The 72,089-nt window shown below is 39.7% G+C and overlaps 3 protein-coding genes across 3 annotated transcripts in view; all 3 read right to left on the reverse strand.

Annotated features, from left to right (window-relative positions):
• Positions 1-9,128, reverse strand: part of ppp1r13bb (protein phosphatase 1, regulatory subunit 13Bb) — a 41,263-nt gene extending 32,135 nt beyond the window's left edge. Inside the window, exons 1-2 of the mRNA XM_061929893.1 lie at positions 8,755-9,128; positions 8,430-8,549 (exon numbers count right to left, since the gene is read on the reverse strand). Of these exons, the coding sequence (XP_061785877.1) occupies positions 8,430-8,438 (9 nt within the window). The 5' untranslated portion in view covers positions 8,439-8,549; positions 8,755-9,128. The remainder of the gene's footprint in view (positions 1-8,429; positions 8,550-8,754) is intronic.
• A 9,862-nt stretch (positions 9,129-18,990) lies between these two features.
• On the reverse strand, positions 18,991-35,184 carry eif2b2 (eukaryotic translation initiation factor 2B, subunit 2 beta). The gene is made up of 8 exons (XM_061929247.1): positions 34,908-35,184; positions 34,658-34,778; positions 28,086-28,237; positions 27,854-28,017; positions 19,582-19,677; positions 19,372-19,509; positions 19,243-19,309; positions 18,991-19,176 (listed from the first exon to the last, which is right to left on the reverse strand). The coding sequence occupies exons 1-8, from the start codon at positions 35,077-35,079 to the stop codon at positions 19,019-19,021; spliced, it is 1,068 nt and encodes a 355-aa protein (XP_061785231.1). The 5' UTR covers positions 35,080-35,184; the 3' UTR covers positions 18,991-19,018.
• Positions 35,185-36,724: 1,540 nt separating this feature from the next.
• tmed10 (transmembrane p24 trafficking protein 10) lies at positions 36,725-46,436 on the reverse strand. The gene is made up of 5 exons (XM_061929039.1): positions 46,213-46,436; positions 42,020-42,140; positions 41,857-41,930; positions 37,865-37,991; positions 36,725-37,783 (listed from the first exon to the last, which is right to left on the reverse strand). The coding sequence occupies exons 1-5, from the start codon at positions 46,387-46,389 to the stop codon at positions 37,662-37,664; spliced, it is 621 nt and encodes a 206-aa protein (XP_061785023.1). The 5' UTR covers positions 46,390-46,436; the 3' UTR covers positions 36,725-37,661.
• Between the last annotated feature and the right edge of the window lie 25,653 nt (positions 46,437-72,089).

Consider the following 72,089-nt stretch of genomic DNA (forward strand, 5'->3'; position numbering starts at 1 on the left):
TTCAATAAAATACTGGAAAGGATAGAAATGTAGTTTGTCTCTTTTATCCGACTATTAATCGATTAATCGAAGTAATAAGCGACAGATTAATCGATTAGCAAATTAGTTGTTAGTTGCAGCCCTAAATGCGGCGAAAATCCATCAAGCGGTGTGGCTTCATAGCTTACCAAAGTCGTACTAAAACATTGTGACAGATTTTTGAGCGCCGTGTGTAATGTTTTATATTCTCAATGGAACATTTAAAGTTTTGGTGTTGTTTACTGGTATCATATTGTCTACACGTATCTATTATGTGTGAGTGCCATCTACTGGTCACACTTATCATTACACCATGTACCAAATAAAATAGCTTTGAGGTCGGTAAGCACAACCACAATCATTCCTTACATTGGGCGTACCGGGTTATAAAGCGCAATGTCGATTTTTGAGAAAATGGAAGAATTTTAAGTGCGCCTTATAGTCCGAAAAATATGATACCGTAAAACACAGAGGCAACCTTAAGGACTCTGCGGGGTTTTTTAAGATACCGGTATATACCGTATACCCCCATTCGGACTAAAAATACCGCAATATCAGTTTTGGTCCATATCCCCAAGCCCTACTCATAGGGATGTAAAGGGCTTTATAAATAAAGTTGGTATGATATGTAACAATTACTCTTTTAAAAGAGGTCTTAGTAGAATTTTTTTACACTTTATTGTGATCTACTCAACGTGGTGGTTCTTTGGTCAGAATGTTGCGGAAATTATGTTTTATAGACAGCTTTTAAGCACCTTTCTGAACGTCTCTCCAGGATGCACCATTTTGTGAGCTGTCTTTTTTACGTCCCTCCTCTTGGGCAGCATCTTCTCCCCATCAGCCATGTTGTAGTTTTTAGCGCTTCCATATAGTCTACTGACAGATATAAGTTACAACTAATACTGTGTAAAAGAAATGGCAACAGCAGAGGATGCATGTGCATGTACGAGAAAGTCTGCCTCACAACAAGATGTGAGAGAATAAGAAGCAGCTTATTAACTACAGTACAGACTACAATGGCGGACTGGCGCAAAGCACTTTGGGTAAATTTAGACCATATGTGGATAATCCGCTGACATCACCAATAATAATAATAATAATAACAATGGATTAGATTTATATAGCGCTTTTCCAGGCACTCAAAACGCTTTACAGAAAAGTGAAAACACATCATTCATTCACACCTGGCGATGGTAAGCTACTTTCATAGCCACAGCTGCCCTGGGGTAGACTGACTGAAGCGTGGCTGCCAGTTTGCGCTTACGGCCCCTCCGAACACCACCTCATTCATCATTCATTCACCAGTGAGAGCGGCACTGGGGACAAGGGTGAGGTGTCCTGCCCAAGGACACAACGGCAGCGATTTGGATGTCAAGAGGCGGGGAGCGAACCTGCAACCCTCAGGTTTCTGACACGGCCGCTCTACCCACTACGCCATGCCGCCCCCAATGGGAAAAAAGTCACAAATTTGGCAAATTCCAAACAAATCGTTTAGCAGTAGTATAAAGGAAGGGAAAGATTGTTTTATAAATATCATCGTAATGCTTTAAAGGTTTAATTTACAATATTTGGTACTTGCAGAATCCAAATACACAACAGAAGCTACCAATAGATTAAAAAAAACTTTGTTTTGCATAATAGGGCCCTTTTCATGATAAACTGCAGTGAAACTCCACAGACGGTTAGCATTACAGTAAAACCACGATTGATAACTGCACTTCGATAAACTCACTACTGCTCATTGACTGGAGAAGCAAGCTAGCATGCTAATGGCAGGTTATTGCTGATAATAATACAAAAGTAATTAACGTCCTTCTCTATGACAAACGACATACCCCAATCAAAACAGGGGTGGTGGCCGATGTTGTGACTTGTGGCAGCGCGTGCACGTGGTGGTTGTTGGGGCTGGCGAACTTGCCGGCTTCCTTCTCGTTTGTTGTCTGGATGTGGGCTTGTCGAGGGTTGCCCCTAGGGGGAAGGGGCGTATATATATATATATATATATATATATATATATATATATATATAAATATATATATATATATATATATATATATATACAATAATATATATATATATATATATATATATATATATATATATATACTGTATGTATATATATTAGGGCTGCAACTAACAACTAATTTGATAATCGATTAATCTGTCGATTATTACTTCGATTAATTGATTAATAATAGGATAAAAGGGACAAACTACATTTCTATCCTTTCCAGTATTTTATTGAAAAAAAACAGCATACTGGCACCATACTTATTTTGATTATTGTTTCTCAGCTTTTTGTAAATGTTGCAGTTTATAAATATTAAAAAAAAAAAAAAAAAAGAAAAGAAAAAAAGTAGCCTCTGCGCATGCGCATAGCATAGATTCAACGAATCGATGACTAAATCAATCGCCAACTATTTTTATAATCGATTTTAATCGATTTATTGTTGCAGCCCTAATATATATATATATATATATATATATATATATATATATATATATATGTGTGTGTTTATGTGTGTATATATATATATATATATATATATATATATATATATGTGTTTATGTATATGTGTATATATGCACATATAAGTGTGTGTGTGTGTGTGTGTGTGTGTGTGTGTGTGTGTGTGTGTGTGTGTGTGTGTGCATGTATATAAATATATATATATATGTACCCTGCGATGAGGTGCGGGTCTGGGGCCCCTGGGTCCCAATGTCCATCCCTTCCGGATGCCCGTATTGGTTGGGGCCTGCTGGGTCTAGTCCCCGCGTCTATCGTGGCAGCTCGGTACGCTGCAAAGTATTCCGCAATGCTGCAAGTTGACCAGCTGCTGGGGTAGTGACATTGTGTGTCAGCGTGTCTGTGATATTTTTTTTTCTATTTTATTTGTATTTTTTTTCCCCTCAGAGGGAGGATTCGCCAAGGCAGTTGCTGGATGTTCCATCTCCATCCTTGGGGTCCCTACAGGTGAGGTGGGTGGTTCCCGTGGCCCTGTGCTGGGCGGTCCTGCGGCGGCCGACTTCGGTGGGGCGGGCCCCGACGCGCTCTCTTAATAAAGTCAAATCCAAATAAGGCAACAATATAAGTATCCCACACTTCTCTTTTATAAAGTAAATCTATACAGCAAATATGGGCATCTACATCGACAATATGGTTTGCTTTAGTAGCTGGACGAAGATAGAATAAAATTGTATTATTTCAGCTAAGAAAGCATTATTTGTGCCTACTTATTTGATTATATTAAATAAAACTTGGTTAAAAGATTTCAGTGTGTGTATAAGTACTTTTGAAAACATTTGACAAAACCGTGAAAACTGATCATTTTGATCAAAGTAACCATTATCTGAAATGTTCACACCGGCAAATTATGTGACACTTTGGGTGTGTGACTACCACAGAACTTATTGCACTAGATGTCCCTGCGCTGACTGCTCAGTACAACATGGCTGCACTGAAAAATATCAAAAGAAGAAAAACAGACTGTAAATTAAAAAGTGTGATGTTTCAGTCTTTATGTGATACGACCATGTACATAGTGTATATACCCCCCCCCCCCCCCTCCCATTTTATGTATAACGTATTTTTCGGACTATAAGTCACAGTTTTTTTTCCATAGTTTGGCCGGGCTCCAGTGCGACTTATATGTTTTTTTCCTTTTTTATTATGCATTTTCGGCAGGTGCGACTTATACTCCGAAAAATACGGTATATTGTTTTTCAAATCACCTGACATGTATACTGTGTATATGTACATAATTTATCAATTTTTCAAAACGTAATTTTTTATATACATGTTACAGGTTATATATCTTATTATTGAATGTATCAAATGTGATGAATATTTAATGGCCCACAATGGCAACAAGCCTTTTTGCTTTTTGTGCCATACATTTGCCTTTTTAAAGCATTACATGGATTCAATTCTTTAAGATGTCAATATACTTGTCAATCAATCAATCAATCAATCAATCAAAACGACCCGCCTTACAAGCACACTCAGTTATTTCAGCATCTCGTTTTACTGCCAACAAGGGTTAACTTTTTTTACGGTTGTACAATGTAAAAATTTTACAAAAACATTGCCTGTACAGTTAATAAACGGTGTATGAAGACCTCAAATCGACCCTCGAACAGATTGTTTCTATTTGCTATGGGAAATTAGATTGTTTCTATTTGCTATGGGAAATTAGATTGTTTCTATTTCCTATGGGAAATTAGATTGTTTCTATTTCCTATGGGGAATTAGATTATTTGTATTTACAATGGGGAATTTTGACTTAAAGCGGAAGCGGATCATGTTTGCTTGGCCTTAGAGATTTTACTGTACATAAACTCAAAAGGCAAAACCCCAGCTTTAGCAGAGATAACAAGAGGTAACCCGAACCCACCTCAGTTACACCTGCATAGGAAAGGGAAACAATGGAGCGCCCAACAAAACACTGCCACAAAAAGGGCTTTCTTTCAGCTATTATGTTTTTGACAAAAAGTGAGCACCAGGAGGACAACAACACACCATTGACCTAGCCAAGCCATTGCTACAAATGATAGTAATCATGTCCAAATGTGCACAATTATAACTTGCTTCTATGCAAAATGTAGGTTGTCTTCTCTTCTATTAGAAAATGGTGACACTTAAAGGGGACCAAGCGTCTTTTCGTGTCATTCTCACCATTTCCGGGTCCTAAATGGCTGTGTACCAACTTGTCGAAATATGTCCTCAGACTTCTTCTGTCCAGGTGAGATGCATAATTTTTGATGTACAATAAACTTCTCAGGAGCAAGGAAACTGTACACAGGCTTGTGGTCACAGCGCCGCTAAAAATAGTTTGTCTACGTTAGCACTTATAATAACAAATCACTAATACTTGGTTAATATTCAAATCACAAAATGTAAATTGAGTACTGTTGGCTGTTTTTGAATGGTTATTTATTGGAATTTATGGAGAAATAGAAGACTTCCAGTTGGCTACGCTGTAAGCAGACTTTTATTTAAGTTTATTTGTTATTTAGAACGCATAAAAAAAAATCCAACCGTCATGTCGTTCATAATTATTGTCAACGATAGGCAGAATTAAAAAAAAACTGCAGTTCTCCTTTATGCAAAACCAACTTTTCTTACCTATTGGTACATGGTGTTGTGTATTCGGAATCTGCATGGGTTTCAGAACATTTGAAATCAAACAATGGGTGCAAGGCAGAGATATTTATAATCTCATACTTCCTCCAAATGAGCAGTTTGGAATTTCCTCTGTCCTGTGACATCAGCGGATTATCCTTATACGGTATAAATGTATCTGAAGTGCTTTACGCCATTGTCGTCTGCGCTGTCGTCGGTAAGTTCTCTCTTTTTCACTATTCTCTTGTTTTGAGGCAGACTGACTCATATATGCACATGTATCCTCCACGGTTGCCATTTAATTTCTCTTACAAATTAGCACATAGTTCTAACTTCTATCTGTCAGTAGACTCCATATGGAAGCGCTAAAAACCACAACAATGATGACAGGGAGAAGACGCTGCCAAAGTGGAGGTGTGGAAATACAACCGCCCACAAATTGGCATAACCTCAAAAAACGGGTCATAAAGCCGCTTGTAAACTCTGTAGAACATAATCTAAGCAAAATTTTGACCAAAGAACCACCATTACATGTTATATGTAGACCACAACAAAGTGTTTTATATGTGTTTCAGAATATGACTCCTTTTAACGTAGAAAAAAAAAATCATAATCTGAACCATTTAAAACAGGAAAAATATTATAAAATGTTAGCAGAGATAAAAAATATGGTGTGAATGAAATAGTAGTAAATATATATACATATATATAAATATGTATATGTATACACACACTTATAAACACATATACACACACATACACATTAAAAAAAAAAAGAATATATATATATATATATATATATATATATATATATATATAAATAAGAGATGTCCGATAATATCGGACTGCCGATGTAATATCGGAAATTATCGGTATCGGTTTCAAAATCATCGATATCGGTTTCAAAAAGTAAAATGTATGACTTTTTAAAACTGTGCTTTGTACACGGACGTAGGGTGAAGTACAGAGCGCCAATAAACCTTAAGGGCACTGCCTTTGCGTGCCGGCCCAGTCACATAATGTCCACGGCTTTTCACACACAAGTGAATGCCAGCATACTTGGTCAACAGCCATACAGGTCACACAGAGGGTGGCCGTATAAACAACTTTAACACTGTTACAAATATGCGCCACACTGTGAACCCACACCAAACAAGAATGACAAACACATTTCGGGAGAACATCCGCACCGTAACACAACAGAACAAATACCCAGAACCCCTTGCAGCACTAACTCTTCCGGGACGCTACAATATACACCCCCCCGCTACCCCCTAACCCCCCCACCTCAACCCCGCCCCTCCAACCACGCCCACCTCAACCTCCTCATGCTTTCTCAGGGAGAGCATGTCCCAAATTCCAAGCTGCTGTTTTGAGGCATGTTTAAAAAAATAATGCACTTTGTGACTTCAATAATAAAAATATGGCAGTGCCATGTTGGCATTTTTCCCATAACATCAGTTGTGTGAAGTGAAGTGAATTACATTTATATAGCGCTTTTTCTCAAATGACTCAAAGCGTTTTACATAGTGAAACCCAAGATCTAAGTTACATTTAAACCAATGTGGGTGGCACTGGGAGCAGGAGGGTAAAGTGTTTTGCCCAAGGACACAACGGCAGTGACTAGGATGGCGGAAGCGGGGATCGAACCTTCAACTCTCAAGTTGCTGGCACGGCCGCTCTACCAACCGAGCTATACCGCTCCCAGTTAATTTATTTTGGAAAACCTTGTTACATTGTTGAATGCATCCAGCGGGGCATCACAACAAAATGTGGCATAATAATGTGTTAATTCCACGACTGTATATATCGGTATCTAGGGGGACGGCGTGGCGAAGTTGGTAGAGTGGCCGTGCCAGCAATCGGAGGGTTGCTGGTTACTGGGGTTCAATCCCCACCTTCTACCATCCTAGTCATGTCCGTTGTGTCCTTGGGCATAACACTCACCCCTTGCCCCCTGATGGCTGCTGGTTAGCGCCTTGCATGGCAGCTACCGCCATCAGTGTGTGAATGTGTGTGTGAATGGGTGAATGTGGAAATACTGTCCAAGCGCTTTGAGTACCTTGCAGGTAGAAAAGCGCTATACAAGTATAACCCATTTATCCATCCATCCATTTTCTACCGCTTATTCCCTTTGGGGTCGCTGGAGCCTATCTCAGCTACAATCGGGCGGAAGGCGGGGTACACCCTGGACAAGTTTCCACCTCATCGCAGGGCCAACACAGATAGACAGACAACATTCACACTCACATCCACACACTAGGGCCAATTTAGTGTTGCCAATCAACTTATCCCCAGGTGCATGTCTTTGGAGGTGGGAGGAAGCCGGAGTATCCGGAGGGAACCCACGCAGTCACGGGGAGAACATGCAAACTCCACACAGAAAGATCCCGAGCCCGGGATTGAACCCAAGACTACTCAGGACCTTCGTACTGTGAGGCAGATGCACTAACCCCTCTGCCACCGTGAAGCCCCATTTATCATTTATTTATTTATCGGTTGATATTGGAATCGGTAATTAAGAGTTGGACAATATCGAGATATCGGCAAAAAAGCCATTATCGGACATCTCTAATATCCATCCATCCATCCATTTTCTACCGCTTGTCCCTTTTGGGGTCGCTGGAGCCCATCTCCGCTACAATCGGGCGGAATGCGGGGTACACCCTGGACAAGTCGCCACCTCATCACAGGGCCAACACAGATAGACAGACAACATTCACACTCACATTCACACACTAGAGCCAATTTAGTGTTGCCAATCAACCTATCCCCAGGTGCATGTCTTTGGAGGTGGGAAGAAGCCGGAGTACCCGGAGGGAACCCACACAGTCACGGGGAGAACATGCAAACTCCATACAGAAAGATCCCGAGCCCGGGATTGAACTCAGGACTACTCAGGACCTTCGTATTGTGAGGCAGATGCACTAACCCCTCTCCCACCGTATTATTTATTTTTATATATATATATATATATATATATATATATATATATATATATATGTATATACACACACACACATATATATATATATATATATATATATATATATATATATATATATATATATATATATATATATATATACACATATATACACACACGTAGATATGTATATACACACACACACATGTATACACACATATATAAATACATATATATTCAAAGGTGAAATTGTAACCCCTAATGTTCTTTAAACTAATTTAAGAATAATCTCCAAAACCAGGTAAGCCACACAAGTCCATGCAGTATGAGAAGGGTACAATGATAGTAATAATGTACACCTACTGGCATCATATTGACAGGTCCAAACTAGGCTTGCATCAGCAGTCAGCAAATCCTCAATGTAACCACTTTTTGCCCGAGACGAACTGCGTTTACACCGAACCAACTGGGCCTCAGTCCCCTCTGAAACACACAAATAAATATTCACTTAGTCGGCTGTGATATTTCCTGACAAGGGACGTTATAATAGGAAAAAGACAGTGACGTAAACAAGAGATTTAAATGGCTCAGGCGTGGCTGTGGACAGCTAGAGTGAAGTTTGCCCGACGTCAAGCAGCAAATAAATAACATATTGACGTTATGAGTGGACAAGAGTAATTCTACTTACCAACGTCAAAGTAGAATCATTGTTCCCTGGAGTGAATAAATAAATGTTAAAAAAGGCGAAAACCAGTCGAATGTCATCCATCAATCAAACTAGCTGGATAGCTAGCGAGCTAACCAAGATGGTAGCCGCGCTAGCTGCTTCCAGCTGCGGATAAACGGCCGCGATGTTTTCGGCTCTTGGTGAGCCGCGTCGCTCGGAGTTGGCCGGATATCAACACCCGCCGTCGACGGGAAGAAGAAAATGTGACCAAAATGTTGTCACGAAATGTAGCGAATCATCGTTAGCGGGCTAGCCCAGTGCTAGTCCGGGGTGGGGGGAGGACAGCGGTGAGTGTGGTGGGAGGGGCGCTGTTACGCAGGCAAAGTGACACTATGGGCACGTCAACTTGGAATGGAAGGCATCCATTAAAGCAGTGCTTTTCAATCACTGTGCCGTGAGATACAGTCTGGTGTGCCGTGGGAAATTACCTAATTTCACCTATTTGGGTTAAAAATATTTTTTGCTAAACAATAATCGCGATTCTCACGTTGTGCGATTCAGAATCGATTCTCATTTTTAAAATATTGATTTATTTTATTTTATTTTATTTTATTAATCAATCCATCAAAACAATACACAGTAATACCATAACAATGCAATCCAATTCCAAAACCAAACCCGACCCAGCAACACTCAGAACTGCAATAAACAGAGCCAGGCCCGGCCCTAACCAATCTGGCGCCCTAGGCAAGATTTTAGGTGGCGCGCCCCCCCACATCGGCAGTGAAGTGTATATACTCACAAGAACCCGAATAGCTTTGTCTTTGACCTTTTTTTTTTACTTACAACTATACCTAATATATAAAGGGGTGGAAAAGTGACTATTACCTGCAGGGCAAACATTAGCTAACCAGAAGGCAATAACAATGTAAACAAAAAACACCTGCTTAAAAGATCTAATACAAACATTTATATGCACGTACAACACTTAGAACTTTTAGCATATCAGTATGTGGAATTAAATGATGGAATGGATTAAGTAAAGAAGTTAAAAATTGTACTGATATGATCCAGTTTAAGAGGTTGTTCAAAATAATAGTGCTTACAGAGTACAAAGAAGAAGAATTATGAGAAATACTTTCAACCTTATTGAAAATAAGATATTCTTCATCTCAGTATGTTAATAATGACTGAATTAATTAATTAATTACATATTACAAAACTGTTGTATACTAATTCATAGATGTTATTTTATTATATAAAAAGGTCAGTAAATGATTCTATATATTTGTAAACGCTTTGAAGTGGGAAAGGGGTAGGATTAAATAAGCTTTGCTTCTTCCTACTCCTTTTCGGGCATGATGTAAAATGAAATGATATGAAATTGTGTGATGTATTATGATGTAAGTGTGTTCATGTTCCAAATAAACTAAAGAAAGAAAGAAATGTCCCTGAGGAATGTAAGGCGGGAGTACTGTAATTACCTAACGTTACATTATTATTTTCCATAACAATTTAGCCCCCTCCACAATATTAACCCGACGTTAAAACAGAACTAGCTATTTATTGATTAGCAATTGCCGAATCATGTAACATTAGCTTATGCTAAAAAGCCAGGTTACTATCACATTCTGTAACAGACAAATCATTTCATGTAGGCTAATACCTACCTGCTACCTCTGTATTTTTTCGTTTCTCCTCCTCTTCTTTTCTCTTTTTTCTTCCCTGGGCACCTGACAGTTTTGGCCGTTTTGACATCTTGTGTTGATTTTTTGATGTGGTGACGTCCAAAAAGAGTCATGATACGGGAAGGGAGGGGGCGCACCGTGCGGGGGGGGGGGGGGGGGTAATGTTGTAACAAATAATATTTCTATTAAATAGGCTTTACTTTGCATTTTAATTAACGTGGGATTATTTTTTGTATTTAGAAATAATAGTACCAATTTTTTTTATTTTTTTTTCTCCAACATTTGTGGCACTGGCGTGGCGCCCCCTGATGGACGGCGCCCTTAGCATTTGCCTATACGGCCTATGCCATGGGCCGGCCCTGAACAGAGCATTTGAGAGGAGACACAAACCAAAAGTAGTGAAACAAAAATGAATATTATCAACAACAGTATCAATATTAGTTGCAATTTCAACATAGCAGTGAGTAAAAATCCCTCATTGACATTATCATTAGACATATAAAAAAAAAGAACAATAGTGTCACAGTGGCTTACACTTGCATCGCATCTCATAAGCTTGACAACACACTGTGTCCAATATTTTCACAAAGATAAAATAAGTCATATTTTTGGTTCATTTAATAGTTAAAACAAATTTACTTTATTGCAATCAGTTGATAAAACATTGTCCTTTAAAATTATAAAAGCTTTTTACAAAAAAAAGTCTACTACTCTGCTTGCATGTCAGCAGACAGGTAGATCCTGCTGAAATCCTATGTATTGAATGAATAGAGAATCCTTTTGAATCGGGGAAAAAAATCGTTTTTGAATCGAATCGTGACCCCAAGAATCGATATTGAATCGAATCGTGGGACACCCAAAGATTCACAGCCCTAGTTGAGGTTATACAGCTTGGCAGACAGCTAACAAACAATGCAAGACGTCTAATAAAGTTCCAAAGCAGATGAATCCATTTAGGCTCTTTACTGTTGTTGATCTTGCTTTGTCTTTTCCTATCTTTACTTTTGTCTTGCACTGGACTTTTATTTTTGTAAAACTGAAATACACACAATGACAAATGTGTAAGCTATGTGATTCAAATAACATACTGAAATGTAATACACAATATGTAAATATTAGCTTTACACAAATATACAGCATTATCATCAAACAAATACTGCTGAGTGTTGAAACTATTTCGATGGTGGAAATATACGACTGGCAGCCATTTTAAGTCCTCAAAACATCCATTAGAACAGTGCACAAAAATCGTTTTTCAATAAACATCTTACTATCAAATTAATATTGAGTTACATAAACAAGTTAAACAGTTTATTTACAGACTTATCTTTTCCAAGGCTTGTAAGCGTTAAAGGGGAACATTATCACCAGACCTATGTAAGCGTCAATATATACCTTGATGTTGCAGAAAAAAGACCATATCTTTTTTTAACCGATTTCCGAACTCTAAATGGGTGAATTTTGGCGAATTAAACGCCTTTCTAGTATTCGCTCTCGGAGCGATGACGTCACATCGGGAAGCAATCCGCCATTTTCTCAAACACATTACAAACACCGAGTCAAATCAGCTCTGTTATTTTCTGTTTTTTCGACTGTTTTCCGTACCTTGGAGACATCATGCCTCGTCGGTGTGTTGTCGGAGGGTGTAACAACACTAACAGGGACGGATTCAAGTTGCACCAGTGGCCCAAAGATGCGAAAGTGGCAAGAAATTGGACGTTTGTTCCGCACACTTTACCGAGGAAAGCTATGCTACGACAGAGATGGCAAGAATGTGTGGATATCCTGCGACACTCAAAGCAGATGCATTTCCAACTGGACTGGACAGATCAGCTTTCAGGAAAAGAGAGCGGATGAGGGTATGTCTACAGAATATATTAATTGATGAAAACTGGGCTGTCTGCACTCTCAAAGTGCATGTTGTTGCCAAATGTATTTCATATGCTGTAAACCTAGTTCATAGTTGTTAGTTTCCTTTAATGCCAAACAAACACATACCAATCGTTGGTTAGAAGGCGATCGCCGAATTCGTCCTCGCTTTCTCCCGTGTCGCTGGCTGTCGTGTCGTTTTCGTCGGTTTCGCTTGCATACGGTTCAAACCGATATGGCTCAATAGCTTTAGTTTCTTCATCAATTTGGTTTTTGCTACCTGCCTCCACACTACAACCATCCGTTTCAATACATGCGTAATCTGTTGAATCGCTTAAGCCGCTGAAATCCGAGTCTGAATCCGAGCTAATGTCGCTATACCTTGCTGTTCTATGCGCCATGTTTGTTTGTATTGGCATCACTGTGTGACGTCACAGGAAAATGGACGGGTGTATATAACGATGGTTAAAATCAGGCACTTTGAAGCTTTTTTTAGGGATATTGCGTGATGGGTAAAATTTTGAAAAAAACTTCGAAAAATAAAATAAGCCACTGGGAACTGATTTTTAATGGTTTTAACCCTTCTGAAATTGTGATAATATTCCCCTTTAACACAACTTGTCTACTTCTCATTGTCTCATGAACTGAACTGACATCGTCAACCCGGAAGTGCCCAAACAAATGAAGCGTAGTATTTTCCTATCGCCACAAGGTGTCAGTAAGAGTCTACAATCAAATGGGCATAACAGTAATTATAGTCTGCAAATGATGTGTTGTTGTTGAGTGTCGGTGCTGTCTAGAGCTCGGCAGAGTAACCGTGTAATACTCTTCCATATCAGCAGCCGGTAGCTAATTGCTTTGTAGGTGTCGGGAACAGCGGGAGGCAGTGTGCAGGTAAAAAGGTGTCTAATGCTTAAACCAAAAATAAACAAAAAGGTGAGTGCCCCTAAGAAACGGCACTGAAGCTTAGGGAAGGCTATGCAGAACAAATCTAAAACTGAACTGGCTACAAAGTAAACAAAAACAGTATGCTGGACGACAACAAAGACTTACTGTGGAGCAAAGACGGCGTCCACAATGTACATCCGTACATGACAGGACAATAAACAATGTCCCCACAAAGAAGGATGAAAACAGCTGAAATATTCTTGATTGCTAAAACAAAGTAGATGCGGGAAATATCGCTTAACCTAACAGCCCAAGCTGTTTGTTTACATGCTTTTTTTTATTTCTCAATCAATCAATCAATGTTTATTTATATAGCCCTAAATCACAAGAGTCTCAAAGGGCTGCACAAACCACAACGACATCTTCGGTACACGGTCTTTGCTATTTGGGCTTATTGGACCCTAATTAGAATAAAAAACTAAGAATCGTCTTTTTATATGATGTACTTTGTCCATAAGTAACAAACATGTACTTCATGTTTAGTGACATGCTAATTCTTATTTTTACACTTTTTTTTCCAAATTCCATTGTATGTTGTACTCTTCTGGCACCACCAGATGGCAGTATAAGTGTCCACATAAGCGTCCATAAGACCCCAATTCAGTAGTGTACACAATTTTGGAAATAAGAGCTAAAAGGTGCTGTCCACGCATGTGGCCACTAAGGCCTTTAGAGGTTTAAGGAAGACATGAAATTGCTACAGGAATATACCAAAAAAAAAGGAAAAGCCACCAAAATAGGAGCGCAAGACAAGAACTAAACTTTGACTTTGGACTTATCGGCTGCACGACATCAAGGCCGCGGAACAGAGACACGCGGCAGGCTTACAGACACACATGCATCCACAAAAATATACGCCACACACACATACCCCAACCCCAAATCCAACGCCCTCGACGCAAATCCCATAGGGGTGATGGAAGGATGGGCAGCGCCTGAGAGCTGCGGCCCGTCATCATGACCCCCCACTTCCTCCCCTCTGTTGCTAGATATCTCGAGATGTACGTTGTAATATTTATATGTGCTTTGCTATGGAGGTTTTTTTCCCACTCCAGACTGGGCCCCCTTAGGAGCACAGTCTAGATTGTATTTTTTTTTTACTCATCCTTCCCCAGCGTTGACCTTTTTCCCATATTTTACGGTGCGCCTTGTGGCGACCCATCAGCGTTCCTGTTATGTAACCCTGTACACTGTATTTTTGTCTAATCTTGAACGGGTTTGTGCTGAAAACAAAGCTTTGTTGTACTTGTGCAATGACAATAAAGACCCATCCCTATCCTAAAACACTACACACAGGAAAACAGCAAAAAAACTCCAAAGAAGTCACAGCGTGATGTGACAGGTGGTGACAGTACACCTACTTTGAGACAAGAGCTATTGATGCATGGTTGGTTATGGCTTTAATTTATATCCAACAATTGCGACGACGACTTTTTCCTGTCAACTGGGTTTCGTTTTTTAATGATTTCTGCTGGTGGTGTGCCTCCGGATTTTTTCATCGCAAAAAATGTGCCTTGGCTCAAAAAAGGTTGAAAAACACTGCATTAGAGGATGTTAGTAAACCAAAAAGCTGTGCAAACGATGATGCTGTGTTCCAAATGTAAATTATTTACTGAACTTGTGTGAGCCTATGGCTTTGCACTTTCTTATATATATATATATATATATATATATATAGAGCATTCTATTTTAGTTACATTATTGAGTTTACAACCCCCTGGCGCTGTTTTGTACTGTTTTTGTACTTATTTTGATTAGTATTTCTCAATTGTTTATAAATGTTTCAATTCATAAATAAAGTTTATAAAATAAAATAAAAACAAAATAAAATAAAAACAAAGGATGTTAGTAAAACACTTGTTGGACCATTGTCACACATTCAAATGTCTTTTTTTTAAATACAATATTTATTTGTTTGATAGGGAAATCATAATACAAGTACTGAGAAAACAGACACTTTTTTTGCCCCGCCCCCTCCCAAAATATTTTTTTTAATAAAATAAAATAAAAATATACAAAAATACAAAGAAAATAGATTACAGACAATTCATAAAAGTAAAATAATAACACCCCCTACCACCGCCCCGTCCTACATTTCAGTCACAGTGGGTAGCAATGTACTGCCTTCCTCTTCACCACAAGCAGATAGAGAATCACAGTTATCAATCAACCATCCATTTTCTACCGCTTGTCTATTTTTGGGGATCGCGGGGGGTGCTGGAGCCTATCTCAGCTGCATTCGGGCAGAAGTCGCCACCTCATCGCAGGGCCAACACAGATAGACAGACAACATTCACACTCAAATTCACACACTAGGGCCTATTTAGTGTTGCCAATCAACCTATCACCAGGTGCATGTTGTCAAAGCGTGGACCTTGGGGTGTTGTGTTTTCCCGGAATGCGAAGGAAAGTTGGCGTGGGCAAGGCGTGAAGGTAAGGATATGTTTATTTAAACACTAACAAACTACAAAAAGGAAGCAAACAAAAGGCGCGCACACAATGGCGGAGAACAAACTTGACTAATGAAACAAAAGACTAGCACAAAGGAAATTAACTATGAACATGAAACAAAAACACTTACTGTGGCATGGCATGAAGCATGAACTAGAGTAAACAGGAATCTCATGGGTAGCAGAGGTAGTAAGGATAATGTCACCAGGACGATCAACAGAAAAAGACAGGTTTAAATAACAGTGGCATGATTAGTGACAGGTGTGTGAGTTCAAATGAATCAGGTGCGTGACATGAGGACAGGTGGAAACTAATGGTGGCTATGGTGACAAAACAAACAAGAGTGCACAAAGAGTCCAAAAACCAAACCTGAACATAACCAAAACAAAACATGATCACACAGACATGACACATGTCAATCAAAGTTTATTTACACAGCCCTAAATCCCGAGTGTCTCAAAGGGCTGCACAAGCCACAATGACATCCTCGGCTCAGATCCCACATAAGAGCAAGAAAAAACTCAGCCCAATGGGCTACAATGACAAACCTTGGAGGGGACCGTAGATGGGGGAACGGTGATTTAGTAGTTTATTATATTCTCTTGCAACTAGTAGTGGTAGCTTTGCTCTGCGAGGATGGCCTCTCAAACCGTTATCGGACACATGCAAATGTATCGCCCCTTCCAAATCTTTAATAAAAGTCACTTGAAATAACAATTAAAAGTTTCCTTTTACACTTAAATAATAAACACATTTCAAACATTACCTGTGATCATTCGCCTCCCTGACATAAAGCACTGCCGTCTGGGCAACTCATGTAACTACACCCTCTTTTCAAAAAAGCAACCCTTAGAATTTGGATGGTCAATAATTATTTGTTTGTAAATTAGCAGAATGATAACATAAATCCAATATATATATATATATTTTTTTTTTAAATAGGATAGATCCACCTTGAATGAAAAAAATTAAGTTATTATATTTATGTACATTACAGGCCAAAAGTTTGGACACACCTTCTCATTCAATGGGTTTTCTTTATTTTCATGACTATTTACATTGTAGATTGTCACTGAAGGCATCACAACACATGTGGAGTTATGTACTTAACAAAAAAAGGTGAAATAACTGAAAACATGTTTTATATTCTAGTTTCTTCAAAATAGCCACCCTTTGCTCTGATTACTGCTTTGCACACTCTTGGCATTCTCTCAATGAGCTTCAAGAGGTAGTCACCTGAAATGGTTTTCACTTCACAGGTGTCATAGTTTTGATGCCTTCAGTGACAATCTACAATGTAAATAGTCATGAAAATAAAGAAAAGTCATTGAATGAGAAGGTGTGTCCAAACTTTTGGCCTGTACTGTATATTATTTCATTGTTAACTTTTAATTATTTTATCTGTATATTGTAAAATGTCCTTGGGTTTTTTTGAAAGACGCTTATAAATGAAATGTATTATATTATTTTGCAATTGTGGATACCATAATTGCAGAGACATAATTGGAAATGGTATGCAGTTATGAGTATCTAGTTACTATCCATGTATCAGACAATCTTGAACTGACATGGAGAGTAAAGACAACTTTCTCTGCACAGAAGATGAGCACTCGAGTAAAGCACAAAATGACTTTTGTTTTGTTTTTTTTAAAAACATTTTAAATTCAACAAATATATATACCGGTACTGTGTATTCTGCATTTACACATTGGAAATTATTTCAAATATATTTTTTCCAATATTTTTGTTATAAGTTCATTTATTACAATTGTTTAGTAAGTCCTTTGTTTACATTTAAGATGTTTTTTTTTTACAATTTTAGAATTTTAACATCAACTTTTAAAAGTATTCTGCTACTCATTATTGCTCGTATTAATATTTCTCAACTATTTTCAGATTATTCAATTTGAATATTGTTGTTTTGTAAAATATGTATTTTTCAAATGTTTGATTTTTCATTGTCTTTTTTTATTTATTTAAAAAAGGTAAAATTGTTTATTTAGGTCGTGGGGATAGGTTGATTGGCAACACTAAATGGTCCCTAGTGTGTGAATGTGAGTGTGAATGTTGTCTGTCTATCCGTGTTGGCCTTGTGATAAGGTGGCGACTTGTCCAGGGTGTACCCCGCCTTCCGCCCAATTGTAGCTGAGATAGGCTCCAGCACCCCCCGCGACCCCGAAGGGAATAAGCGGTAGAGAATGGATGGATGGATAGGTCGGGGGTCAGCATGCGGCTCTTTAGTTCTGCCCTAGTGGCTCTCTGGAGCATTTTTAAAAAAGGATTGAAAATGGAAAAAGATGGGGGGAAAATGACTTTTTTGTTTTAGTATGTTTTTTGTTTGAGGACAAACATGACACAAACCTTCCCAATTGTTAGAACGCCCACTGTTTAACATGTTTGTGTGTATGCTTCACTGATGAGAGTATTTGGTGAACATCCTTTTGTCTTACTAATTTCGGCAGTTCTTGAACTCACCATAGTGTGGACTGTGATGCAACAGTTTGTTTACATGTAAAATCTTCCACTCCTTTGTCTCATTTTGTCCACCAAAAGTTTTATGCTGTGTGTGAATGCACAAAGGTGCGCTTTGTTGACGTTATTGACTTGGAGTACGAATCAGGCATATTTGGTCAGTGCATGACTGCAAGCTAATCAATGCTATTTAGGCTAGCTGTATGTACATTTGCATCATTATGTCAAATTTGTAGGTTTATTTGAGCTCATTTAATATCCTTTACTTGTATTCTCTGTGTATATAATTAAGTTTTGCATGTCTTATGACACTTTCTGTATGTAATATTGGCTGCTTGTCAGATAGTTGTTTGTGTGCCATGTTGTTCCAGACCACAGCAAACATTACCCAGCTTGCCAAAGATTGTAATAAATCTATTAAAAAAGACGCTGCCGTTTCCTTTAACTTGGACACACACATCTATACCTTTAGCCATTAAAAATTTCCAGAAGTTATCTCACCTTCTGAGTAGCCTCCGATTTACTAATGGTTTCTAATGTTGTAAAAATGTGTTGAATAAATATTACATTTCAACATTTCTGTCAACGAAGATTTGCTTCAGCCTCCGACACAGTCATTTTGATAGTAGGCTATTTTAGCTAATCTAGACACTTGCCTTCATTATAAGACTTACCGTATATACAGCTTTTAATTTTTTGGGACTCCAGACAGATTTGTTTTTTGTATTTTTGGTTCAATATGGCTCTTTCAACATTTTGGGTTGCCGACCCCTGATTTAGATGAACGAGTGCACACATTTAGCATGCTTTGCTCAATAAAATAGACAACTATTTATGTATTTCTTTATTTTTACCGTTTACAGTTCATGATCTTCAGGGTGGTAGAGTTCACTCATGAGTCTGTAGATGTAGGATGGTGCGTGCCCGCCAATGTTGGAGATAAAGAGCGTGATGAGCTCAGGTGGGACGTAGTCAAAGACGGGGCAGTGCACGTTCACCTTGGAGAGGATCTCGCCTACCAGACAAATACTTTATTGTGAGGTCAAAGGTCTTGGCTTTCAAAAAAAGGTGGAGCGTTTACCTTCAGTAAATGGAAGCACCTCATGAGGGGAGACAAACTTATGGAAGGTGTCCTCCTCGTTTGGAAACTAAGACAAAATGGCGTATTGTTAGTATTTTTGTGAATATGTCAAATCATGAGTCTTCCTACCTGAGGCGAGAGCTTGAACATGGGGGCACAAACAATGAGCGGCGTAGAATGGTGCTTAGCAGCCAGGGCCAGGGTGTGTGTGCCGTTTACAGCTCTCAGTCCTCCGTTGGCGAGAACTGTCTGTGTCCCGATGATCACCTGACGCACACACAAGGCAAGCACATTTCCTCCTGGCACTGACATCACTTCCTGTTATGTTGAGTTAGTTACCTTGTTCACACGAGACATCACAGCAAATATGGCGGCGTCTGCGATGACAGTCGTTTCAATCCCAGCTTTGGACAGACTGGTCGCCATCTCGTGACCCTAGTGAACAAACAATACATGACGGTGTGACATAAAATACAACTCAGAATACAACCTAAGAATATAAGACAACCCTAAATATAAGAGCCCAACGAGGGTGACGGGAAGAAATGCTCTGCTTTGGGTGAAGTCGTTTGGTTTGCATGTATAAATCTTGACACCAAATATAAAAACTCGGTTTCAGACTTTTTTCTGGGTAAAAATACTTATATTTATACTAAGGCAGGGGTGCTCATTACGTCGATCGCGAGCTACCGGTCGATCTCGGAGGGTGTGTCAGTCGATCACTAGCCAGCCATTAAAAAAATAGTCCTAAAAATGAGCGATCATAAATCTTCACTATGACGTCAATTTCGTCACTTGATTGACATTCACTGCACCCGAGGGTCTTCTGAGATGACGCTGGCTGCTGCCAGCTCATTAAAATTACCGACTGGAAGGCGAGAAACACTTTATTTCAACAGACTCTGGCGTGTACCTGTCGTCAACTCCAAAGACCGACTGCACAGTTGCACAATAAAAGCGCTACTTCCTCCTGCCTGCGCTACCAAAATAAGAGTCTCAGAAAGCTGGCGTGCACAAGCTAGCAAGCTACGGAGTTTGCCAACAATGTATTTCTTGTAAAGTGTATACAAAGGAGTACGGAAGCTGGATAAATAAAATGCCAAAAACCAACCACTTTCATGTGGTATTGGACAGAAAGGAGGACTTTCTTTCTCCTCCATTCGAAAATGCGGACCTTATTAGCACTACTGTCTGATTCCAATCAATGCAAGTCATCAGAATCAGGTAATACACCAACTTATATTCTTGTCTTCATGAAAGAAAGGAATCTATATGTGTTAAACATGCTTGTATTATCTTTAAACACCTTTAACTTATTAACAATATTAACTATATGGGTTAAACATGCTTGTTTTATCTTTAAACACCTTTAACTTATTACCAATATTAACTATAAGTGTTAAACATGCTTGTATTATCTTTAAACACCTTTAACTTGTTAACAATATTAACTATATGTGTTAAACATGCTTGTATTATCTTTAAACACCTTTAACTTGTTAACAATATTAACTATGTGTTAAACATTCTTGTATTATCATTAAACACCTTTAATTTATTAACAATATTAACTATATGTGTTAAACATGCTTGCATTATCACTAAACATCTTTAACTTGTTAACAATATTAACTATATGTGTTAAACATGTTTGCATTATCTTTAAACACCTTTAACTTAACAATATTAACTATATGTGTTAAACATGCTTGTATTATCATTAATCACCTTTAACTTGTTAACAATATTAACTATATGTAATAAACAAACTTGTATTTTCATTAAACACCTTTAATTTATTAACAATATTAACTATATGTGTTAAACATGCTTGTATTATCATTAAACACCTTTAACTTGTTAACAAAAACATATGTTTCATAAATAAGTAAATATAAATTATATATATGAATGAGGTAGATCCCCACGACTTGATCAATTGAAAAGTAGCTCGCCTGCAGAAAAAGTGTGAGCACCCCTGTACTAAGGTGTGTCTCAAAAGTCGAACAAAAATCTAGAACTCAATCAAAAAGTGTAAGTACCGTATAATGTAAGACTTACAAAATAGCCTGAACAAGACAGGTCTGCCTTATATTAAAGTGCTTGACATTTAAATGCAATGTCTTCCAACAGGTGGCACCAAATGATTTCTCTACAACAGGCATGGGCAATTATTTTGCCTCCGGGGCCAAATTTAGAGAAAAAAATGTGTCTGGGGGGCCGGTATATCTATTTTTTAGGAACACTAATACAAAACCTCACAATAATGTCTGATCGAATTCTAAAAACGTTATGACAGAATTTAATTTTTTTTTTTACCAAATGAGACACCCAGAATGTACATGAAAATAAAGAATGTGGGATTTACAATATTAACTATGAAGGATAAAACACTGAATATTGACAACATATGAACGTCACATCCATCGACACATATGTCCATATATGTCCATCGACATATTTTACAATCCAGCAAAACGCAACAAAAATGCAACAAACACAGCGAAATATGAACGTGAAGAGTAAAAAAAAAAAAACCCACCTACAATCTGATACATCACTAAGCTTTAGAACTTTGTTGTAAAAATCTCCTTCCGCGTCTGTCCCTGACACCCACATTTCAGGCTGGCCTCTCTAGAAACACTCTGTGGAAACGCTCCCCACCCACACTGCTTGGTGCCTCGTCTCAGCTGCTGTGACTTAGATTACCATAGTAACTAATTAGATTACCAAGGTAACTAATTAGATTACCATAGTAACTAATTAGATTACCATAGTAACTAATTAGATTACCATAGTAACTAGTATATCATGCAAAAGCGCAGATTCCAACCATTGAAATAATTTGTATAGTTCAAGACTTACGGTCATTTGAAAACATAGATAGATAGATAGATAGATAGATAGATAGATAGATAGATAGATGGATAGTAATTTATTGATTCCGTCAGGAAAATTAAAATTCCAGCAGCAGCGTACAAAATTTACATCGAATTTAAAAAGTAAAAAAGTAAATAATGGGGGTATAAATGGAAACAAAATAGAAAAATAGTACAATAAGAATAAAAATAAAAAGCAACAATGAGAATAAAAATATAACAGTAAAATAAGAATATAACAAGAGAAACTAGACAGTAGTGACCATGTTATGAAAAAGTATTGCACTGTTATTGTTTTGCATCCCCTGTCATCCTAGTACCGCGTCTACCCTCCAGAGAGGAGTTGTACAGTCTAATGGCGTGTGGGACAAAGGAGTTTTTGAGTCTATTAGTCCTGCACTTGGGATGAAGCAGTCTAGCACTGAACAGGCTTCTCTGGCTACTGATAACAGTATGCAGAGGGTGACTGGCATCATCCAGGATGCTCACTAGTTTTTCCACAGTCCTCTTTTCTGCCACCGTCACCAGTGGGTCCAGTTTTATTTCGATCGTAGAACCTATACATCACTGCACATCATAAAGGCAGCTATAGGTTCCATCTTAAAGATCTAAAAAAAATGATTTGGGAATGTCCAGATTAGAGATGCGCGGTTTGCGGACACAACCGCGGAGTCCGCGGATTATCCGCGGATCGGGCGGATGAAATTAAAAAAACTAAGATTTTATCCGCTTGCGGGTCGGGTCGGGCGGATTAATTTTTTTTTTTTTTTTTTTTTGCGGGTGGCAGTTAAACCAATTCGGAAATATATATACATAGTTAAATGTTGTTACCCACATACGAAAAACGAGCAGGCACCTGCTGCATATGCCACAACAGAAGAAAAAAAAAGAAAAGAGATGGACACTTTTACGGAGCGGAGAAGGGACGCCTCGCCGGGGTCCGGGACCGAGGCCCCTTCCCCCGAGAGGGCCCCACCGGGAGCCGTAGCTGAGGCGATCCGCGAGAAGGGCCCGACGCACGTCCAGGGTCACTACCGCGCCCACCGCACCGACACCCCGCCTCGTCCGCTTTCGCCGCGGCCGGCGTCACGCGCAGCAGGTAAGCAGCTTACCTGCCCGCCACCCCCGTGGCCGGGGGCTCGTAACATGGGTCACTCCGCGCGCTCCGCCCGCGCAGCTTACCTGCTTGCCACCCCTGTTGCCGGGGGCGCGTAACAGGGGTCACTCCGCGCGTAGTGCGCTCATGAAAGGGGTGGGGCTCACCCTGGTTGATATAGAGAGCAGGACGGTGGCCATGGAAGTTGGAACCCGCTAAGGAGTGTGTAACAACCCACCTGCCGAATCAACTAGCCCTGAAAATGGATGGCGCTGGAGCGTGGGCCCATATCTGGCCGTCGCCGGCAGCGAGACGCGCTTGGAGGTGCGCTCAGCGCGGCTCCCATATGATTGCGCACTGGTGTGCATCTGGGTCGTGACAGCGTGGCACGCGAATGTCTGTGCATTGGATCAGTCTCCTTTCTTTAACAGGCAAAAGCTTTATAACCTCACCATACCTGCCAACTTTTAAATCAGAAAAACCTAGTAGCCAGGGTCCAAGGGCCGCAGGCCCCGGTAGGTCCAGGACAAAGTCCTGGTGGAGGGTTCAGGGCTTCGCCCCCCGACGCAAAATGACTATTAGCATTCAGACAGGTTAAAATGTTGCTAAAACCATCACTTTTCTATCAGTCACAGTGACTTTTCAAAACAAAAATATTACAGCAAAAATCATATGGGTTGATTGACATGTTTATTCTGTAAGCTAACTTCAATAGTTTGAAATTATTTTGACAGTTAATGCCAGTTATCCTGTCAACCTTTCACAAGACTTCAATTTGTTAATTGAAAGTATAAATAGTATAAACACTTTTTACAGTATGTCGTGCTGTGAAATACAGCCGACAGGATTGCGCATGCATGGTGCAGGAGAACAAAGGACTTCTTTCATTTAAGGTTTGTGATAAACCATCAAACTCATTCGTTAAAAGGACTCTATAGTAATATAAAGCGAATTTTTCTGGACATTATCATGCAAGAAAAGTTTATTTTTGGGATCGCGATCACCGCGTAATGATTTTTAAAGGTTGCATTACATTATTAACTGTCCCATGTGATCAGCCAGTGCGATTGGAAGTCCATGCTCAATTATTGCCTCCGTAAATAAAACTTCGGCATTTATCACATCCAAAGAATCTGTTTGGGCGACGAAAAACGTTGAAAGTTTTCCACTTGTATCGCTAGCAACGGCATTAGACTTGTGTTTTTTTGTCCCAACGTGGTCTTTTACATCGCTAATTCCTCCGTGTCCGATCGAAAAATCTTGTCTGCACAAGGTGCAATTCGCGTAGTTTTCACCCTTTTTTAATTTTTTTTTATTAATATTAGATATATAACAACGGGCGGATGGTGGGCGGGTGCAGTTCTGCTCAAACGTTACATCGGGTGGATGGCGGATGGTTGACGACTTTCTGACGCGGTTGCGGATGAAATAATTGCCTATCCGCGCATCTCTAGTCCAGATTGCCTTAATTTGCCTTATATTAAAAGGGCTAGACATTTAAATGCAATATTTTCCAACAGGTGGCGCCAAATGATTTCTCTACGAGAAGGTTCCAGACACTCTCTCACACACAAAAATGATCTGGAGACAGCAGGCACAACACAAAGGTTTTAAACTGCTTTTCTCTCCGTCACTTTCACAAACCCGTGAGATGAAGTTACAACATAACTCAAACCAAAATGGCGGTGACCAAGTGTAAGTACCATATTGACCCAAAGAACAGCCAGAAAATGACAGGTTATCTAATATTGGGGGTCTTGAGATTCATCAGGTGGAGCCAAACAATTTCTCCACAAGTCAGAGCTTTTCTTCCGGTCAGTCACACGCTCGCTCACAAGTGACCTAGAATGATGCAGCTGTGACTCAGAGACGGCCCGCTGGAAAAGGTGTCTTGAGGATTGTCAGCAAGTTAGACTTAGACTTCCTTTTTATTGTCATTCAAATTTGAACTTTACAGTTGGCAAACAACTATAAGGAGTTATGCTAATTTTAAGATAATGATCTCTGAAACGAGAGTAATTTAAAACTCTCTCTTTGAATATTTTTGAATTTATCTTAGGGCTGGGCGATATGGCCTTTTTTTAATATCTCGATATTTTTAGGCCATGTCACGATACACGATATATATCTGGATATTTTGCCTTAGTCTTGAATGAACACTTGATGCATTTAATCACAGCAGTATGATGATTCTATGTGTCTACATTAAAACATTCTTCTTCATACTGCATTAATATATGCTTATTTTAAACTTTCACGCAGAGAGGGAAATCACAACTAAGTCAATTTACCAAAAGTGTATTTATTAAACAGTTATTAAGCAGTGGCACAAACATTCATGTAAATTCAAAACAGAAAGTGCAAAATTGTCAGAGACATTTTAAAACAAGCTATTAGTGCACTTTTGTGCATGATGTCACGAAGATGACATCAAAACAACACTAAATTAAAGTGCACTTTTTGTACAGAACGCCACTACAATAGTTTAAAACAAATAAAGTGCTCTTTTGTGCATGATGTCACACAAGATATTTCAATAAGTGTCAAATAAAAATGAGCTGCATAATAGGAAATCAAATAGTGTATGTCCTTCGCTATGTGGTAGGTTCCTGCGGACGTTATCTCCTTTTGTTGTTGACTATTTTTTTCATACAGTGTTGATGTGGAAATGGTTGCCTCTGCATTTTGTGGGTGTGGCACCGAACGGAGATGTTGACATGCGGAGTAAGCAATCTTCATTCTCTAGCAGGTGACTTTTCAAATGATGCTACATATTAGCAGTAACGCTATTTTTTGTAGCATTACGCAGCTACGCTTTTGCCCCACACTTGACAAATTACGGTTGTCTGTTCGACATATTCCCACTTGAAGCCAAACCACCGCCAGACGATGTTTTTCTTGGGAATTAATTCTTCCTTCATTTGTTACCAGATTCGCACCTTCTTTCTCTTGTATTACCACTCGCACCACAGCTAACGTTACCCATGCTGCTACCTCTCTGTTCCGCGAGGGCGTATACATATGTGACGTATATAAGAAGGTGCGCTTGTTTTAAGTCTTTGTGAGAAGGAGAGACTAGAAAGAGTGAGAAAAGCCTGTAGTGTAATGCCCGCAGCTAAAAGCAACTGCGTGAGAACGTATACTTGAATATCACGATATAGTCATTTTCTATATCGCACAGAGACAAACCTGCGATATATCGAGTACCGTATTTTCCGCACTATAAGGCGCACCGGATTATTAGCCGCACCTTCAATGAATTACATATTTCATAACTTTGTCCACCAATAAGCCGCCCCGGATTATAAGCCGCGCCTACGCTGCGCTAAAGGGAATGTCAAAAAAACAGTCAGATAGTTCAGTCAAACTTTAATAATATATTGAAAACCAGCGTTCTAACAACTCTGTCCCAAAATGTACGCAAATGTGCAATCACAAACATAGTAAAATTCAAAATGGTGTAGAACAATAGCAACATAATGTTGCTCGAACGTTAATGTCACAACACACAAAATAAACATAGCGCTCACCTTCTGAAGTTATTCTTCATTCGTAAATCCTTCGAATTCTTCGTCTTCGGTGTCCGAATTGAAAAGTTGGGCGAATACGGGATCCAAAATGGCCGGTTCCGTCTCGTCGAAGTCACCGGAGTCAGTGTCACTGTTGTCCAGCAGTTCTGTGAATCCTGCCTTCCGGAAAGCTCGGACCACAGTTGTGACCGAAATATCTGCCCAGGCATTTACGATCCACTGGCAAATGTTGGCGTATGTCGTCCGGCGCTGTCTGCCCGTCTTAGTGAAGGTGTGTTCGCCTTCGGAGCTGTGTGAAAAAAGCCACCCGGCCTCTTCGCGTAAACTTCCCTTAACCACTCGCTCATCTTTTCTTCATCCATCCATCCCTTCGAGTTAGCTTTTATGATGACGCCGGCTGGAAAGGTCTCTTTTGGCAAGGTCTTCCTTTTGAATATCACCATGGGTGGAAGTTAGCATGGCAAGCTAGAACCACAGTGAAGGATGACTTCTCATTCCCTGTGGTGCGAATATTCACCGTACGTGCTCCCGTTCCACAGTGCGGTTCACAGGAATATCAGTTGCTGTGAAATACGGTAGTAATCCGTGTGCGGATGGAGAGATTGCGTCTTTTTATGAACCGGATCCTTGTCGCTTAGTAGGAGCCATTTTGTGGTCTTTACAGATGTAAACAGGAAATGAAACGTACGGTGATATCCGCGCGTTTTTTCTTCTTCTTCCGGGGGCGGGTGGTTGCTTACAGTAGAAGAAGAAGCGCTTCCTGTTCTATGGGGGCGGGTGCTTTCCTTGGCGGTTGCTTGCGTAGAAGAAGAAGCGCTTCCTGTTCTACCGGGAAAAAAGATGGCGGCTGTTTACCGAAGTTGCGAGATCGAAACTTTATGAAAATGAATCGTAATAAAGCGCACCGGGTTATAAGGCGCACTGTCAGCTTTTGAGAAAAATTGTGGTTTTTAGGTGCGCCTTATAGTGCGGAAAATACGGTATATCGATATATCGCCCAGCCCTTATTTATCTTCTAAAATATATTTTTAAAAATGGTTCTTAGAAGGGTCATCTTACAGTCAGGATCACCTCACGTGCGGGTCAATACAGTAAGCGCATCTTACCTGACAAAAAGGTGCACACTCGGCAACGATGACATGGAACTTGCGCTTGCGAGCCGCGTCTTCCAGGAAGGCCTCCACGGTGCGAGAGCGTCCAATGGTCATGATGACCTCGTTGGAGTGAATGTGCTCCAGAGCTTGCATGGCGATGTTGTCGGTGGTTCCCTCTGGAAAATATATTATACCATTGAAAGGGGGAGGTCACCGAGGTGGAGGAGGAGGGCGAACAACTCACCCAGCTCCGTAAGCAACTCGTTGATAGCTTCGATCACGTTAGCTTTGAGAGGAGCGAAATGCTGCCTGAAGTTCTCCTCGCTGAGGCCCCCAGACGTCAGCAGCTTGTGGAGGGATTCCTGCTGGTCAGTCTCCTCGCTGCTACCTCGAGACCTGCAGCACATCAAGAAAACATTAGGTCACACTAAAATGCCCCATTTAAAATTGACTTTTTAATGAAGTTATGACAGCATTAGGGTTGTACGGTATACCGGTACTGGTATAGTATCACGGTACTAATGAATCAAAAACGGTACTATACTCTGTTTGAAAACTACCGGTTCCCGGGTATGATGGCGCGTTGTCACGTCATGACATTGCTGGTTTTACGAGCAAAGGAGCATGTTCGGCAGCGCACAATCACAGAGTACTTACAAGCAGACAGTGTGTAGACAGAAAAGGGAGAACGGACGCATTTTAGCTTAAAAACTAACAATAAAGGTGGAAGCTATAACAATATAAGGTCAGCTATAACAATGAAACTTTTTAAGACATGGCTAGCTAGCTAGCAACAAACATCCATCCGCAGTCTGCAGTGTTTTAGCTACTTCTAAATCACTAATCCTCGCCTCCATGGCGACAAATAAAGTAAGTTTCTTACAAGTATCATCCCTGCAGGACGAGGAATAGCTAAACAATGTAAACAAATGCCATGGGTGGATCTACACTTATTTTTTCATTTTTATCATGTATTTATTTATTTCAGGCAACGACATACAAAAAAGTACAAAGTTGACAACACATAATAATATAAATTAATATTATGCAAAAGGTAATGTACAGTATGTAATGCATCATTGTCCAGTTTTGCCTGAAAGGGAGTGGGAAGAAGATAACTTATTTAATTCCACCCCCAGTTCTCCAAATCTACACTTAACATCCACTGTAATGATACCAAGTACAGGAGCGTATCTAGTCGATACTACTATGATTACATCGATATTTTTTATCGTCACACAATCTTTTTTCCTTTAAAAAAAAAAAAATTCATATTATGTTTATAAACTCAGTAAATATGTCCCTGGACACATGAGGACTTTGAATATGACCAATGTAGGATCCTGTAACGACTTGATATCGGATCGATTTGTGGTATCATCCAAAACTAATGTAAAGTATCCAAACAGAAGAATAAGTGATTATTACATTTTAACAGAAGTGTAGATAGAACATGTAACAGAAAAAAAACAGATATTAAAAGTAAATGAACTGGATTTGGATTAATAATACATTTTTACAGCATGTCCCTCATAACTTTGACAAAATAGAATGATAAATGACAATGTGTTACTGTATACGTCAGCAGCTAAATTAGGAGCCTTGGTTTGTTTACTTACTACTAAAAGACAAGTTGTCTGGTATGTTCACTATTTTATTTAAAGACAAAATTGTTCTTCGGTTGCAATAAGAAACATATGTTTATCGTACCGTAAGATTTTTTGTTAAAATAAAGCCAATAATGCCATTTTTTGTGGTTCCCCTTATTTAGAAAAGTGCCGAAAAGTAGCGAAATACATTTTGGTACCGGTACTAAAATATTAGTATCGGTACAACCCCAGACAGTATTATGTCTAAACAGCCTGCCTGATCCGCCCCTAGTTAGATGAGTGACCCTCCCTCCATTTCCTAAAAAAGCAGGCTTTGCTACACATCTTTAAATACAGCCTGGAGCCAACTATCTGTCAGTCAGCTACAGACGTGGGAGCTATAAATTAAATTACCAATTTTTTCTTCAGCAACTAACCTAACTTAGCATGATGCTGCAATTAAAAACGAGAGTGTAATATTAGCTTAGTAGCTTACATAGTTATGCCCGTGTTGCTAACATTTGTGTCTTCCTGTTATATGGCATCTAAAACAAGTGCCTAAGTCGGGGGTTGGCAAATCGCGGCTCTAGAGCCACATGCGGCTTTTTAGCGTCGCCTAGTGGCTCCCTGGAGCTTTTTCAAAAATGTATGAAAATGGTAAAAGATGAGGAAGAAGATGAAGAATATGTAATTTTAGTTTTAATATAGTTTCTATAGGACAAACATGACACAAACCTTTCTATATGTTATAAATCCCAGTGTTTATGTTAAACATGCTTCACTGATGAGAATATTTGGTGTGCGCCGTTTTGTCTTATTTTCGGCGGTTCTTGAACTAACTGTAGTTTGTTTACATGTACAACTTTCTCCGACGCTGCCACAGAAAGACGTGTTTTATGCCACTCCTTTGTCTCATTTTGTCCACTAAAAGTTTAATACTGTGCGTGAATGCACAAAGGTGAGCTTTGTTGGTGTTATTGACTTGTTGGAGAGCTAATCAGACATATTTGGTCACACATGACTGCAAGTTAATTGATGCTAACATGCTATTTAGGCTAGCTGTATGTATATATTGCACCATTATGCCTCGTTTGTAGGTATATTTGACCTCTTGATATCCTTTACGTATGTCCTCTTTGTATTTAATTCATATTTGTATGTCTCGACACATTATCTGTATGTAATATTGGCTGCATTTCTCATAGTTGTTTGTGTGCCATGTTGTTATAGACCACAGCAAACCTTAACCAGCTGGCAAAGATTGTAATAAATCCATTAGAAGAAAATGTTTCCTTTAACTTGGACACACACATCTATACCTTTGTCCATTCTAAGCTAGTAATTTCCAGGAGTTATCTCACCTTTTGAGAAACCTCTGTTTTACGAATGTTTTCCAATGTTGTAAAAATGTTTAAATCAAATATTAAAATTTCTAAATTTCCGTAACAAAGATTTGCGTCAGCCTGAGACACAAAGTCATTTTGATAGTAGGCTATTATATTTAATATAGACACTTACATCATGTGTTGCCTGCATTATAACACTTATATAAGCATTTTTTTTTGCGGCTCAGGACAGATTTTTTTTTTGTATTTTTGGTCTGATATGGCTCTTTCAACATTTTGGGTTGCCGACCCCTGGCCTAAGTTGATGAGGAGCATAATAGCTGTAGAGACACAAAACAGCGTGTTAGTAGTTTTGACCCATCCATCCATCTTCTTCCGCATAACCGAGGTCGGGTCGCGGGGGCAGCAGCCCAAGCAGGGAAGCCCAGACTTTGTCTCTGTGCAATATAGAAAATTACTATATCGTGAGTATTCGGGTATACGTTCTCACGCAGTTGCTTTTAGCTGCGGGCTTTACACTACAGGCGTTTCTCACAGAGACTTAAAACAAGCGCACCTTCTTACATACGTCACAAACTGTCGCGCGTGCAACGACATACGCTATCGCGGAGCAGAGAGGTAGCGGCATGGGTAACGTTAGCTGTGGTGCAAGCGAAAAGAAGGTGCGAGTGGTAATACGAGAGAAAGAAGGTGCCAATCTGGTAACAAATGGAGGAAGAATAAACTCCCAATAAAAACAGCACGGGGTCCATCGTCTGGCGGAGGTTTGGCTTCAAGCGGGAAGATGATGAACAGACAACCGTAATATGTCAAGTATGCGGCAAAAACGTTGCTACAAAAAGTAGCAGCACTGCTAATTTGTAGCATCATTTGAAAAGTCACCCGCTAGAGAATGAAGAGTGCTTGAAACTCTGCATGTCAGCATCTCGGCCGGTGCCACACCAACAAAATGCACTGACCCAATTGAGCATGGCGTCTTCCATTTCCAGATCAACACCGTATGAAAAAACTAGTCAACAACAGAAGGCGATAACGTCCGCAGGAACCTACCACATAGCGAAGGACATACACTATTTGATTTCCTATTATGCAGCTCATTTGTATTTGACACTTATTGTAATATCTTGTGTGACATCATGCACAAAAGTGCACTTTATTTGTTTTAAACTATTGTAGTGGCGTTCTGTACAAAAAGTACACTTTAATTTAGTGTTGTTGTGATATGTCATCTTAGTGATATCATGCACACAAGTGCACTAATAGCTTGTTTTAAAATGTCTCTGACAATCTTGCACTTTCTGTTTTGGAAATGACATGAATGTTTGTGCCACTGCTTAATAACTGTTTAATAAATACACTTTTGGCAAATTGACTTAATTGTGATTTCCCTCTCTGCGTGAAAGTTTAAAATGAGCATATATTAATGAAGTATGAACAAGAATGTAATAATGTAGACACATAGAATCATCATACTGCTGTGATTATATGCATCAAGTCTATTGCATATATATGCATTCAAGGCTAAGGCAAAATATCGAGATATATATCGTGTATCGTGACATGGCCTAAAAATGTCAAGATATTAATAAAATGGCCATATCGCCCAGCCCTATGTCGGTGGGATTGAGGAGGTCTTGGAAGTATTCCTTCCACAGATCCACAACATCCGCAGTTGAGGTCAGCAGAACACCGTCCTCACCATACACGGTGTTGACCGTGCACTGCTTCCCCTTCTGTGAGGCGGCGGATGGCGGTCCAGAATCGCTTCGAAGCCGTCCGGAAGTCGTTTTTAGTTTCCACCCTAGAGACTTATTTAAAATTCATTAAAAAAAAATAGTATAGGGCGGAATGCCATCTCCGGGTTGGGGAGGAGACCCTGCCCCAAGTGGAGGAGTTCAAGTACCTCGGAGACTTGTTCACGAGTGAGGGAAGAGTGGATCGTGAGATCGACAGGCGGATCGGTGCGGCGTCTTCAGTGATGCGGACGCTGTATCGATCCGTTGTGACGAAGAAGGAGCTGAGCTGGAAGGCAAAGCTCTCAATTTACCGATCGATCTACGGTCCCATCCTCACCTATGGTCATGAGCTCTGGGTTATGACTGAAAAGACAAGATCACGGGTACAAGCGGCCGAAATGAGTTTCCTCCGCCGGGTGGAAGGGTTCTCCCTTAGAGATAGGGTGAGAAGCTCTGTCATCCGGGGGGAGCTCAAAGTAAAGCCGCTGCTCCTCCACATCGAGAGGAGCCAGATGAGGTGGTTCAGGCATCTGGTCAGGATGCCACCCGAACGCCTCCCTAGGGAGGTGTTTAGGGCACGTCCGACCGGTAGGAGGCCACGGAGAAGACCCAGGACATGTTGGGAATAAGGCTGAAACGACACGTCGACGTCATCGGTTACGTAAATACGTCGACGCCGTTTTTGTACGTCGACGCGTCGCATATTTACGTCACACTACAGTCATGGCGGAGCGCAAAGCAGACGATGCAAGCGGTGCGAGCGAGGAGAAAAAAGCACGCCAAAAGTCGTCAAAAGTGTGGGAGTATTTCAATAAACGGCCTAATAATGTTGTTGTATGCACACTGTGTCGAGCGGAAATGGCCTATCATAGCAGCACAACGGCTATGAACGAACATTTGAAAAGAAGACACTCGACAGCGTTCTTGCCATCACCATCAACTAGTCAATCGTCAGCGTGAGTATACGTTGTCATCATTACACAAAAACATGAATGTGTCATTTGTATCTGCGTTGTAAATTCATAAATTAAAGCAAGAGTTGGAAGAGAAAATACTTTGAGTAAAATTAAAAGATTGTAAACCTGGCAAAGCCGTCTGGCGTTCAGTCTGTCGGTCCTGAAAGAACCCCACGGCACAAGACGTGTCACAAACGCTAACGTTAATTAATTGTGCAAATACCTTTTACAACATTAACAGTTACATATACTATGTACAAACTAACAATTAACTTTCACTTTAATCATACTATGATAGTATGATTAAAGTGAAAGTTAATTGTTAGTTTGCTTATTTTGCTTAATAACACAACAATGATAGTATCATTGTTGTGTTATTAAGCAAAATAAGCAATACTTTTACTTTTGTGGAAATGTTTACACTGTTGTTACAGAATATTTCGTTTTGCACTTTTTTGTATTGGATGTTTATCTTTATTTTTGCACATTTTAGCAAATAAGCAATACTTTTACTTTTGTTGAAATGTTTACGCTGTTGTTACAGAATATTTCCGTTTTGCACTTTTTTGTATTGGATGTTTATCTTTATTTTTGCACATTTTAAAGCAAAATAAGCAATACTTTTACTTTTGAATTGCTTATACTATTGCAGAATATTAAGATTTGCACTGGATGTTTACTTTTATATTTGCACATTAAAAAGCAAATAAGCTACTTTTAATTTTGTTAAATGTTAAAAGTTTTAAATGTTTACATTGTTACAGAATATTTTGTCATGTTGTTGTCAATGTTGACTGAGTGGCCATACTTTTTTTTTTGTAAATAAAGGCCATGCCTTTTGAAAAAACTGGCCTACATTTATTTTTTTCATCTTCATTTTAAATAAAATAAAAAATCGGTAAAAGGAAAAATAATCTATAGATTAACCGATTAATCGAGAAAAATAATAATCTATAGATTAATCGATAGAAAAATAATCGTTAGCTGCAGCCTTAGTTGGGAAGACTATGTCTCCCGGCTGGCCTGGGAACCGCCTGGGGATCCCCCGGGAAGAGCTGGATGTGGAGAGGAAAGTCTGGCCTTCCCTGCTTAGGCTGCTGCCCCCGCAACCCGACCTCAGATAAGCGGAAGAAGATGGATGGATGGAGTATAGTATTGGACTGCATAATTTCAAGGAGTTAATAGTCACCTGGCATACTCCTCTCTGATGATCTTCAGCACTCGTCTGATCATGTTGCCCACAGTGGTCTCTGATGGTAGGGCAGCAGCCATCCTCCTCCCCTCCTTGTGGATGATTTCCATGAGATCCCCTGAATCATTATCACATTACATGTTCTTATTTGCTCATTAAAATGTAAAATATACCTTTTCCAGGTATCAAATATCTAAGACTATGCACTAACAAACGTATTAAAATAAGTATTGGTATTTGAGAGGACCTGCACTGCTCCACCGAGCCTGGGATGTGATTCTGCGGAGCAAGGATGTCGTTTCTCGGGCTGTCTCCGCCGAGCCCCGCAGTGGTCCTATGCCGCTTCCCCCTCGCTTCAGGTCGGACAAAAAGGCCTCAACTCTCTCCGTGAGGTCCGTTTCTTTATCGGCTCCCGGCATTGTGACATTAAATAGGTCTTGGTGTGCTACAATATACAATCGAAGTTAACTCGTGAGTTTATAGTTTAGTGGTGGGGCGGCCATTTTAAACAAGGAAGTGTTGACACGTACATCCGGGTGATGGTGAAGTAGGCGTCGTCTGATTGGCTGTCGTGTCACAGATGGTTGGCTGCACCTGTCATGATTTGGATTAGGCCTTCAGGCAAATAAAATAATAAAAATAGGCGTTTAGGAAATATTTAAGTTTTTAAGACTTAGGTAATATACAGGTTCATAATTTGTATTCCTATTTATCATTATGTAGTGATTATAAACAGTTTCATGGCAAGTTTTTTTTGTGCTGCAGCTGTTACATATACTGTAATATTATACATGGTAATTGGGATTTGTTATATATTGTATATCCATCCATCCATTTTCCTACCGCTTAATCCCTTCGGGGTCGCGGGAGCCTATCTCAGCTACAATCGGGGTACACCCTGGACAAGTCGCCACCTCATCACAGGGCCAACACAGATTATATAAAAATATATTATATATCAGTATATAATATATACTGTATATATATATATATATATATATGTAAATATTACCTATGTTATATTCTATAAGTAATATCATACATGGTAATTGGGATTTGTCATATATTGTAAATATATATCAGTATATAATATATACTGTATATATAATATGTAAATATTACATATGTTATATTCTATATTGCTACTACAGTACATCTTTAGTCTACTTTATACCTGCATTATCCTTTCCATCCTTTGTAACTGAGCTACTGTGTGGAACAATTTCCCTTGTGGATCAACAAAGTTTAAGTCTAAGTAAACCACCATCATTTGTATACTCTAGCCTTTAAATAACCCCCCTGTTGGACCAGTTGATCTGCCGTTTCTTTTCTTTTCTCCTCTGCTCCCCTTTTCCTTGAGGGGGGGGGGCACAGGTCCGGTGGCCATGGATGAAGTGCTGGCTGTCCAGAGTCGGGACCCGGGGTGGACCGCTCGCCTGTGCATCGGCTGGGAACATCTCTACGCTGCTGACCCGTCTCCGCTCGGGATGGTGTCCTGCTGGCCCCACTATGGACTGGACTCTTACTATTATGTTGGATCCACTATGGACTGGACTCTCACAATATTATGTCAGACCCACTCGACATCCATTGCTTTCGGTCTCCCCTAGAGGGGGGGGGGTTACCCACATATGCGGTCCTCTCCAAGGTTTCTCATAGTCATTCACATCGACGTCCCACTGGGGTGAGTTTTTCCTTGCCCGTATGTGGGCTTTGTACCGAGGATGTCGTTGTGGCTTGTGCAGCCCTTTGAGACACTTGTGATTTAGGGCTATATAAATAAAGATTGATTGATTGATTGATGGTAGAGTTTAGACACATTTTTAATTAAAATATATATATTTAGAATAAAATATAGCATACTATTCTTTTTAAAGGGAGACATATTTAGGTTATATGTCACAAAGTGAAAATTACATACATTATCATTCTAATGAGGTGCAGTTTTTTTGCGTTACCTTAAATTTTGTGCGCATTATATAAATATAAAATACATCTTAATATATGGTATACATGATTATATATGCTATATATGTGGTACAGTTTTGACACAATTCAAATGAATCCATCCAACATTTTATTGAATAAAAGCCCAAAACAGAGTTTACAAAATTTGTCAACAAAATAAAAATTATTGTGCACAATGCACAAGTTCAGTTAAAAAGACACCCATGACAAATGCCTTAATAATTAACCCCTTTAGAAGCAATCTGTATTTCTTTGCACGCTTCCTCGCATATTTCTATGTAACCAAACCTCCTAAATTTTCCTAAAGCGACAGAAAAACAAAACAAATTGGATGGACGATACAATAACTGGGAATAGATTTTGTCCACCAGTATGGGTTTATCGCAAGTGTGACAGGATACATACAAATCTGGTGTTTCAGTGACTTCCTGTCAAGGATATTCACAATGATTTTTGATGAGTGCCTTTACTCATGAGTGTTTTGAAAACGAAAACAACATGCACGAGCTCTTACAAGGGGTCATTTACAGTGTGAAAAAAATAACTCAAGAGTGTCAAGTGGCTATATAACATGTATGCAAATGGAGCGACTTATTACAGGAATACAGTGGTTGCTTATGTCCTCGAAAAAGTAACCAACCACACGTTCATATAGCCTTCACTTGATGTAAGGGGCACTAAGGACCTGGCAAAGTGTTCAACATGAGGGCGAAATACATTCTCATGGCACATCCGTTCCAAAGGGAGCTTGCAAACAAACACTTGCCGGGGAAGCTGCAACATTCAAGAGAGTGTGAGTATGTATAAGAATATTTCTCAGGCCACTGCACTTGTCATGTTTCAAAACACCAAACAAACAAGCCGATCTTTGGGTATGTGTTGTTTCTCTTCCCTCCACCCAACAGGACAACCAGCTTTGAAAAATAGAATTTGAGACCCCCCGCTAAAACTTCACTTGCCGTCCGAGGGGGATGGATGTGAGGACATGATGTTGAGCCCAAAACAAAAAAAAGGAGCAGGAGGACGAGAAGCTCTACTCGATCAGTTTCTTTGCCTTGAAGAAGCGACGCAGGTAGAAGACCTGCCACGTGGCCAGCCCGATGAGGCAGCCCATGGAGAAGATGCTGAAGTACAGCACGCGTGTGTTGGTGGACTCTGGAAGGGGAGAAAAATGTGTGATGGTTTATATTGTCAACAGCCATGTTTCTTTTTAAGCCGTGCTGACTTATAGCTCACCATTAGTGTCCCTCATCTCCTCTTCTCTTTTCTTCATGTAAGCAAAGTCATTAACGATGGATTCTGACAGATCCTCCAGTCGCCTCAACTCCACTTCCAGAGGCTTCAGCTTCTCCACCTTGGCAATCTGAAGCAACAAAGATGACACCAACCAATTGCATTTTCGCGTTCACACCAAGAAGATGTGCAAAACGCAGCGCACCATCAGCACAACCCAAATGGTGTGTGCAGCGTTCCCGAAGTGTATATAGTATAATTATTGTAGTGTGCTGAAGGAAGTATTCCTCGTAAAAGTAGAGGGCTTTACCACATGCACTGAAACTTATTACATGCTATTTCCAGTAGGTGTCACTCTTACACTTTGTATGCAGTGACCGCTTCTATGTCAGCTACCTCTTTGTTCATAATGTATATTTTCTGCTGGATCTACTCTCTATTTTATGCTGCAGCTGTTACATATACTGTAATATTGTACATGGAAAATGGGATTTGTTATATATTGTATATATTATAAAAAATATAATTTTAAATAATAATCATATCAGTATATACTATATACTGTATATATAATATGTAAATATTCCATATGTTATATTTTATATTGCTACTATAGTACATTTTTAGTCTACTTTATACCTGCATTATCCTTATCATCCTTACCCTTTCCATCCTTTGTAACTGAGCTACTGTGTGGAACAATTTCCCTTGTGGATCAATATAGTTTGTCGAAGTCTATAAGTCTAAGTTAATAGATGAATATAAAAACATGTCAAGGTAATGTATGGTAGGTAGTTAAAACGTAATGTATTTAAAAAGCTGAAAAAGTTAAGAAACACCCGTGTTTAAGAGTCATTGGGGGTATTTTGATGTTCCCAACGGTTTTGAGCCCAAAGCCGCTCAAATGGCCACAAACCTCTGATGTAATGGAATACTACTGCGCTTTAAGGAGTTCACATATTGCCAGAAATATTTAAATGTCGGTTTGGCAATTTGCCATGCTCCGCTAAAGACCGTGTTAACACCCTACACAAAACCTGTTCATCTGTAAGCATCCGCCCCGAACCTTGAAAACTGCGGGAACCGCCAAAGAAATTAAACATGTTTTCGCGGCAGTATGGTTTGAAATGGACTGTGTTCAAAATGCCTTTCACTGTATAAAGAACAGCAGCCTTTGTGTTTGCACCGCAAGATCCTTGATAATACTGTGTTAAAGGGGAACTGCACTTTTTTGGGGAATTTTGCCTATTGTTCACATTCATTATGAGAGACAAGAACATAGGTCTGTTTTTTTTTTATTCAATTATTCTAAAGATGATAAAAAATGCGGTTAATGGGAGTCACCTTTGTAGCCTTTAAAGTCTTCCAAAACAACTTCAAAACCCTCCAACGTTTTATATACACTGCAAGCATAAATAAATATGTATTTTTTTCAGAAAAAATTATATGTAATGCTTGAAATTGCATGTCTTTTAAACTGTAATAGTATCCATTATTGCAACAAATATTACGGTATATTATCATACTTCCCAAACATTTTTTGTCTAAATAAAAATACTTCAATATCTGCTTGACTTGTGATTTTACAGAAAACTACCCATCAAATTAATAAAAATGACAATACATTTTACGGTGTTCTTTACAGCATATTACTGTAAATGGAAAAAAAAAAAAAAAAAAAAATGTGCGTTAAAATTCTGGCGCATATCAGGATTGTACCACCTCTGCCTCAATTTAAGCCAGGAAAAACCCTGTATATATGTATATGTAGTAACAGACACAATCATAAAAATATGTAATATGTTCAATATTTACCGTATTTTGGTCATTTTAAGCATTACCAGAACTTCTTTACTCAACGCGTTTATTTCCGTTGTCATAGCAGCACACTTCCAACTTCCGGCAACAAACACGATCGTGTTATAGTCATGGCAGACTCGGTTATAGAAGAGAGGGTAAAACGTTGGAGCAGAAAGAAGCCGAGAGAGGGAGGTCGGCGTGACTCTGCAGTGTAAATGTGGGACTTAGAGCCAGGCTATACCGACATAAATGGCGTGCTTACCCAACTTGAAAAAACTTCCCCGGCCAGCTGCACCAAAAAGACAGCCACTATAATATTGATCATGATACATGAAACAAGCCATGCTTGTTATTACAACTACATACACTGTCGAGCTAGCTGTGTACAAACAAAACCAAAAATGTGGGCTAATACTTTACAGATACTGTAATAAGATTGTTCATGTCTTTTAGTAAGTACAGATTAGTGCCCTATCACATGTGTTGTACATTACAAACTCAAACGCGATTCAACGGTAGCTAACTTACGACTAATGCCGTAGAAGGCAGTCGCAAGACGCTAGATAAACAGTTGATGGATGATGATGGATTAGATTTATATAGCGCTTTCCTAGACACTCAAAGCGCTTCACAGAAAAGTGAGAACCCATCATTCATTCTCCGGTGTGAACGGCACCGGGGGCAAGGGTGAAGTGTCCTGCCCAAGGACACAACCACAGCGATTTTGGATGGTGAGAGGCGGGGAGCGAACCTGCAACACTCAGGTTTCTGGCACGGCCGCTCTACCCACTACGCCATACCGCCCCATGTATGGCGGAGGCGGTATGTGTTCTCTTACAAAAACAACGCCATGTCTTCTCTTACAAAAACAATGTCGCTACAGCTTGGTTATTATATAGGTTATGTAACGTAAATGAAGTATTGTTGGCGGTTTTTGGATGCAATTTTAAAGTGATTTAGAGGCAGAATGCATTGCTCCCATTAGCTGCATTGCCAGCCACCTAGAACGAGCAGATTTTTACAAATTAGAATGCATAAAAAACAAAACATCTTTTATCTGCTTGTTTCTCATTAAGATTGTGAACGATAGGCAACATTTTAAATAAAAGTGCAGTAACATTGCCATAATCCACCAGTAATATTTTCCTCTCAGACCGTCACGATGTGAAGACGGTAACTACACAGAAGATGCAAAGCTGAAGGCGGAGGCCTCACAGGCTCATCAAGAAACTACACAGCGACACCGCGATTGATACGGAGTTGAGGGTGGAGGACTCTGCCCCTTCTCAGGTAGATCCGTGGTACTAGCCCATCAATTTGTTGTTGTTCAAAACAAGTTGAGAAAGGATTTCGGCCTTTGTGGGGACACGGTTCACGTTGGTTTCAGAACCATCTAATGTGTGAACATTCCTTTCCCAATAAAGCACATGATCGGGTTTGGGCGCATTAGTATGAAAGCGACAAAACTTTGTTTTTTGATGCTTTTTTTGCTACTGCCATCAATGCAATGTATGTAAGAGAAAAAAAAGTGTATATTATTTTTCAAACAAATCAACACTCGCACTTTCATAATTGAGATGCATTCACATTAATCACATTTTTTTTTTCTTCAATTACTTAACTTTTAAAATATTGCTTCTCAAAGTTTTTCTAGGACCAGATCGGCCCCCACAGGCCAGTACCGTGTCTAAATAGCCCTAATTGATTGGTCTTCAGAAAACCGTTGATCTCACACTGAATGGGTCACTTGAGCTCGTTGCGCAGTGTAGACGCCCACACAAGCTGACTGGAAATCCACAGAAGCATCACGCACACTTGCTGACAGCAACACGTCATGTTGGTGCGGGGGCCCAATTCTCCGCGTTATCATCACCGTGGGTGTACTTATCAAGTGTTGCACGAGAAAGCAACGGTTTGTGGCTAAAATTAGAGATGCAACGTCAGCATTGTAGCAAAGTGCGGTAGATTTATAGCGGTTACTTCCAAGAAAACCTGCAAATTGTAAAAAAAAGTGGACAGTTGGATTCGTCACAAATATGCGTGTTAAATGCCAAATGTACCGTGTATATCATAATGTGGGGTAGTACTAAACAAGTGTCTACTGTAAATTGTATGTGTGCATTTAATTATGTAGCTCAACCAGTTTAGAGTTTCAAATCCAAACATTTAAATACAAAATGGACAAGGATTCTTACCTCTTCATAGTTTTTGGCCTCCACACCATGCTTCATGTCCAGGTTGACCAACTGGTCTGGAACCCTCCCAGTTCCTGTTTGCAGGGAAGCAAATATTTTTTATTTTAACACATAGATATAATTATTTTAACAATACAGCAAAGTGTGGTTATCCATCACTTACCCATGGGGGACTTGCTCTCAAAGCACACCTCAAACATGTCGTAGTCCTCTGTGGTGAAGGCAAACTTGCCTTTGGTTGCATCTTCCTTGGAGTACAGAGTGTGGCTTGAGGAATCTGTGATCTGCAGCATCGCAACAAAAGAGAAATCCATCATATACAGCATAAAATTGCAGTGTTCAGTTGGGACATGTGTAAAATAATGTATGCTTCATTCATGCTACAACAGAGCAACAGTTATTTTATCATTCAATAAATTGTAAATGGGTTATACTTGTTTTTCTACCTTCAAGGTAATCAAACCGCTTTGACACTATTTCCTAGGGGTGTAACGGTACGTGTATTTGTATTGAACCGTTTCGGTACGGGGGTTCGGTTCGGAGGTGTACCGAACGAGTTTCCACGCGGACATATTAAGTAGCGTAACGCACGTTGTGTAAACAATGCACACCGAGGCACAACACACGGCATGCTAGCAGCTAACGGGCTACAATATACTGACCATACGTCCTCTTTTCACCGGACATGTCCTCTTTTGCGGAGCTGTCAGGGCGGAGTTTCTTAAATGCCTCAAATGTCCGGCATTGAGTTAGGGTTGCGTGTATTTTCAATGTACGTTCAGGATTAAGAAGGGGTTAAAAACAAAACTAATTGTGCGCGCAGCAGCATTTGTGAGGGAGGGGCAGAGACAGAGAAAGCGAGAGAGTTATGATAAACGCGCATACGTCACCAGGCTCTGCTTTTTATCCATAGATTTATCAGATTTAATTTTTTATTATCTATAGCAGGGGTGTCAAAAGTGTGCCCCGGAGGCCATTTGCGGTCCACAGCTAATGTTTTAAAGGCCCACGGCACATTCTAAAAAATACTATTAAAATAAACAAAAACATAACAAAAGTGAAATAAAAAAGCTTAAAGGTTAAATGTAATTTAGAAAAAGTTGCAATGTTGACTAATAAAACAAAGCTGTTTTTTTTTCTTTCAAACTGTCATTGCTCAAAACATAATATTGAATCAAAATCAATGTTATTATGAATTATTGACCTATCCAAGGTTCCGATTACTTCACATAATATATTATATTTTTGGTGGAAGATTTTGCAAATTTGGTAAATACATAACCCAAAAATTTATATTTTGTTGTTTTCTTATTGCACCGAAAATGAACCGAACTGTGACCTGTAAACCGAAGTATGTACCGTACCGAAATTTTTGTGTACCGTTACACCCCTACTATTCCCACATTCACACACTGATGGCAGGAGCTGCCATTCAAGGCCCTAACCACAACCCATCAGGAGCAAGGGTGAAGTGTCTTGCTCAAGGACATAGCGGACGTGACGAGGTTGGTAGAAGGTGGGGATTGAACCAGGAACCCTCAGGTCGCTGGCACGGCCACTCTCCCAACTGCACCACGCCGTCCCCTCAATCTATGTATCTATCAGTCTCTCAGACGCATCCTCGCTCATCCATGCGGACTGGACACTGGCTGAGAGTTGGTGGAAGTCGGCTCTCTTGGTTGCTTTGTTGGGTCTGCTCCTTTCTCTGGCCATGCTCCCCCCACCCCAGCAGACGAGGGCGTGGAACACTGCAGAGGCCACCACAGTGTATATGTTTTTTTTATGTGTTGTTTTACTTTGTCAAAGCGCTTTGAGTACCTTGAAGGTAGAAAAGCGCTATACAAGTATAACCCATTGATCATTTATTTATTTGTAGCTGTATGTAGAAATGGCTGGTTGCATCAGCTCTGCTCTTTTAATGTCCTTTGTGTTCTTTGATGTTTCCCTCTTACACACAGTTATGTGTGCTACGGCTATGAGGTTTTCCCCACCCCTTGGCCTCAGTCTGGACCCCCTCTCCAGGGGCCCAGGCTTAGACTGAATATTTTTTTCTTTCTCAATATTTATCACAATACTTGTCTAACCTTTCAAGTCATCCACAGGCTGAATCTCAGGCTCTGTAGCTTGGTTCTTATCATCGTCCCCAGTATGCCCACAACACCCGTAACTTTGACCTGATATCAGGTAAACATTGTCTACTGGCTTGTACTGTTCAAAGTGTTGTATGCAGGGGACCAAAGATTTGGAACCGGCTTGATGAAAGCCTCAAGATGCTGTATTCAATCTCCAACTTAAAAAAAACAAACTGAAATCTTACCCATTAACCACCTATCTCTAATGCCTCAAGTGGGGTAGACTACTGTTGGGTTGTGTGTGGTTGAATGTATGCATGTGTATGATTGCTTTAGTGCTCCTATTTTGTGTTTATCATATAGCGTTTTCATGTTTCAGCATTCCATGCATATACTGACCTCTGGAGCCCCTGCCAAAAGCTTCTTCTAGCTTATCTGGGGGACCATTTCACTTACCACCATCCTTAAATGGATATTCACTACTGTTGTAATTAGGGCCCGCCATGGCCCATTGCAAAAGGACTCCCACAGGGAGTCCTTATGCAATGGGACATAAGGACCTATTGTTATTCTAAGGTTTTATTATTATTATTATTCTTTCTTTTTTCTTCCGCCGCCTCTTCGAGCACCAATTTGACCCACTTAACATGCTTCAAAACTCACCATATTTGACCCACACATCAGGACCTGCGAAAATTGCCTTTTAATAAAAAAACCGAACCCCAAAAATCAAAATTGCGCTCTAGCGCCCCCTAGGAAGAAGACAAAACTACGCTGCCTGTAACTCCCACTAGGAAGGTCGGAGAGACATGAAACAAAAACCTTTATGTAGGTCTGACTTAGACCTACATTTTTCAATTGTACTTCTTCAGGCTAAAATCAACAGGAAGTTGGCAATTCCCCCTTCAAGACAAAAAAGTACTAAAAACAATTCCCCCTTCAAGACAAAAAAGTACTAAAAACAGTCACTTTTGCCTCTTTGAGCTGGAATTTGACCCCCTTAACATGCTTCAAAACTCACCAAACTTAACACACACATCAGGACTGGCTAAAACTGTGATCTAATGAAAAAACCTAACCCCAAATCTAAAAATTGTGCTCTACAGCAATTTTTTAATAAAACGGACAAAAAACTGCTCCTCGGAAGAAATTAACTACAAAACTGCCTGTAACTCACACTGGGAAGGTCGGAGAGACATGAAACAAATACCTCTATGTAGGTCTCACTTAGACCTACATTTCATAAATTGACAACCCCGCGCAAAAATCAACAGGATGTTTGCTATTCCCCCTTCAAAACAATTTTTTTGTTAAAACCGGTCACCTTCCTTCAAAAACTATCTCCTCTGAGCGCGTTTGTCCTTTCGGCTTCAAACTAACACAGGAGAGAGATTAAACCCTTGTGCATAAATTAACAGAACCGTTTTGTGATACCTGCTCCGGTTTTGATTTTATGACCCTTCAAAGACCCGCTGCACTGATGCTCCTGCGGTGCTGTTTTTTTAAGATGGCTGCTCAAAAGCAGGAAGCACCAACGTGCCCACACAATGCAGACAAGGTAGGTACACTAGACAAAAGTCTTGGGACACTTCAGACTACAAGTAGACAAAAGTATTGGGACACTTAGGACTAGCACCTGCCAAATACGCGGGCCCGAACAACGCTGCTTGCAGCTTTAATTGTAATATGGTATTGTGAATAACTTGAAACTTGAAAGACCCGTCAGCGATCCCGTTCTATCTCCCTGTAATGTTTGCCTACTATTGAATTGGATTGTGCTGAACAGCTTAATTTCCCCTCGGGGATGATTAAAGTATTTCTGATTCTGAAGTAGATTAAAAAGATGTTAGCTTCATGGCTAACATGCTAACGTCACCAGCTGCGATTAGAGTGGAGCGTAAGACTGACGTGTAACAGCAAGCACAGCCCAAGCAAGGTTTTTGAGTTGATTTCACACGCTAATATAGGTGTAACCAGCAAAAAGTATGCATATATGCACAAAAGGAGCATTTGTGAAAGTGTGGAATGTTCGGTGCTGTAAAGTGTAAAGTAGTGTTTGGGCCAGTTAGCTACTAGTTATTAGCTTGCTAAACCAGGAAGTCGTAGTGTGGGCCCTGAGTTAGCCGCAAGCTAGTTGCACTTGGCTAACAGCTGACATTTTCCTAAAGACTTAATTTCACTTTAAAGCCAAAATGACTACTTATTGTGGTATTTAGACAAGACTTGAGCTTGTGTGGCCTGGCTGGCCGGGGGTGACTTATAGCTATAGCTCGCAGCGGCTCACCTTCAGGTTCGTTTTGGTGTTCGCCTGCTCGCTTATCTCATATTCCCCCGTGACGAGCACGTCTTTGTGAATCTCCTCCCGTAAACATTTTCTCGAATTGACCGGCAAAAAGAAAGAGATGGAAAAGGCCGACTCAAAGAGAACCGGTAACAGCAGTAGCGTCGCCAGCCGCGCCATTGTTGCTCCACTCCGTCGCTGCCCCTCAGCCAACCAGACTGTGCCAAATAGCGAGCTTGACAACGTCTTCCTCCACACGGAATACCGCTGTCGCTGGCTGCAGCGCCACTACTGGCCGGGAGGACGAACTGCACACATTTTGCCACATCACTGTTTTAAACTGTTGCATTACAGTAATCTATTTATTTATATCTGCCAGAGGTGTGGACTCGAGTCACATGACTTGGACTCGAGTCAGACTCGAGTCATGAATTTGATGACTTTAGACTCGACTTGACAAAATGTAAAAAGACTTGCAACTCGACTTAGACTTTAACATCAATGACTTGTGACTATTTCTGGGGCTGAGGTTGCTGAGGTAGTTAAAAAGCTCCTCGGTGGCAAGGCCCCGGGGGTAGATGAGATCCGCCCGGAGTTCCTTAAGGCTCTGGATGCTGTAGGGCTGTCTTGGTTGACAAGACTCTGCAGCATCGCGTGGACATCGGGGGCAGTGCCTCTGGATTGGCAGACCGGGGTGGTGGTTCCTCTCTTTAAAAAGGGGAACCGGAGGGTGTGTTCTAACTATCGTGGGATCACACTCCTCAGCCTTCCCGGTAAGGTCTATTCAGGTGTACTGGAGAGGAGGCTACGCCGGATAGTCGAACCTCGGATTCAGGAGGAACAGTGTGGTTTTCGTCCTGGTCGTGGAACTGTGGACCAGCTCTATACTCTCGGCAGGGTCCTTGAGGGTGCATGGGAGTTTGCCCAACCAGTCTACATGTGCTTTGTGGACTTGGAGAAGGCATTCGACCGTGTCCCTCGGGAAGTCCTGTGGGGAGTGCTCAGAGAGTATGGGGTTTTGGACTGTCTGATTGTGGCAGTCCGCTCCCTGTATGATCAGTGTCAGAGCTTGGTTCGCATTGCCGGCAGTAAGTCGGACACGTTTCCGGTGAGGGTTGGACTCCGCCAAGGCTGCCCTTTGTCACCGATTCTGTTCATAACCTTTATGGACAGAATTTCTAGGCGCAGTCAAGGCGTTGAGGGGATCCGGTTTGGTGGCTGCAGGATTAGGTCTCTGCTTTTTGCAGATGATTTGGTCCTGATGGCTTCATCTGGCCAGGATCTTCAGCTCTCACTGGATCGGTTCGCAGCTGAGTGTGAAGCGACTGGGATGAGAATCAGCACCTCCAAGTCCGAGTCCATGGTTCTCGCCCGGAAAAGGGTGGAGTGCCATCTCCGGGTTGGGGAGGAGATCTTGCCCCAAGTGGAGGAGTTCAAGTACCTCGGAGTCTTGTTCACGAGTGAGGGAAGAGTGGATCGTGAGATCGACAGGCGGATCGGTGCGGCGTCTTCAGTAATGCGGACGCTGTATCGATCCGTTGTGGTGAAGAAGGAGCTGAGCCAGAAGGCAAAGCTCTCAATTTACCGGTCGATCTACGTTCCCATCCTCACCTATGGTCAAGAGCTTTGGGTTATGACCGAAAGGACAAGATCACGGGTACAAGCGGCCGAAATGAGTTTCCTCCGCCGGGTGGCGGGGCTCTCCCTTAGAGATAGGGTGAGAAGCTCTGTCATCCGGGAGGAGCTCAAAGTAAAGCCGCTGCTCCTCCACATCGAGAGGAGCCAGATGAGGTGGTTCGGGCATCTGGTCAGGATGCCACCCGAGCGCCTCCCTAAGGAGGTGTTTAGGGCATGTCCGACCGGTAGGAGGCCACGAGGAAGACCCAGGACACGTTGGGAAGACTATGTCTCCCGGCTGGCCTGGGAACGCCTCGGGATCCCCCGGGAGGAGCTGGACGAAGTGGCTGGGGAGAGGGAAGTCTGGGCTTCCCTGCTTAGGCTGCTGCCCCCGCGACCCGACCTCGGATAAGCGGAAGAAGATGGATGGATGGATGGATGGACTTGTGACTTCACTTGGACTTGAGCCTTTTGAATTGACATGACTTGACATGACTTGCTACTTTCCCCAAAACCCAAAGATGAAAAAGTTATTCGGGAGCGCTCCGTATTTTTCATCGTGTACTTGTCTATCAGCGTTGCGTGTGTCAGCTGGTGTGCTCTCAGTACAACAGCCAATCAAATTAGATCTACTTTGTTTTCATCACACAGCATTCATCCAATCAAATTGCAGGACAACCAACGAAGAAGACATGTCCAAACCACACGCCAGTGAACAAAAAATGATACCTAAAATAATTTCGTTTGGGTATAAAAATTACGAGGTGGTCAACACAAAACGGTTTGCAGTATGCAACACATGCGGTTCGAAAATTACTGATGGAGAGGCAACAACTTCCAACTTCGTCCGGCATTTGAAGTTGCACAAAGAACGCTAAGTTTTGAATGTAAGATAACGTTTATTGGCTAAGTAACGTGACTTTTATTTGCTGTGTAGTTAAATCAGTGAGGCTGTAAACTCACTGCTAACGTTATAACGTTATTGCAAACACGGGAATCTGTTGCAGTTCACTACCTTATTCATACTTTTTGTTCAGTGATTTTTTTTAAGCAGGGTTACGTTAGTCAATATATCACACGTAACGTTAGACGGCGGTCAGCAGCACCGCGTATTTTAGCCACCTAAAAAAAGACAAAAATAGTAAAATAAAGGTCAGTTAAAATGTATACTATATTATGAATATGTGTACCGTTTTAGCTAGCTTTCTGACATACTGTTGGTTGTTTACCTCAGTGGTCCCCAACCACCGGGCCGCGGCCCGGTACTGGTCCGTGGATCGATTGGTATCGGGCCGCACAAGAAATATATATATTTTTTCTTTTTTTAATTAAATCAACATAAAAAACACAAGATACACTTACAAGTAGTGCACCAACCCAAAACAACTCTCTCCCCCCTTTTGTTCTGGGCATTGAACATGAAGACTCTTCCTTTACTGTTCCGAGTGGCCATGAGAGTCTTGGCAGTGCCTGCTTCCAGTGCTCCAGTGGAGCGAGTTTTCAGCCATGGTGGCATCATACTACGCCCCCATCGTGCACAAATGACTGACAGACTCTTGGCTAATTTGGTCTTTTGCAGATGCAATGCAGCATAGGGCCCTGACATATAAAAAGTACAACTTTTTTGTTATGTTCACGTATATGTCATGTTTTTTCAATGTTAACACTTTTGTACAAATAAGTACATTTGCACTTTATTTTTCAATGTGTTTGTTCTGTAAAGGAATGAGTTAATGTTTAAAATGACTGGTTAATAGTGCTATTATAAAGTGCAATGTCAGCACAATTTTCTTTCCTGCAATTTAAAATGCACTTGTTTTAATAAATAAATACAGCGTTTGAAAAGCATACACAATCTGTGTTAATATATTAGTCTGTGGTTAAAAGGACTTGAAAGGACTCGAAACTCAAAATGCAGGACTTAGGACTTGACTTGAGACTTTCCAGTCTTGACTTTGGACTTGACTCGGGGCTTGCCTGTCTTGACTCGGGACTTGACTCGGACTTGAGGGCAAAGACTTGAGACTTACTTGTGACTTGCAAAACAATGACTTGGTCCCACCTCTGATATCTGCACCTTATTGCTCTTTTATCCTGCACTACAACGAGCTAATACAACGACATTTCGTTCTTATCTGTACTGTAAAGTTCAAATTTGAATGACAATAAAAGGAAGTCTAAGTCTAAGTCTAAGTCTCTTAGGGCAGTGGTCCCCAACCACCGGGCCGCGACTGGTACCGGGCCGCACAAGAAATAAAAAATAAAAAAATTATATATATAATTTTTGTAATATTTCTGGTTCCTACATTATATATCAATATAGATCAATACAGTCTGTAAGCACACATGATTTGATTTTTTTATGACAAAAAAAATAAATAAATAAAAAATACCAACCCCCCGGTCCGTAGGACAAATTTCCAAGCGTAGACCAGTCCGCAGTTACAAAAAGGTTGGGGACCACTGTCTTAGGGAACGTGTCACAAAACTATGCACTTGTGTTGACAACAAAAATCAACCCATTTAAAAATCCATTTTTTTACGCCACATTTATTTTATATTATTTAAATTTGGAATACGAACCTTCAGTTTTAAATCTGCATAGTTGTCCACAACATTTAGAACTTATTGACAATTAGACAATGTTATTCATCCCACTATGTGAATTAGAATTTACTTTACTATTTATTTATTTCAGAATTGTATTATTTATGGAGTAAATTGTGTACAAATTGAGAACAATAAGTTAATAAATGTGTTGGAAAATGGGTAGGATTTAGGGTTGTCACAATACCAATATTTTAGTACCGGTACCAAAATGTAATTTCATACTTTTCGATACTTTTCTATATAAGGGGCACCACAAAATATGGCATTATTGGCTTTATTTGAACAAAAAAATTTACGGTACATTAAACATTTGTTTATTATTGCAATCGAAGAACAATTTTGTCCTTAAATAAAATAGTGAACATACGAAGCAACTTGTCTTTTAGTAGTAAGTAAACACACAAAAGCTCCTAATTTGTCTGCTGACGTATGCAGAAACATATTGTGTCATTTATCATTCTATCATTTTGTCAACATTAAGAGGGACAAGCTGTAAAAATGGATTATTAATCTACTTGTTCATTTAATGTTAATATGTGGTTACTTTCCGTTTTCAACATGTTCTATCTACACTTCTGTTAAAATGTAATAATCATTTATTCTTCTGTTGTTTGGATGCTTTACATTAGTTTTGGATGATACCACAAATTGAGGTATCGATCCGATACCAAGTAGTTACAGGATCATACACTGGTCATATTCAAAGTCCTCATGTGTCCAGGGACATATTTACTGAGTTTATAAACATAATATGAATTTAAAAAAAGGAAAAAAGATTTTGTGATGATAAAAAATGTCGATGTAATCATAGTAGTATCGACTAGATAGGCTCTTGTACTTGGTATCATTACAGTGGATGTCAGGTGTAGATCCACCCATGGCATTTGTTTACATTCAGGGGTGCTAGTTTGCTGTTAGCTGTTAGCTATTGTATGCCGACTGCAGATGGACGTTCGCCGTTGTCTTAAAGCACCTCTTCCTGAGGGTGTTTCAGTGTTATAGCTTCACCTTTATCGTTATTTTTTAGGTCAAAATGCGTCCATTCTCCCTTTTCTGTCCACGCACTGTGTCTGCTTGTAAGTACTCCGTGATTGTGCGCTGCCGAACATGCCCCTCTGCTCGTAAACCCAGCGATGTCATGCCCAGGAACCGGTACTTTTCAAACAGAGTATAGCACCGTTTTTGATTCGTTAGTACCGTGATACTATACCAGTACCGGTATATCGTACAACTCTAGTAGGATTAAATAAGCTCTGCTTCTTCCTACTCCTTTTCGAACATGTTGAAAATAGAAACTGGGAATTGTGATGCATCATGTTGTACTTGTATGCACGTTCAAATTCACATGATAAGTGTTTGTGTACATATACTGTAGCGTACAAAAGTCAATCAATCAATCTGCAGCACTTTCAATGCGCAGGCAAGTGCTTAACACCAAAAAAAGTGAAGTGAATTTTTTTTTATATAGCGCTTTTCTCTAGTGACTGAAAGTGCTTTTACATAGTGAAACCCAATATCTAAGTTACATTTAAACCAGTGGGAGCAGGTGGGTAAAGTGTCTTGCCCAAGGACACAACAGCAGTGACTAGGATGGCGGAAGCGGGGATCGAACCTCGAACCCTCAAGTTGCTGGCAAAGCCACTCTACCAACCGAGCTATACCGAAAAAAAACACACACACACACACACACACACACACACACACACACACTATTGATAATAACACAACACTGAGGATTGAGGAAAAGCATACAAAAGTGTGTTTTAACTGTAGCATTGTTTTCTCAATATAAATATATATTTTCCAAAATGTGTGACCACTTTTTACCATTCAAAGCATGCAGGAAGATTTTTCACTTCGTATTGTTGTCACCAAAGCGTTTTTAATGCAACAGTGGCATTGCATACACATACTGGTATGTAAAGAATTAAGATTGAAATACCTCGAGTTGGAGTTGTTGTTGGTTGGAAACAATAATGCATGAAAAGCCATACTGCTGCCAGTCATTGACCCTTATCAGGAACAAATAATAAGCAAATAAACACAACAAAACAATACAAATAATAAGCAAATAATAATTTTTTTGCCACAATGTTGGATATTAATGTTGAACAATACCTAAGTGTCAAATCATAAGGTTGATGCATTTGGGCGTGAGCTTGTATTGCAGTTTTCGATGCCTCTTAAGTCTTTGTTTTGCAATACTTTTTTTTAACAGTGAGTCATTTGTGACATCACAGATTGACGGACATACTTATGTAGGCCTCCAAATACAAGGCTGTCGTCCCTTCTCATTTCAGGCCATCCATCCATCCATCCATCTTCTTCCGCTTATCCGAGGTCGGGTCGCGGGGGCAGCAGCCTAAGCAGGGAAACCCAGACTTCCCTCTCCCCAGCCACTTCGTCCAGCTCTTCCTGTGGGACCCCGAGGCGTTCCCAGGCCAGCCGGGAGACATAGTCTTCCCAACGTGTCCTGGGTCTTCCCCGCGGCCTCCTACCGGTCGGACGTGCCCTAAACACCTCCCTAGGGAGGCGTTCCGGTGGCATCCTGACCAGATGCCCGAACCACCTCATCTGGCTCCTCTCGATGTGGAGGTGCAGCGGCTTTACTTTGAGCTCCTCCCGGATGGCAGAGCTTCTCACCCTATCTCTAAGGGAGAGCCCCGCCACCCGGCGGAGGAAACTAATTTCGGCCGCATTTCAGGCCCCCCACCATAAATGCTGTATGACCAACCTATTTTGATGCTCCATTGAGGGTGTACCTAAATTTGTGACTGGGTGAATCTACAAAACCCAAAACCAGTGAAGTTGGCATGTTGTGTTTTTCGTAAATAAAAACAGAATACAATGATTTTCAAATCCTTTTCAACTTATATTCAATTGAATAGACTGCAAAGACAAGATATTTAATGTTTGAACTGAGAAACAACATTTTTTTTGGCAATAATCATTAACTTAGAATTTAATGGCAGCAACACATTGCAAAAAAGTTGGGCATTTTTACCACTGTGTTACATGGCCTTTCCTTTTAACAACACTCAGTAAACGTTTGGGAATTGAGGAGACCAATTTTTGAAGCTTTTCAGGTGGAATTCTTTCCCATTCTTGATTGATGTACAGCTTAAGTTGTTCAACAGTCCGGGGTCTCTGTTGTCGTATTTTACGCTTCATAATGCGCCACACATTTTCAATGGGAGACAGGTCTGGACTACAGGCAGGCCAGTCTAGTACCTGCACTCTTTTACTATGAAGCCACGCTGTTGTAACACGTGCAGGGTGTGGCTCGGCATTGTCTTGCTGAAATAAGCAGGGGCGTCCATGGTAACGTTGCTTAGATGGCAACATATGTTGCTCCAAAACCTGTATGTACCTTTCAGCATTATTGGTGCCTTCACTGATGTGTAAGTTACCCATGCCTTGGGCACTAATACACCCCCATACCATCACAGATGCTGGCTTTTGAACTTTGCGCCTAGAACAGTCCGGATGGTTCTTTTCCTCTTTGGTCCGGAGGGCACAGCTTCCAAAAACAATTTGAAATGTGGACTCGTCAGACCACAGAACACTTTTCCACTTTGCATTAGTCCATCTTAGATGAGCTCGGGCCCAGCGAAGCACGCGGCGTTTCTGGGTGTTGTTGATAAATAGCTTTCGCTTTGCATCGTAGAGTTTTAACTTGCACTTACAGATGTAGCGATGAACTGTAGTTACTGACAGTGGTTTTCTGAAGTGTTGTGATATTCTTTACACACTGATGTCGCTTTTTGAAGCAGTACCGCCTGAGGGATCCAAGGTCACGGGCATTGCTGCTTACATGAAGTGATTTCTCCATATTCTCGGAACTTTTTGATGATATTACGGACCGTAGATGGTGAAATCCCCAAATTCCTTGCAATAGCTCGTTGAGAAATGTTATTCTTAAACTGTTCGACAATTTGCTCACGCATTTGTCAAAGTGGTGACCCTCGCCCCATCCTTGTTTGTGAATGACTGAGCATTTCATGGAAGCTGCTTTTATACCCAATCATGGCACCCACCTGTTCCCAATTAGCCTGTTCACCTGTGGGATGTTCCAAATAAGTGTTTGATGAGCATTCGTCAACTTTCTCAGTCTTTTTTGCCACTTGTGCCAGCTTTTTTGAAACGTGTTGCAGGCATCAAATTCCATATGAGCTAATATTTGCAAAAAATAACGTTTTCCAGTTCGAACATTAAATATCTTGTCTTTGCAGTCTATTCAATTGAATATAAGTTGAAAAGGATTTGCAAATCATTGTATTCTGTTTTTATTTACCAATGTGCCAACTTCACTGGTTTTGTGTTTTGTATACTGTTTACGAAGTTTATGAAGCGTCTGAAAAAAAAATTAGCGCTGATGTTCACATTCTTTGCAATCTAATGGGAATACCTCCATACACAAACCGTTTGCAGACATACTCAGACGGGAGTAAAAAAAAAAAAAAAGGATATCCAATACACGGGTTGTTAACTTTTTTTTGACATCAGAGCCTAACTACCGGGGCTCTCTCCAACATTAACACTGATTTATCAATCTTATGATTATATATAACCTTCTTACAGTTTACAATCTTGTCAAATGATATGAAACCATGTGTTATAATCACAAAGATGAATATTTATTGAACACACTAACCTAAGGTTTAGAGAAATGAGTACTACACAAATATACTGCACACGAAGGGGCTCATAAATAACTGACAACAATACATTTACATACAATTATGTTGTGCTAAAATAAATAAACAAAACTAATAACAAATAAGTTTTTAACTGTCAATACATTTAAAGTGCAAATGAAAATACAGCTTCACCACTTTAATCATAGTTTTTGCACTTAAGAAACTTTTCTATGACTTTACTGTTTTGCTTAGAAGTGTATTTACAATATATATATATATATATATATATATATATATATATATATATATATATATATATATATATATATATATATATATATATATATATATATATATATATAGGGACGGCGTGGCGTAGTGGGAGAGTGGCCGTGCGCAACCCGAGGGTCCCTGGTTCAATCCCCACCTAGTACCAACCTCGTCATGTCCGTTGTGTCCTGAGCAAGACACTTCACCCTTGCTCCTGATGGGTGCTGGTTAGCGCCTTGCATGGCAGCTCCCTCCATCAGTGTGTGAATGTGTGTGTGAATGGGTAAATGTGGAAGTAGTGTCAAAGCGCTTTGAGTACCTTGAAGGTAGAAAAGCGCTATACAAGTACAACCCATTTATCATTTATATATGTATGTGTGGGAAAAAAATCACAAGACTATATTGCATACACATACATATATTGCGCTCTACTACGGTATCGAGCACTATTTTTTGGATAACCTTATAAAGACATATATATATATATATATATATATACACACACACATATATATATATATATATATATATGTATATATATTTTTTTTTAATTTATTTATTTTTTTAAATAAATATATACAGTACAGGCCAAAAGTTTGGACACACCTTTTCATTCAATGCGTTTTCTTTATTTTCATGGCTATTTACATTGTAGATTGTCACTGAAGGCATCAAAACTATGACACCTGTGAAGTGAAAACCCTTTCAGGTGACTACCTCTTGAAGCTCATCGAGAGAATGCCAAGAGGGTGCAAAACAGTAATCAGAGCAAAGATGGCTTTTTTGAAGAAACTAGAATATAAAACATGTTGAATGAGGTGTGTCCAAACTTTTGGCCTGTACTGTATATATATATATATATATATATATATATATATATATATATATATATATATAAAAGAGTATACATTACATGTATAGTATATATTTTTACTATAATGCTCATGTGTCCTCAAAGAGCTTTTCACCTGGGGTTTTGTAGGTCATTGTAATCCTGCACGTGTGGCAGAACATAAAAAGCCAGTTAAATATTAACTTGATCTGGTTCAATTTAAACGGATGACTCATCTTAGATTGGTCGCAGCCACAAAATCCTTTCAGGTGACACTTTTATTTTGGACTTTACAATCTAATGTCACGTTTCAGTTCAACTGCTAACTGTTATAAATCATCATTTATCTGATTTATAAATGAGATAGACTATATTCCACACGGAGTGTGATCACAGCGTTCACAGCTTGCAGAGCTGCTGTTAGGAAATCAAGGAATTACATAAAACCTGTCCAAGTTTCAGGGAGACATCCTTGTCCACCGCTCCCACGAGACCAGGCGGGGGCACACTGCCGAGTCTCAGTTATTGGACGGAGAAATCCCTTCAGTATTCACTGCAGCCTAGTGCGTCAAATAGCTTCTAAGAATAGCGCATCTCAGCGCTACAAAGATCCTTAAATATGGCATGCATAATATAACTAAAGCGCCGACACAGTACACACTTCTACCCCTCTTCTACCTAGAAGGTTTTACTTTAGTTAAGCAGTATATTTGTTCAAAACTAAGGATAAGTGTCTACCAGTGACGTGCAGTCACTAGAGGCAGGTGAGGCGGGGCCTCACCTGCCATCATGGGAAGAAAAAAAATGTAAAAAGAAAGAAAATGTATTAAATTGTTATACGTATCCAGTGATTATACTATAAAGTTATTTTCCATTTAACTTCACCAGTTTTAGATTATTTTTATTCAAAATCGCTGAATTTTCACATTTTCCGTTCAAATACTGAGAAGAGACGGTGCGGTGAACAGCAGCCAGTTGAGGCACGTCACTCAGTGCCTCAACATGGATTCCGGACTCGGGTAACTGCTGGCCTGCTGTGCAGTGAGACCGTATTGCTATATGGATTATATTATACATTTCCATAGTTTAGTTAGCTGAGGTATATAATGTACAGTGTATTTTGTCAACAACTGTATGTGTGTGTAACATATTTCTTGTGCTGAGCGATCATAAAACGGCTGCAAAAGACGCAGTGGCTGAGGCTCCAGTAATCCTGCCTCCTGCACCCCCGCCGTAGAATTGTTATATCAACTAAAGCCCACACTTAAACTTTCCACGTGCAAGATTGAATGTATTTAAAAAAGTTATTTCATAAGAAGCCAAACTCCTCCAACACGAACATGATTGTTTTTGCACTTTTTGGCTTCTTATTAAATAACTTTTGTAACCTATTTTCATGGGCTTTTCTCTTTGTGATGTTAAGTTCCTGTTATGCACTGTTATACAGTATATGCCTTGTCGTTTATGTATACCAGGAACAGTAAAGGCCCTATTATACTGCCTTGGGGGACTCCACAGCTCACTGAGAGGGGGGGGGGACACAATGCCGTTCACCTCTACCACCTGTTTCCTCCCCTCCAAGTAAGATTGCATCCAGCTCGATGAGGATTTGTCAAATCCGATTGCTCTGAGCTTATCCAACAGTATAGCGTGGTTAACGGTGTCAAAGGCCTTCTGAAGGTCCAGCATGACCATGCCGCAGTATTTCCCCGCGTCCACCTCATGTTTGATGTGGTCGGTCAGATAGAGAAGGCATGTGTCAGTGGAGTCGTTAGTTCTGAAGCCGGATTGGAATTTGTACATGAGTTTTTTAGTGGCAAAGCAACTATCGACCTGTTCATAAACTATTTTCTCCATTACTTTCGAAATGGAACTGAGAATAGAAACAGGTCGGTAGTTGCCAGGTTCTAATTTGCTTCCTTTTTTAAAAAGGGGAGTTACTCTTGCTATCTTAAAATCTTTTGGTACTTGGCCTTGTGTAATTGAGAGGTTTATTATGTGCGTGATGGTTGATGAGCACCAAACGTGAGAAAAATCTATCATCAATGCTCTCTTTTAAAGTTGCTGCTTGCTCATGTCCTCCAGGCTTCACTACACATCTTAAAATTATAAATAAAGCCAGTTTGCTGTAAGCTCGGTCATGTGTTTTTTCCCCCAAAGCGAATAGGCTAACCTAGCATGTTGCTGTTGAAATATGTGTGTAATGTTAGCACTTTAGCTCACATGCTAGTTTGCTAAATTAATGTCATGTTGCAGTATGTGATATATGGCATCTATTAGGTTCCAGCATGGGTGTTCAAACTTTTCCACAGAGGACCGCATAATGAAAAATTCTATTTCAGTTTCAGTTTCAACGTACTTATTTGATACAGAAACAGCACACCTCAAAGAACATTTCTGTAAATGTGTTGGCCATATAGCTCATTTTCAACTGTAGTCTCTGGCCAAGGTAAAAAAAAATGGCAACAATTAATAGCAGTAAGATAAAACATGACATACTCATACCAACAAAATGAACACATGTAATATTACAGATAAAAAGGTTAGCAGAGTGAATATATGCAAAAGTATTCACAGCGATTCACTTTTTCCACATTTTGTTCTATTACAGCCTTGTCCCAAAACGGAATAAATGGAAGTTTTTACTCAAAATCCTACACACAATCCCCCATAACAACAATGTGAAAAGGTTTTACAATTTTAGTACATTTCCTGTATTTGTGAAGTGAATTATATTTATATAGCGCTTTTCTCTAGTAAATCAAAGCGCTTTACATAGTGAAACCCAATATCTAAGTTACATTTAAACCAGTGTGGGTGGCACTGGGAGCAGGTGGGTAAAGTGTCTTGCCCAAGGACACAACGGCAGTGACTAGGATGGCGAAAGCGGGACTCGAACCTGGAACCCTCAAGTTGCTGGCACGGCCACTCTACCAACTGAGCTATACCGTCCCATGATGTTAAAGTGTGCAACCAAGTCCGCTGTCCAAGTAAGCTTTTTCATGCTTTTGATTGGACACAATGAGACAGCGGGCAGCACGGTGGAAGAGGGGTTAGTGCATCTGCCTCACAATACGAAGGTGCTGAGTAGTCTGGGGTTCAATCCCAGGCTCGGGATCTTTCTGTGTGGAGTTTTGCATGTTCTCCCCGTGACTGCGTGGGTTCCCTCCGGGTACTCCGGCTTCCTCCCACCTCCAAAGACATGCACCTGGGGATAGGCCCCTCCCACCTCCAAAGACATGCACCTGGGGATAGGCCCCTCCCACCTCCAAAGACATGCACCTGGGGATAGGTTGATTGGCAACACTAAATTGGCCCTAGTGTGTGGATGTGAGTGTGAATGTTGTCGGTCTATCTGTGTTGGCCCTGCGATGAGGTGGCGACTTGTCCAGGGTGTACCCCGCCTTCCGCCCGATTGTAGCTGAGATTGGCTCCAGCGCCCCCCGCGACCCCGAAGGGAACAAGCGGTAGAAAATGGATGGATGGATGGACAATGAGACAGCTGTTTTTTTAGGTAGACGGACATTTTTTCCAACTCTACTGGTGGAGATGGAATGGGGAAAATGGGCATTTGAAAAATGTCTGTTTGTATGGACATGGTGATATGGAAAAAAGTAATAACCCAAAATGTTGTATCAGTCGATATGTATAACGATATAAATGTTGTTGTAGACCAGGATCCCCAAACTACGGCCCGCGGGCCAGATAAGACCCGCCAGCGTCCAAAATCCGGCCCGCAGGAACTCCCAAGTTAAAAAAAATAAAATAAAAAAATAAATAAAATAAATGTTTTTCTTTTTTTAATTACATTTTTTTTTTTAAATATGTCCTTTTTAATCCATTTTCTACCGCTTGTTACTCTCTGTGTCTCCTTCCGGCTCAGGCAAATCATATTGTCTAAAATTTTATTTTCCCATCGATACCGTGACATCATCGGCAAGTGGCGCTCTTTTTAGTCAATTAGTGCGCGAGGAATATATATATATATATATATATATATATATATATATATATATATATATATATATATATATATATATATACATATATACATATATACATATATATATACATATATATATATACATATATACATATATATATGTCTTAATAAGGTTATCCAAAAAATAGTGCTCGATACCGTAGTAGAGCGCAATATATGTATGTGTGGGGAAAAAATCACAAGACTATTTCATCTCTACAGGCCTGTTTCATGAGGGGGGGTTCCCTCAATCATCAGGAGATTTTAAATCTCCTGATGATTGAGGGAACCCCCCCTCATGAAACAGGCCTGTAGAGATGAAATAGTCTTGTGATTTTTTTCCCACACATACATATACATATATATATATATATATATATATATATATATATGTGTAAATATATACTTTAGGTCAGGAAAAGAGGCTGTGTCATCCCTACAAGCCTGTTTCGCAGGTTTCCCTGCTCGTCAGGGGATTTTATATATATAATCAATTGTTTCCCTGAAACAAACCTTGACTAATTATATATATATATATATATATATATATATATATATATATATATATATATATATATATATATATATATATATATATATATACTGTATATATATATATATTTATATATATATATATATATGTATATATATATATATATACATACACAACCCGGCCCCGGCCAAAATGTTTTAACCCAATGCGGCCCCCCGAGTCAAAAGTTTGGGGACCCCTGTTGTAGACGTATATTCAGCTTCAAAAAGATAAGGTTGTGATTCCTCATATATAATATAAACGGAATACAATGATTTGCAAATCATTTTCAATCCATATTCAGTTGGATATGCTACAAAGACAACATGTTTGATGTTCAAACTGATAAACATTTTTTTTTTTTTCAAATAATCATTAACTTTAGAATTTGATGCCAGCAACACGTGACAAAGAAGTTGGGAAAGGTGGCAATAAATACTGATAAAGTTGAGGAATGCTCATCAAACACTTATTTGGAACATCCCACAGGTGAACAGGCAAATTGGGAACAGGTGGGTGCCATGATTGGGTATAAAAGTAGATTCCATGAAATGCTCAGTCATTCACAAACAAGGATTGGGCGAGGGTCACCACTTTGTCAACAAATGCATGAGCAAATTGTTGAACAGTTTAAGAAAAACCTTTCTCAACCAGCTATTGCAAGGAATTTAGGGATTTCACCATCTACGGTCCGTAATATCATCAAAGGGTTCAGAGAATCTGGAGAAATCACTGCACGTAAGCAGCTAAGCCCGTGACTTTCGATCCCTCAGGCTGTACTGCATCAACAAGCGACGTCAGTGTGTAAAGGATATCACCACATGGGCTCAGGAACACTTCAGAAACCCACTGTCAGTAACTACAGTTGGTCGCTACATCTGTAAGTGCAAGTTCTCCTATGCAAGGCGAAAACCGTTTATCAACAACACCCAGAAACGCCATCGGCTTCGCTGGGCCTGAGCTCATCTAAGATAGACTGATACAAAGTGGAAAAGTGCTTTGTGGTCTGACGAGTCCACATTTCAAATTGTTTTTGGAAACTGTGGACGTCGTGTCCTCCGGACCAAAGAGGAAAAGAACCATCCGGATTGTTATAGGCGCAAAGTTGAAAAGCCAGCATTTGTGATGGTATGTGGGTGTATTAGTGCCCGAGACATGGGTAACTTAGATATCTGTGAAGGCGCCATTAATGCTGAAAGGTACATACAGGTTTTGGAGCAACATATGTTGCCATCCAAGCAACGTTACCATGGACGCCCCTGCTTATTTCAGCAAGACAATGCCAAGCCACGTGTTACATCAACGTGGCTTCATAATAAAGGAGTGCGGGTACTAGACTGGCCTGCCTGTAGTCCAGACCTGTCTCCCATTGAAAATGTGTGGCACATTATGAAGCCTAAAATACCACAACGGAAACCCCCGGACTGTTGAACAACTTAAGCTGTACATCAAGCAAGAATGGGAAAGAATTCCACCTGAGAAGCTTAAAAAATGTGTCCCCTCAGTTCCCAAACGTTTACTGAGTGTTGTTAAAAGAAAAGGTGATGTAACACAGTGGTGAACATGCCCTTTCCCAACTACTTTGGCACGTGTTGCAGCCATGAAATTCTAAGTTAATTATTATTTGCAAAAAATAAATAAAGTTTATAAGTGTGAACATCAAATATCTTGTCTTTGTAGTGCATTCAATTGAATATGGGTTGAAAAGGATTTGCAAATCATTGTATTCCGTTTATATTTACATCTAACACAATTTCCCAACTCATATGGAAACGGGGTTTGTATATGTAGACATGCATCGCATTTTGTACAAACGTTTGTACATGAAATATGCTAAAACCAATTCATTGTATATCAGTGCATGCTAAACTAACTGATAAAAACATCATCTTAGCTTGTGTGTTATAAGTGACAAAGCAGATGTTAGTGTTATATAAAATATCTCTCACTCCAGGATTTCGCAATGTCACGATCCCGCCAAGTCAACCAATTCGCAACTTTTTTCTAATGCCGGCAACTTCCCCGGACATCTTGGTTAATCAGCGTCATTTCCCAAAATGTTTAACGGCACAATTGCAAGTACATCCAGCTGTGGTTGCAGACACTCAAAGCCCCGCCCACTTTAAGTCTAAGCCCCGCCCACTTTAAGTCCACTTAAAGACGTGCCCAATGGAAGTGAAGCGTGTCTTAAACGGAAGTGAAGCTGGAGAGACAATACGTAACACTAAATTAGAAATACATTTTTAAAAACTCTGCTGAAAATAAGTTATGGTTGTATATAATCAGCCGAAAAAGCAATACATTCAACAACCCAAATAATAGCAACCAATGCATTAGCCATCTTGGATCACGTTACAAATCAAGTGTCCACTCACTTTGTCTTAGTCCACGTTCAGACCTACCTCCGGTTATTGTCTAAATCGCTAAGCCTTCTGGGTAATGTAGTATATAAACATTTAGAAACAAACGGGTGTCCTCACTTCATAGAGTATGGATTTAAATATTAAATATACACTTTATTTACTCAGGGTGTGGCAATTGAAACATATTTTCATTTGAAGTGCTGATCTAGCTAGTTAAAAGCTGCGTATACATTGCTTTTTTTTTTTGCAAAATAAAAACCATATATCAAAAATTTTGACAAAGTACATTTGCAACTGGTAGGTCTTTCCATTAAAGCCGACCTGGGCAAAATGCGGCCTAATGAGATTTTCAATCTGGTCCGCCGGACATTCTACATAATTTTTTTAGACCTTTAGACCTATAGAAAGTGTTTCAATGGTTGAAATCTGCGCTTTTGGGTGTTATACGAGTTATTACGGTAATCTAGGAGGAACAAAGCAGAGTGGGCGGGGTTTGTTTTCAGAGCAGCCAGCCCCAAACGCATGTGTCAGGAACTGATGCGGAAGCAAATTTGTACAAGCAATGTCTGCATAAAAGAGATAATATATAATATTGTAGGTGTTTATTACCCTTTGCATTCTTATTTTGCTGTTTGTTAAATTGTTGTTGTGTTTTGCTTGATCGTAAAAGATACACTACTATCGAGGAGCTGGTCTGAGAAGTAAAAGAGTAGCGATGTTCATATGTTGTGTGATTGATTGATTGAGAAGTTTATTGGCATCTTAAATAATTGAATCCATGTAATGCTTTAGAAAGGCAAATGGATGGCACGAAAAGCCAAAAGGCTTGTTTCCATTGTGGTCCATGTTAATATTCAGTGTTTTATTGTTCATAGTTAATATTGCAAATCCCACTTTCTTTGATTTCATGTACATTTTGGGTATTCAGTACAAAACCGTAAAATTCCATTTTGTTTTTTGAGGTGGTCCGTCATAACGTTTTTAGAATTCTATCGGACATTGTGACTCTAGCCTTTAAATCAGGGGTCCCCAAACTTTTTGACTCAGGGGCCGCATTGGGTTAAAAAAAATTGGCCAGGGGCCGGGCTGTATATATATATATATATATATATATATATATATACTGTACATTGTCTTTATAATTCGTTTTGTCATTTAACATCAATTAACATTGATGTTCATCAACATTTAACATTGTCACGTTATCGATGGGAAAATTAATTTTTAGACAATATGATTTGCCTGAGTGGCTAGGAGACACCGAGAGTAACAAACGGTAGAAAATTGATTAGAATTTTTTTTTTTAAATACTAAAAAAATAAAAAATAAAATATAAACTTTTTTTTAAAACTTGGGACCTCCCGTGGGCCAGATTTTGGATGCTGGTGGGCCGGATGCGGCCCACGGGCTGTAGTTTGGGGACCCCTGCTTTAAGTAAACCCCCCTTTTAGACCAGTTGATCTGCCGTTTCTTTTCTGCTCTGCCCCCCCCTCTCCTTCGTGGGGGGGGGGGGGGGGGGGGGTGTGTGACCAGATTCGGTGACCACAGATGAAGCGCTAGCTGTCCAAAGTCGGGACCCTGTGCATCAGTTGGGGACGTCTCTGCTCTGCTGACTTGACTCAAGATGATCTCCTGCTGGCCCCACTATGGACTGGACTCTCATACTATTATGTTAGATCCACTATGGACTGGACTCTCACAATATTATGTTAGATCCACTATGGACTGGACTCTCACAATATTATGTTAGATCCACTATGGACTGGACTCTCACACTATTATGTTAGATCCACTATGGACTGGACTCTCACAATATTATGCTAGATCCACTATGGAATGGACTCTCACTATTATGTTAGATCCACTATGGACTGGACTCTCACAATATTATGTTAGATCCACTATGGACTGGACTCTCACAATATTATGTTAGATTCACTATGGACTGGACTCTCACAATATTATGTTAGATCCACTATGGACTGGACTCTCACTATTATGTTATATCCACTATGGACTGGATTCTCACAATATTATGTTAGATCCACTATGGACTGGACTCTCACTATTATGCTAGATCCACTATGGACTGGACTCTCACAATATTATGCTTGATCCACTCGACGGGTCCCCTCCAAGGTTTCTCATTGTCATCCCATTGAGTTGAGTTTTTTCTTGCCCTGATGTGGGATCTGAGCCGAGGATGTCTTTGTGGCTTGTGCAGCCCTTTGAGACACTCGTGATTTAGGGCTAAATAAGTAAACATTGATTGATTGATTGACTAAATGTGTATATATCACATACACCCCCCCCCGAGTCAAAATATTTGCACAGCTCTGCATCAAAGGGTGTTTTGCACGGGGCAAGCGAGCAGCTTTCGTGTCAATGACCTATTCCCCAGTGAGGCGAACTTCCTTGAACGCCAACAGACTAATTTCATCTATGCAAGGTGCCACCACTAGACATAAAGTGCATGCAAACACACCAGTGCATGATGCATGATGGCCTCCTGTTTCATCCTCGCTGTGTTCACAATGACATCCAGTCTACCTCACATCATCATCCTCCTCCTCCTCTCTTCCTAGCAGACTGCCGGCTTCCTTCCCTCCCCTGGGTTTGCCATGCCGACGCAGTTTGGCGTCATCGAGGTCTAATTTTACTGCTGTTGATGCTGATGTTCGACACACGCGCGCGGCAGAGAAAAAAAAGGCTGCTACCTGCTATTCCTGCTCTGTGCTACGTCTCCCCAGCCTCCCCACGGAGGTGGCGAGGAGGTATTAATAGCCACTTATTAAGCGGCGCATAGCAGCTTTGTTGAGGAAAAAGGAGGCTGACAATGTTGTGGTTATGTAAGCCAGACTTCTGCCAATAGGAAGTTCACTCTATCGTGTGTGTGAAAAAAAAGGCGGTGCACGATTGAATTGGTGGAAATTTCCGTAGAATGGGTGTGTTATAGTCATAGCATTCTTACACGCCCTTATTAGGCAAGCTGCTTGCCAAATAAGGTGTGTGTAAGCTGTCACTCGTGTTGAAATAATGCTTACAAACTTGACGGGTGAGTGCATAACTGATAATTATACCGTTTACACTACAGGACTCAGGTATTGCGCAAGTCCCACGCTCTTAATACTACTGCGAGAATACCACGGTTTTTGCTACTTTACCTTCAATTCAATGTAAACACATTTTTATCTTCATGATTATAACATACATACAGTACAGGCCAAACGTTTGGACACACCTTCTCCTCATTCAATGAGTTTTCTTTATTTTCATGACTATTTACATTGTAGGTTGTCACTGTAGGGAGCAAAACTATGAATGAACACATGTGAAATTATGTACTTAACAAAAAAAGGTGAAATAACTTGAAACATGTTTTATGTTCTAGTTTCTTCAAAATAGCTACTCTTCGCGCCGATTACCGATTTGCGCACTCTTGGCATTCTCTCGATGAGCTTCAAGCACACCTGTGAAGGGAAAACCATTTCCGGTGACTACCGCTTGAAGCTCATCGAGAGAATGCCAAGAGTGTGCGAAAAAGTAATCAGAGCAAAGGGTGGCTATTTTGAAGATACTAGAATACAAAACATATTTTCAGTTATTTCACCTTGTTTTGTTAAGTACATAACTCCACATGTGTTCATTCATAGTTTTGATGCCTTCAGTGACAATCTACAATGTAAATAGTCATGAAAATAAAGGAAACGCATTGAATGAGAAGGTGTGTCCAAACTTTTGGCCTGTACTGTATATATTTTAATAGAATTACATTTAGTAAAAATACTGTATGTAATAAAACATAACATTTTACAACAGAAAGTAACCAACTATCAACAGTGAATTAGCAAATAGATTAATAATAGTTTTTACAAAATAAATGACAAAATATGTTACTGCATACTGTACAATGCAGTCCAAAAATTTGGCCACACCTTCTCATTTCAATGTGTTTTCTTTATTTTCATGACTATTTACCTTGTAGTTTGTCACTGAAGGCATCAAAACTATGACTCCTGTGAAGTGAAAACCATTTCAGGTGACTACCTCTTGAAGCTCATCGAGAGAATGCCAAGAGTGTGCGAAAAAGTAGTCAGAGCAAAGGGTGGCTATTTTGAAGAAACTATAATATAAAACATGTTTTCAGTTATTTCACCTTTTTCTGTTAAGTACATAACTCCACATGTGTTCATTCATAGTTTTGATGCCTTCAGTGACAATCTACAATGTAAATAGTCATGAAAATAAAGAAAACCCATTGAATGACAAGGTGTGTCCTTTGTAAGTAAGTAAGTAAGTACATTTTATTTATAAAGCGCTTTTCACAGATAAAATCACAAAGCGCTGTACAAAACATAGGTGAAGTAAAACAACTATTCAATTAAAACAACAGGGGCAACATCATAAAAAGGATGCAAAGTGGATTAAAAATGATAGTCAAAAGGTGCATTAACTAAAAGCTTTACTAAAAAAAAGTTTTCATATGTTTCTTAAAATTTTCAATACAGTCAAGATCACGAAGGGACTGGTGCAAATTGTTAAGAGTCTGGGAGCTATAGCCTGGAATGCCAGGTCTCCACGGGTTTTAAAACCTGAAGACCCTGAAGAGTAGGGACATAGCAAGTCAGTGATGTACTGAGGGGCCCCACCATGCAAAGCACGGAATGTCAGAACTAGGACTCTTAAACTCAATGCGGAATTCAACTGGAAGCCAATGAAGGCTGGATAAAATGGGGGTAATATGGGCTGTTCTGGGTGCACCGGTCAAAAGTCTGGCAGCTGCATTTTGTACAGTCTGTAGTCTCTTTAGCATTGACTTGTTGAAAAGGGTGAAGAGAGAATTGTAATAGTCAATGCGAGACGAAATGAACGTGTGAATGATCATTTCAAGATCCAATTTTGAAAACAAATTTCTCACTTTAGAAATATTTCTAAGATGATAAAAACAGTTGTTGGTCAGTTGAAGGCAGTGACCCTCCAAAGACATGGACTGATCAAACACAACTCCAAGGTTTCTGAGGCTGTTTTTAACAGATGCACCCAGAGCACCAAGGGAGTTCTTGATCAGGGGGATCTTTTTATCGGGAGCAATTATCAGAGTTTCCGTTTTGTTAGATTTTATCTGGAGGACATTTGAGGACAACCAGTTTTTAATACAGGATATGCACTCCAAGAACTCAGATAAAAAGTGAAACTCTGAATTATTGAAGGAGCATAACAGTTTAATATCATCTGCATAGAAATGATAAGAAACATTTTTGACACTACTGATCAACCTCCCAAGCGCCATCAGATACAACAAAAATAAAAAAGGTCCCAGAACAGAACCCTGGGCCACACCACATGACAGGTTGGACAGACAAGCACATTGTATCCTTATGATTATATCATACATACATATAGTAGAGGCCAAAAGTTTGGACACACCTTCTTATTCAATGCGTTTTCTTAATTTTCATGACTATTTACATTGTAGATTGTCACTGAAGGCATCAAAACTATGAATGAACACATGTGGAGTTATGTACTTAACAAAAAAAAGGTGAAATAACTGAAAACATGTTTTATATTCTAGTTCCTTCAAAATAGCCATCCTTTGCTCTGTTTACTGCTTTGCACACTCTTGGCATTCTCTCGATGAGCTTGTGAAGTGAAAACAATTTCAGGTGACTACCTCTTGAAGCTCATCGAGAGCATGCCAAGAATGTGCGCAAAAGTAATCAGAGCAAAGGGTGGCTATTTTGAAGAAACTAGAATATAAAACATGTTTTCAGTTATTTCACCTTTTTTTGTTAAGTACATAACTCCACATGTGTTCATTCATAGTTTTGATGCCTTCAGTGACAATCTACATTGTAAATAGTCATGAAATTAAAGAAAACCCATTGAATGAGAAGGTGTGTCCTTTGGACCATGAGATGGAGCCTGCGTACCAACAGTGGTACTCTTACCCCAGTTTGAGAATCAGTGTACTATCTTCTGTATTTATCACACTAATAAGATAGTATAGAATGATGGTATTCTATAATGATATCAGTGAATGTGGTTATACTGTCAAAGCGCTTTGAGTACCTTGAAGGCAGAAAAGCGCTATACAAGTATAACCCATTAAAAGCCAGTTATAGTGACAACATCCTTGTAAATGTGTTTTAAAACCTCTGGCTACAGTAAATAACTGATTCAAAATGTGCTTTAAACTAGAAATCCAAGACCTGAAATGCAATAAACATAGCGAGTGAACTAGCTAGCCATTATTTCATGACACCGATCATATCTTGTCGTGTGTTTTTCACTTCTGTACAAACCTCAAAGTGCTGCCAAAAGTCCTGACACAGCGAGAAAAAAAAGCAGAACTGGTAAAACTGAATGAAAATGAGCTTTAAAGTTGAAAACAAGCCCTAAAATGAGATTATACAACGGAAAAATTTACAATCTCACCAAATGTATATTTCTCATTTCTACGCAAACCTAATACATGTCGCAAACCTCTGAATAGTATTTTTTCACTGAAACAAACAGTAAGAACTTGTTTTTAGGCTGATGAGAAAATACTACTTTTGAGCATCACACATTTGTTATAAGACACCCAACTTCACAATACTAGTAAGTGTAGTTAATAGGTTTTAATTTCTGATTTCAAGATCACTCTTAAGTTTTTTAAAGCTTAAATATATTTCAAAAATCTTACCAAGGCATTTTTGACTTGTTCCATTGGCAGAATTTTTTGCTCATTACAAGTAAAATAACTAACTTTTTTTAAACTCTTTTTCAGTTGTTTTTCCCCCCATGTACAAACCATATACATTGCAAATTATTTACCACTTGCCAAAATTTCAAATTGTATTTCTAGAAATGTCCCTAGTTTTAAGAGTTATTTACTTATTTTTACTCATTGACTTTATATGTGGGATCTGAGCCGGATGTCATTGTGGCTTGTGCAGCCCTTTGAGACATTTGTGATTCAGGGCTGTATAAGTAAACTTTGATTGATTGATGATTGATATAATGTTAATTTTAGCATGAATAATATTAATAATATTCTATTTAATAATAATCTATTTATTTATTTATATATATTTATTTTATATATATATTTATATATTATTTATTTATTTATATATGCACCTTATTGCTTTTTTATCCTGCACTACCATGAGCTTATTTAACGAAATTTCGTTCTTATCTGTGCTGTAAAGTTCAAATTTGAATGACAATAAAAAGGAAGTCTAAGTCTAAGTCTAAGTCTTTATAGTTCAAAAATGTTAAAATTGAGAAGAAAAAAAATTCAAATAAAATGTTATGGTTTTCCCCACATAGAAAATCGTGTTTATAGATTACGCAACACCCCGAAGATGCTTAGTTTAAGAATTAGAAGTTGAATGTTTGTTTTCAGAACAAAATACTTATTCCTACCTTATAAGACATGCTAATTTCTAGCTGTACAAACCCTGATTTAGGATGTCTTATTAAGTAAACTTAACTAGCTGCATGGACAGATAAATTCACTAGTTTTTAGTATTGTTCTCCTGAAATCTAGTCTTTTATTTTGTCAGCTCTTTTTTGCAGTGTGTAATATTGCTAGCTAACCGGCTAAACATCTCTGTATTGTACTGTACTGAACTTTGCAGTTTCATACAAACCTCCAAAAAAAATAAAAAACAAACTGTATAAACAATAGAAAAATTGCTTTGAACCAGAAAAAATCCTGGAATTGGCTATCTAGTATAGCTACATACTAGATAGCTCACTCCTTAACAATTAAAGTACGCTATCAATGCCCCCAATAAAACACGGGTATATTTACACAACATAGACCTTTTTAAAACGCTATACTAAATGACCCATTTAAAACTCCATATTTTACAACTAAATAGATGATCAACTTTCGTCATGTTTTTAAACGGCATTGTCGTTTACTTTTTCTATTCGAGGAACACTTCAAATGGGGTTTACCGTTGCAAGATTTTTTCCCATGTATGAACCATATACATTGCAAATTATTTGTGACTTGCCAAGATTGAAAATTGTATTTCTAGAAATTTCCCTAGTTATTTACTTATTTTTTACTCATTGACTTTATATGTGGGATCTGAGAAGATGATGTCGTTGTGGCTTGGGCAGCCATTTGAGACATTTGTGGTTAAAGGCTATATAAGTAAACTTTGATTGATTGATGATTGATATAATCTTCATTTTAGCATGAATAATAATAATATTCTGTGTATAGTTCAAAATTAATTTTTTTTTTTTTTCAAATAAGATGTTATGGTTTTTGTCACATAGAAAATCTTGTTTACCGTATTTTCCGCACTATAAGGCGCACCTAAAAACCACAAATTTTCTCAAAAGCTGACAGTGCGCCTTATAACCCGGTGCGCTTTATATATGGATAAATATTAAGATTAATTTTCATAAAGTTTAGGTCTCGCAACTACGGTAAACAGCCGCCATCTTTTTTCCCCGTAGAAGAAGCGCGCGGTGCATGCTGGGATATGTGACGTTTCATTTCCATTTGTGTGTTTATGTAAAGACCCCAAAATGGCTCCTATTAAGTGTGTTGTCTGTCTAATTATAAATAATGCAGATGAGGCGTGTTAACTGAGTTCTCAACGTTTACTTACAGCGTGCTCATAACCACATTCTAACTCCCAGCATACAACAACGCTTCTCAGGGCTACCGCGCATGCTCGTAACTATCGTTGCATGCTGGGTAGTGTAGTTGTTATATTTGCTAGCTCATAACAGCACATTGAGAGACACGCTTACGCGCTTAATTCAATACTCGCCGTCATTCCGGGTGGATTGACAAAAGACCTCCAGCCGCTAGATATTGGTGTCAACAGGGCATTCGAAGCTAGACTGCTAACTGCGTGGGAACAGTGGAGGACGAAGAAGCGCGCGGTGCATGCTGGGATATGTGACGTTTCATTTCCATTTGTGTGTTTATGTAAAGACCCCAAAATGGCTCCTATTGAGTGTGTTGTCTGTCTAATTATAAATAATGCAGACGAGGCGTGTTAACTGAGTTCTCAAC

This window comes from Nerophis lumbriciformis, linkage group LG34, assembly GCF_033978685.3.
Source record: "Nerophis lumbriciformis linkage group LG34, RoL_Nlum_v2.1, whole genome shotgun sequence".
Taxonomy (NCBI): Eukaryota; Metazoa; Chordata; class Actinopteri; order Syngnathiformes; family Syngnathidae; genus Nerophis; species Nerophis lumbriciformis.

Bases quoted from the DNA above. Each gene is read 5' to 3' on its own strand.
- eif2b2 (XM_061929247.1), bottom strand. From the start codon at position 35,079: ATGCCGGGAGCCGATAAAGAAACGGACCTCACGGAGAGAGTTGAGGCC. The intron at 28,238-34,657 runs GTGACTATTAAC...GATGTGCTGCAG, and splicing joins ATCAGAGAGGAGTATGCCAG to GTCTCGAGGTAGCAGCGAGG. The intron at 28,018-28,085 runs GTGAGTTGTTCG...TATATTTTCCAG, and splicing joins CGAGTTGCTTACGGAGCTGG to AGGGAACCACCGACAACATC.
- tmed10 (XM_061929039.1), bottom strand. From the start codon at position 46,389: ATGGCGCGGCTGGCGACGCTACTGCTGTTACCGGTTCTCTTTGAGTCG. The intron at 42,141-46,212 runs GTGAGCCGCTGC...GCGATGCTGCAG, and splicing joins ACACCAAAACGAACCTGAAG to ATCACAGATTCCTCAAGCCA. The intron at 41,931-42,019 runs GTAAGTGATGGA...CCCTGCAAACAG, and splicing joins TGAGAGCAAGTCCCCCATGG to GAACTGGGAGGGTTCCAGAC.